This window comes from Pan paniscus, chromosome 14 (assembly GCF_029289425.2).
Source record: "Pan paniscus chromosome 14, NHGRI_mPanPan1-v2.0_pri, whole genome shotgun sequence".
Classification (NCBI taxonomy): domain Eukaryota; kingdom Metazoa; phylum Chordata; class Mammalia; order Primates; family Hominidae; genus Pan; species Pan paniscus.
In genome coordinates, this window is record NC_073263.2 from 106635550 (window position 1) to 106707638 (window position 72089).

Here is a 72089-nt window from a genome sequence, read left to right on the forward strand (position 1 = left end):
AAATGTTACTATTTGACCTCTACCACTGTGGAACCACTGTTAAGAACATGTATCTCAAAATAATAAGAGCTATCTATGACAGACCCACAACCAATATCATACTGAATAGGCAAAAACTGGAAGCATTCCCTTTGAAAACTGGAACAAGACACGGATGCCCTCTCTCACCACTCCTATTCAACATAGTGTTGGACATTCTGGCCAGCGCAATTAGGAAGGAGAAGGAAATAAAGGGTATTCAATTAGGAAAACAGGAAGTCAAATTGTCCCTGTTTGCAGATGACATGACTGTATATCTAGAAAACCCCATCATCTCAGCTCAAAATCTCCTTAAGCTGATAGGCAACTTCAGCAAAGTCTCAGGATACAAAATCAATGTGCAAAAATCACAAGCATTCTTATACCAATAAGAGACCAACAGAGAGCCAAATCATTAGTGAACTCCCATTCACAATTGCTTCAAAGAGAATAAAATACCTAGGAATCCAACTTCCAAAGGACATGAAGGACCTCTTCAAGGAGAAATAAAACCACTGCTCAATGAAATAAAAGAGGATACAAACAAATGGAAGAACATTCCATGTTCATGGATAGGAAGAATCAATATCGTGAAAATGGCCATACTGCCCAAGGTAATTTATAGATTCAGTGCCATCCCCATCAAGCTACCAATGACTTTCTTCACAGAATTGGAAAAAACTAATTTAAAGTTCATATGGAACCAAAAAAGAGCCTGCATTGCCAAGTCAATCCTAAGCCAAAACAGCAAAGCTGGAGGCATCACACTACCTGACTTCAAACTGTACTACAAGCCTACAGTAACCAAAACAGCATGGTACTGGTACCAAAACAGAGATATAGACCAATGGAACAGAACAGAGCCCTCAGAAATAATGTTGCATATCTACAACTATCTGATCTTTGACAAACCTGACAAAAACAAGCAATGGGGAAAGGATTCCCTATTTAATAAATGGTGCTGGGAAAACTGGCTAGCCATAGGTAGAAAGCTGAAACTGGATCCCTTCCTTACACCTTATACAAAAATTAATTCAAGATGGATTAAAGACTTAAATGTTAGACCTGAAACTGTAAAAACTCTAGAAGAAAACCTAGGCAATACCATTCAGGACATAGGCATGGGCAAGGACTTCATGTCTAAAACACCAAAAGCAATGGCAACAAAAGCCAAAATTGACAAATGGGATCTAATTAAACTAAAGAGCTTCTGCACAGCAAAAGAAACTACCATCAGAGTGAACCAGCAACCTAAAGAATGAGAGAAAATTTTTGCAATCTACTCATCTGGCAAAGGGCTAATATCCAGAATCTACAATGAACTCAAACAAATTTACAAGAAAAAAACAACCCCATCAAAAAGTGGGCGAAGGATATGAACACACATTTCTCAAAATAAGACATTTATGCAGCCAAAAGACACATGAAAAAATGCTCATTATCACTGGCCATCAGAGAAATGCAAATCAAAACCACAATAAGATACCATCTCACACCAGTTAGAATGACGATCATTAAAAAGTCAGGAAACAACAGGTGCTGGAGAGGATGTGGAGAAATAGGAACACTTTTACGCTGTTGGTGGGACTTTAAACTAGTTCAACAATTGTGGAATTCAGTGTGGCGATTCCTCAGGGATCTAGAACTAGAAATACCATTTGACCCAGCCATCCCATTACTGGGTATATACCCAAAGGATTATAAGTCATGCTGCTATAAAGACACATGCACACACATGTTTATTGCGGCACTATTCACAATAGCAAAGACTTGGAACCAACCCAAATGTCCAACAATGATAGACTGGATTAAGAAAATGTGGCACATATACACCATGGAATACTATTGAGCCATAAAAAAGGATGAGTTCATGTCCTTTGTAGGGACATGGATGAAGCTGGAAACCATCATTCTCAGCAAACTATCACAAGGACAAAAAACCAAACACCGCATGTTCTCACTCATAGGTGGGAATTGAACAATGAGAACACATGGACACAGGAAGGGGAACATCACACACCAGGGCCTGTTGTGGGGTGGGGGGAGGGGGGAGGGATAGCCTTAGGAGATATACCTAATGTTAAATGACGAGTTAATGGGTGCAGCACACCAACATGGCACATGTATACACATGTAAATAACCTGCACATTGTGCACATGTACCCTAAAACTTAAAGTATAATTTAAAAATAGAAGTTTTATGCATCAAAACAAAACACAACTAAACTAAACTAAACCAAAAACAGGAAATCTCTCCCAATAGAGAGAGAGAGAGAAAAATAAAAATAAAAACTTAAAGAATTGATCAAAAAGTAAATTGTTCTTTAAAAAAGTTTTCATTTTTGGATTTTGTAATGTTAGTTCTATTTGACAAGTGTCCTTAAAATTCCATATTTTGTGATGTTTTTCTATCATCATAAATCAATATTCCTTGTATTTTTTTGCATTGGTAATATTGTGCATTTTACTTGAAGAAGGACTTCGAATTTGTAGCAGCCATAGGACTCACAAAACTTTGCTCAACCCCTGAGTCTACATGGATTGCAACATCAACCAATGCACCCATGACCTTTGCAGGAGAAATATTATTACATTTCTTTAGGTCCTGGTGAAGGAAAAGGTATTGTCCAGCCTTACCAGAGATATAGCAGGGGAACAGGAGGGATGACAGCAGGTTCTTCTAAATTAATCTACTCCAACATTCCTTTGTGCTAGCGCTTTTGTTCCTTCCTTTAGTGCAGGGGCCAAAAATCCTTTCTTAGAGAGTACCAGACCACAAATATTTTAGGTTTTGTGAACTGTACAGTATCTGTCAAAATGATCTAACTGCCATTGTAGTACAAAAACATGCATAGATAAGGCATTACTGAGTTTGAGCATCTGTGTTCCAATAATACCTTATTTACAAAAACAAGCTGGCTGGCTGGGTTTGGCTCATGGTTTGGTTGATCTCTGATACAGAGTTTGCCAGAGCAGCTTTGCAATTCAACCCCACTGATTAAGATAAATCAGACTGAATTCACTAACTTAGTTAAACTATCAGTGCTGCTTCCAGCTACTACAAAATCCTTGCTCCCTGTAGGGTATATCACCCTGTTTTTTATGCTTTTTGGTCTAACACTCTCAGAATCCACTCCAATATGTTCCCTAGATTCCTGTCAATTGAAATTGAGAAGATTCTGCTGCTTTTTTGGTGTATAGAATTTCTTTCTCCTACAGGAGTTTTTTACTCCTCCAACTGGGGTCTGTTGGAATCGGATTTTTATTGTGGGTCTGGGAGCCATGAAGGTGGTGAGCAGAAAAGACAAGTGCTCCAGGGGGAGTCACTGCAAGAGTTTCAAGAGAAGCCTGATTCTTTCACTCAGCAGAAAATCCTTACTTTACCAGATAAGGAACCTTTAGGATGACTTAAGGGTTAAAAGTTACTAGCCTTGCTTTTGTCTGCGGGGATATCTCCATCCCATATCTCAGTAACACCCAGTCTTCCCTTAGATCTCCTTAGTAAAATAATTCTGGAGGGTCACATTCATTAGTGCTGCAGTTCTGTGACAACTGCAGTTGGGAGCTGGGCTTGAGTTTCAGCCATATCTGCCCTGGAGCTATGGCAGATTAAGGCCATTTTTAAAGCTGTCTTGGCGGCCATCTGAGTTCCTCATGTGAGCCTTGAGTTGGGCTTACATTCCAGTCTTTTAATTGGTTCATTTCCCTGGATATCCTTTTTAGAACCACCAGCAACAGCAGCCTGAGCTTTGCTTATTACACTTATCATTCTAGTTATGGCTACTGAGTCACAGTCATCTGCTCTCCAAATGCCTTGCCCTCTACCTGCCTTCATGATGCCACCATATGACACAGATCATCATATTCCATTTTCCCCAGCAAGGGAGATAATAAGTGCATTCATTAAATATGTGAATGATTTAATACCAGAATTCCAATCTAAGGTTCTGTTTCCTCCAGCCAATTCTGGTGACAATTTCTATATCAGTCAAAGTCCTAGAAGAAATTGATGCACTCTCAGGAGGTGAATTGAAGAGATTTAATAGAATATAATGAGTAATTTATAATGGTGTTGGTTGTCCTGTGTTAGCCAACCATGAATAATAAGAACCCTAGTGTTGATAAGCATGGAGGCATTACTGCCCCAGGTCTGAAAGGGCAAAGAAAGGGAGCATTTATTGCAACACAGAAACCGGTAGCTGTAGAAGAAGACTGACCAGCAGAAGTTGTGCCTTTTAAAAGGAACGCAGCCAAAGCCAAAACGTGCATTGTTAAGAAAGAAGGCAGAGGAATAAATACCCTTGCTGCTCTCTCTCTTCCTACCATCTGATGACTGTTGGTGCTGTCTATTGGCTGACGCCAATCAGGAAACAGAATACAAAAGAGCTGAGTTTACATGACCCATAGAGGTAGCTTTCTGGGCCACAGAACAGGGAGAAAAAGATTAGAAAAGAGAGCCAAAGAGGCAAAACTAGAATATGCAGGACAGAGATCTTAGATTTTGGTCAAGCTACTTATCTTCTACTAGTCTCGGTTTCTTTATATGCAAAATAATTTTTATTATCTACTAAATAAGCTACAATATGCAAAGTCTATGTGTCATGGCAAGTATTCACTAATTTATAGTTGCTTATCTTATTATTTTGAGATTAAACACAACAGAAGAATAGAATGGTCCATAAGTAATGTCATTTGGTGCTTAAAATACCTTGAATGAATGTGAAAAATATTTTACATATTATCTGAAAAACATGTATAAGAAAAACTTATTATTTGTATTGAAAGACAACTATATTTAAAGACAGATTATGGAATGGATGTTCAATAAACAGTAGTTTTTCTTTTCATTACTTGGAACTCTACAGAAAGAATATTCAAAAGAATCTCTTCTGGGGTATAATTTCCCAAAACTAAAATTCTTGTTACACCTATACAATAAATTGTCAAAAGACGATCATCATTACTTGCAACCAATGGAACTTAAAGATTAATTATGTAAAAGGCTACATAATTTCCTAGTCCCAGAGAACTCCCCAAAATTACTTTTATTTATTAACCATAGTAGCTAATATTCATTCCAAAGGGAAAAATATTTAAATGGCTACTTGCATATGAATTAATAGTGATTAGTGAATACCAAAGTAATTCTGCAGTGACCACCAAAACAGAAGTACAAATGCTAAAGATAAGAAAACAAAAGATGTTAGAATTAACTAAAAGATTTCCTAACACAACTGCAATCATCAGGACATACTGGTCTTGTGTAATCAGCTTTCTTTTTTTCTTTCTTTTATTTTTGCTTTACATATACCATGGCCTATATATTAGCATAGTACCTGCTAATGCCAGCAAACACTTGCTGATGCTCTTTCTCTCTGATATCATCCAGGATGTTTTTTGATGTTTCATATGTTTTAGGCATGGAGTTTCTTAGAGGTAGAGAAAATATCCTTTATGGGCCAGGCGCAGTGGCTCATGCCTGTAATCCCAGCACTTTGGGAAGCCGAGGAGGGCGGATCACGAGGTCAGGAGATAGAGACCATCCTGGCTAACACGGTGAAACCCCGTCTCTACTAAAACTACAAAAACTTAGCCGGGCGTGGTGGCGGGTGCCTGTGGTCCCAGCTACTCGGGAGGCTGAGGCAGGAGAATGGCGTGAACCCGGGAGGCAGAGCTGGCAGTGAGCCGAGATCGCACCACTGCACTCCAATCTGGGTGACACAGCAAGACTCTGTCTCAAAAAAAAAAAAAAAAAAAAAAAAGAGAGAAAATATCTTTTATAAGAAGAGGAAACTTTTACCAAATTATTAACTCTCCTATTTATAAGAGCTTCACAGAATCGATTCCTGGTTTTCAGAAGGCTGTTTTCAGCTCCAGAAAATTAACCCAGTGGGAAGGGAATTTCATCAGTTGATTTTAGTTGCCTTAGATAATCCACAGGGGCAAGTAAGACCTGGACTACATCTCCACTGAAGTGTGGGAGAATTTACAATTGGCATACAACTGTTTCCTGCTACTGCCTTACTCTAGAGAGAGGATGACTTATCACTCAACTGAAGCTCCCAAAAGAAGAGCTGTAGGAGGCCTTGTTACCTCACACAGCTGGCTAAACTCATAACCTGCCCTGTCATGATTGCTATTCTGGGGCTTGATCGATAAAGACTCGGGTGTTCTCAATTCTGTTCTTTTCTTTGCAATCGCAACACTCAACAATTTCTTGCTTGATAACTATATGCAGACACTGCCCTCACTTCCCCAAGGCATTGCACTGTGCCTGCACATCCCTGTCACCACAAAGAGGCAGTTAATTTCCTCTCACTGGATAGGGTGCTATGTGGAAATGACGTAAAATCCGCTCAACCTGATTTCCAACATGTGCGTTCGTTTTCTCCCTATTCAGGTCATAGTGATTCATGAGAGAGAGAGGCAGAGTGGGAACTGAAGTAGTTTCAGCCTCACCAAAGTACCTTTCCCCTAGTTCCTCTTACTGTGCTCATTATCCTTTCTTTCCTGCTTACCATACATCATTTACCAACCCTTTGAAAATTTAAACTACCAGGTTCATCTAGCTCTGGCACTGCTAGAACCGAGACTACAGAAGATGTCTGAGTCTTCCAAGCTATTTGGGTCAAACAAAACAAACAAAACCACACACAGCCACCGAGTTGGGTTATTTTAAGGACTTAGAGCTAGAGAAGGCAATCTGTCAGTATCCGAGGCTGTTTCAAAACCACCTCCTCCCTCCGTGCTTGAGTCAAGAGCTGCAGTCTTTGTATCGCCCATAGCCATGCTGCAGCACTTCCTCAATCACCCTCTTCTCGCTGCACGCATTGACTTTCGGTTTCTTCACAGAGTCACTGACAGCTTGCAGCTTTGGCTTATCGATAGCCCCGTGGTTCTCTCCATCCATGACCTACCAGATGGCATTTCAGTTCAGTTCCCACCACTCACTGCCTTATTTAATTGGTATTTCTTGCCCCACATTTCCAAAGCAAGCCCGGTCTGGATTCTGTTTGGTTCAGCCATCTCATGGGTCTCCAGCTGCTTCCCTGTCCTGTAGGCGGCCTGCGTGAGGCGCAGTTCCTACTTCCAAGGTATGGTGGGGCAGTGGCTATTTTTACAGGCTATTGTGAGGCAGCAGAGGTAAAGTATGAGTTGAAACATACAAACAAAATATGGCCCCTCAGCATTGTAGAACTTTTGCAGATAATTAATTTTAGAATCAAATAGAGCAGGACATTTGTTTTCACAGTGAGTCTTATGACTCTACTTAGAATCTTGTCACTCTGTTTTGCAGTCACCTCTCCAAGTCATTGTCTTTTATTGTACCCTTGGGAAACAATACTGTTTCCATTCCAACCACTTTACTAAGTATTTTTACTCAGTGGTCAGGTCACAAATAATCTGTTAAGTTTTAAATTCAGTTGTCTTGTATTGCTGATTTCTCTGTCTTATTTAATATATTATTCACTTCTTAAACTATTTCTCTTGTGGGTTTTTTGGCACTATATTATCTTCTTTCTTCTATGATTAATTTTGTATTTATTTCCTTTAAATCTCCTCAGCAATCACCACTTAACTATGAGCATTTCTCAAATGTTTGCACTTTTGCTCCTCAAATTTTATATTGTTCTAATCTGAAAGCACCCATGAAGTCACTGCGCTGCATGGTTACCTAAGTGCAGATTACTCCAACATATTAAATTTCATATATTGATTTCGTTCCAGCAGAACACTTCAGACTATCTGACTCAAATTTTCAAGAGGAGATTTCTTACCAGGGAATTGAAGTACATGCTCAACCTGCTTACATGCCCATATGTTCTGTTTCCACTTAGGATAAAATATTTTCTATTCCAGTACTACAAAATCCTTCCTTGTATTTGACCCTTCACACAGATCTCAATACATGTATCTATTGCTATTCAAGTCATGATATCCACTGCAATGCAGAATGGTAAGTAATTTATTCACAGTACCGATTGATATTACAAACTTTTAAGCAGGGTACGGCAAAAGCATTAGATATTGTATGTATTAAAGAAGCTGTTAACTGTTTTAACAGATAACTAACTCCCAATCCCAAAATTGTATAGTGTAAGCTCAAAAGCTTACACTATAGAAGTTTATATCTCTCCTTGGTAAGATCTGCTCAGGACTCCCTGATCAGTAAGTGACTCTCTTCCAATGTCTGGTATTCTCACACAGAGACTACTGTGTATGTATTTAGATGAAAACAAATGTCTGTGTTACTGGGAACTGGAATTTTGACATGAGAGAAATAAATACATAATTAAGAGAGAAAAAATTTTAAGAGAACACCTGTATTATCAATAAAAATCAGATGAATGGCATCTCTTATTAAAAAAAAAATAAAGATACCCTCATCCGGCCCACAGAAAATGACTAGAAACACTGACCCACTCAAAAGGAATGAGCACTACTGGTACCTAGGATCAGGACTCTTAGGGGAAAAAAAAGGCATTATTCTGAAAACTTATAGAAGAAAAGGAAGGAGTCAAACATTCATCTTGCATTCTCTTTGTAACCCCTTCTCCAGGAGTCAGTTTTCATCCATGACTGGTGAGCTCATAAAAATAAACTGATATTGAGTAGGGTGCAGTGGCTCATGCTTGTAAATCCAGCATTTTGGAAGGCTGAGGTGGGAAGATCGCCTGAGCTAAGGAATTTACCAACCTGGGCAACATAGTAAAACCTCATCTCTACAAAACGTTAAAGAAGAAGGAGAAGAAAAAAAAAAAAAAGCCAGGCACACACTTGTAGTCTTAGCTATTCGGGAGGCTGAGGCAGAAATATTGCTTGAGCCCAGGAGGTTGAGTTTGCAGTGAGCTACATTTGTGCCACTGTACTTCAGCCTGGATGACAGGGTGAGATCGAGAAAGAAAGAAAAGAAAGAAAAGAAGGAAAAGAAAAGAAAGAAAGGAGGAAGGAAGGAGAGAAAGAGAAAGAAAGAAAGGAGGGAGGGAGGGAAGGAAAGAAGGAAGGAAGGAAGAGAAACTGATGTTATGTTCTTTAAATATGAGTACACAACAGTATTACATGTGAAGAATTTTTTTACCAAAACCAAAATAAACTAGAAGACAAGCCATTTTTCAGCAACCAATTTACAAAAAATATAGGGAACAGCTGAAACTGTTAAGTGACATGGCAGGGCTTCAATCAGTAAAATGCAGACTCTGAAAACTCTACAGGACAAACAATCTGATTCTTCAAAATACAAAATTCATGGAAAACAAAAAGACTAGGATTGGGGACCTAAAATATAGTTATGGAACACTAAACAATTACAATATATGGACTTTGCATATTTATTTGAATAAAAGTACTAAGGCTAAGAAATTTCAGCACTATTATTTATGATATGAAAAAATTATTGCTAATGTTTAGGTATAATGATATTGTGGTTATGTTTCATGTGAGTTTTGTATTTTAGGGACTGGCTTCCCTATGTTTGGAGATGAAATATTACGTTGTCTGGGATTGTTAAAAACAATTCTGAGTCAAAGAGAAATTGGCAGGGATTTAGAGGAAACAAAAACTTCCCATGATTTGATAATTGCAGAAGCTGAATAATTGGAATATATTTGTTCATTATACTACTCTATGTAGTATTTCATGGAGTTGAAAGATGTTATGAGACATGTTTTTTAAAGAAGTTTTGGGGTGGGAAATGGGTAGAAATGGAATGGTATGTGTGGTTGAGATAGGGGAAACCGAATAAGCCAAAAGGAAGGAAATATTTTAAAACCCAGAGTGCTATATACATGAAAAGATAGTGTTTTCAGGCAGTAGTTTCCATTTCATACTTAGAAACAATGAGCTGTTAGACTGGAAAGAATGTTGGGCCATATTGAAGAGCTTTTACAGACGTGCTGATAACCTTGGAGACAGGAGACAAGTGAGAAATGTATCCAAGTGTGGAGGCAAGAAACAAATATCTGTGTCATGGAGTAGGTCAGGGAATTGGGATGAGGGCACAATACATGAGAAATGTGGCAGAAACCCATCTTATGCAATGAATGAAGAAACTCAATGTGGAAGTAAAGGAGGAAGGGAGAGAATGAAGACGTTTTCAAAATTTTGGAAACTGGTGATGGGAGGAGTTTTGAAATACGACTACTAATAAAAGAGCCTAGGAAAGAAGGCTATTGGGATGTGTGGGAGTTGTGAGGAAGGGGAAAATTCTTCTCAACTTCACCGCTCCCAGCTCATAACAAATTCCTTTCAAGTATTTCTTCTAATTATCGCCTATGCCCATCATTTCCTTTTTTTATTGACACTACCAATTTACTGGTAAAAACTGAAAGCTCAGACTGTTCCTTTTCCAAATTTTCTAAATCCTTCCTTTGAGCAAACCAATGTCTGCCTTATTCAAAATGCTATGATAGTTCCCCACTGACCTACAAACAAAGTCAAGAATTTTTAGTGTTACACTTTTATTCTCTAACTACTGCCTTCATCTCTAGGGCAATTTCCTACTAAACTCAACATGATATTTAATTTACATCAGGCTAGTCTTTTACCTGAAGTCTGACTTCATGATTCTTTCAATATTCTATTTTCATGTATGAAAAATATTCTCTATGCCTCAAGGCACAGCTGTGTTTCCACTCTCTCTGTATGGGTTGTTCTGAAAACTAAGCCATGATCAATTTTTTTTTCCTATTTGAACAACTTCAGCATTACACAGAGATGCTGTGCCAATCTATCCTAGTGTTACACAAGGCAGATTTGCCCAGTGTGCAGTCCACGTGACAACATGGGTCTGCATCTGCCCTTTCTTGGTCTGTGGCCTTGGGTTGATATCTTGACGTCTCCGAGTCCCAGGTCTACATTTCCAGTGACTTCTCATCTTCTTTCTTGTTAAAACTAAATTCCTCGCCCAGGTCTGCAAGGGTCTAGATGATTTCACTTCCCTTGGAATCTCTAATTTCTTCCTCTTCTAGCTCCTCTCTTGCTCAGTTGGCTCCAGCATGAGGCCTCCTGTGGTTCTTTGATCACAGTGAGCATTATCCACCCAAAGGCAACCTTGTGTCTGCTTGTCTGGCTCTTCAGCAGATGGTCACATGGCCCAACTCCTCCTTCCTTCATTCTCTGCTCAGTTGTCTCCTTGTCAAGGAGGCCTTCCCTAACCTTCCTCATTGATATATCTCTACCACCCCAACCTACATACTCCCTCTTTCCCTAAGCTTAGTTTTTTTCTTTTCTTTCTTTTTTTTTTCAACATTAGCGTCACTTTCCATGTTGTATGTGATGTGATTATTGACTTCCCTGCCTGGAACATGAGCTCTAGGAGGGAAGTTATTTTGACTTTATTCACTGATCTATCAACAAAATTAGAACAAATAAATCATGTTGGGGATTGGCTCATATTAGGCTCTTTATTCTTTATAATATTTTTAAAAATTAATACCTTACTCTTTGTTGTGTAGAAATAAAGTGAGATAACTGATTCATGGTACTCAATTAGTGGAAATTTTTAATAACATTTATTATCTAGTTTAGATGATTTTATTTGAAAAATATTATAAACCTATTGAGCATGGGTTATGTGTCAATTACCTTCTTCCTTTAATTATATGAAGCAAGAGGTGAGCTTTTCTTGTCTGCTTTTTTGGAAGTATGGAAGAGAAAGAAGTAGCATCTATTTCCAAGTTTTGAAATGGTCAGATCAAGGAGAGGAACCACATGTAACTTTTATTATTTCCTGGACTTCAGTCATATTTTCTACCTGATGTATGGGATCACTCCTGTAAAAACTCTAACTTTTCTTTCTTATTTCAGTTTTTAGACAAATTTAGAATCAGAAATTTGTTTGTGGGTTTCCAGGAAAAAATGGTGCCATGGCAAGAGTGTGAAAATGAAGGGAAGGCATTTACATGAAAGAACAAAGGGGTAATTTGGACTATGAGCCTTGCCATGAGTCAAGTTCTGGCGCCTGCACATAGAAGAGAACAAGAACAAATGTTCAAAACAAAAGCAAATGAAGTCAGGCCTGTGGACATTGAATACATCCTAGAAAATACAGTATGCATTTTGTCTTCAGTAAATAGTTTAGTTGTTCCATAACTGCAATTGTTCTCACTACTGTTTTGAAGCACAAAGCTTATAGGCATAGTACTAGAAAAATCATTTGGGGAAATGTTTTCCCATAATTTAATCTAATATTTTCTGTAAGTATAATTTCAAAGCTAAACCATTCATTAACCAGTCCACCCACTTCTAGTTCTGTGAGTAAATGTATTTAACTTACTTTAGGTGAGGGGAGGAGAGTAAAGGGCTTTAATGGGAGGAGAGAAAAGGGCTTTAAGGGGAGGAGAGAAAAGGGCTTTAAGGAAAGCTGATGACTCTAGATAGTGATAGGCTAACTAGGCGGCAGCAGCACCATAATAATGAACACAGCTTGATCTAGGAAGTATACAAATAGGAGACATTTTGTAAATATAAACAATTATATTTGTTCATATTTTCCAAAGTCTATAAAATAATTCATAATGCTTCACATTCTGCTATTTACTCAGCTACAGATTACGCTCAAGATTGTTTTCCACATCGTAATAATTTTGATAATCCTTTTTTGTCATTTCTTTTTTTTATTCTTACCTCTTGTAGATGTAATATAAGTTAAAAATGGTTGATTTGAAACAGAAAATGTAAACATCACTAGCTTTCAAGATTGAAAAAGCAAATGATTAATTAAACATTGATGCTATCACAAAGTAAATTTTATCTATACTTGCTTTAAATACGTACATACTGGAAATTAAAATAAATTATAACTATAAATGCTTTTTATTAAATTTTTTTTTAAAAAAACAAATGACCTCTACAAATCCTTACTGTCCTCTAGTGATCTCAAATACCACCTGGAAAGGAATCCATATTTCTACTACAATAATTGTGTAGTTTGTCTTGAAAATGTTATTCAAGGACAGCTTCTACTCAGAAAATTATAATCAAAAATATACAAAAGCACTTCGGTTATAAAATAGATAAAAATATTAGCATGAATGTCAACAGGAGAAGACTGTATGAATATTGGTTTGAGTAATAAGTCTTGAGTCTCCATTCACAGCCAAACACTTCAGAGCTTTGACAAATGTATGCTTTTGGTAAATGTCTATTTATCATGACATGCATTGAACTAAACATTATACATAAGGATCTAACATTCTTCCATTCAAAAGCCAAACAAACAGAATTAGTTTCCAATGATTGCTTTGTCACTTATTAGCTGTGAGACTACAAGCAACTCACTTTATTAGCCTGTTTTCCTATTTCAAATATTGTCATGATCAGTAATGTCCGTCTTGGGACAGGCATGCAATGTCCATCACCATGACCAGTGGCATGTCAAGAATGGTCAACAATCCGTACTCTATGGTCACTGGAATTTACTCTGAGAGAAGGGATTCTTCTAGTCACTAGCTGAGTTATCCCAAATTTCTTCTATTTGCAAGATGCACAAATCAATTCTTTATTCCCAAAAGCCTTTTTGCACAAAGCTGCTCAAGGCTTGTTAACAGAAAGCCAATTCTGGGCCCATCAGTAATCAGTTGACATTAGAGTAAAGAAAAATGTCATAATTACAGATATGGCATAAGAATGACCACCAAGTATGAAATAGCAGTAGGAGCAAATGATAAATGTGATAACATATGTTCCACAATGCAATTCTATTTATTTAGAATTATCACTTGAACTTCTTGTTAAATAAAATCAGTACATTTTTTAAGAAGAAGTACCGCTTAGGCTGGCAGGTTTGCACACTTTTTTTGGGCAGATTCGTTTACCTCTCACCATATTCCATTTTTAATGAAAAGAACATGCTATATGCAAATAAAAAGCATACTGCTTTCCTTGTGTGATGATTTCAAATCCTCAATTATTCAGAGAGGTAAAAATTTTAAAAATGTAAAAACAAACAGGTGTATTGTTATTATTTAGGAAATGATATTTTACAGAGGGCTTTAGTCACACTGCTTTGTCCTTGGAAACTAACTTATATCATAGGCTTAAAACATAAAATTAATTTGGTATCATTGTTACAAGATTATTAATTCTGCTATGCATTAATAGTTTACTCACATAAAACAATCTGATTTTATTTGCTATGATGTCATTGAATAAATTTCCTTAATCCCGACAAAAGATGTTTTTTTCTAACTTTGGGTTCTTACACCTACAGATATGGAAATGATTTCTCATATATTATTATTTGCCTTTTTAGGCTATTAAACAGTATAACCTTGTTTAGCTTGCTTCATCAAATATGCATGCTTTTAGCAATCTGATTCCTCATAATACCACTCACATTGTGCACTGGCAGCATTTCTGTTCCCTCTAATGTTTCTGTAACAGTCATACCACCAAGGAGGAGGCTGGGAGGAAGCATAGACTGCTGAAAATAGCAGCGTACCAGATTCTGTGAAGTGCTAGACCAATAATTTATATGTGGAAACACTACCAACAGTCTGGAATGCGACACCATGTTATGCAAGCAAGGGAAATATTGAAATTTATCTTCCTTTGAACAACAATGAAAAAGGCAGCAAACTGTGGCAAAGCAAGCTATGAGGTCACTGCAATGTCATTGTGAATGCAGCTAACACTTGTGTCCTACTTTCCGGCACAGTTAGATTTTGATATGCTTTTCTTTTACATATGCATATGTGTGTGTAGACGTGTGTATATACCATCATAAATGTAAACATTTTCCTCAGGCAAATTAATAATTCTTGAATTGGTAGGAAGGAAATATCTCCATTGTTCTAAATATATTTGCCCTGTGTTTGATGAATGTATGTTGACAAAAATAATTATGTGCCTCCCACTCTTTTTGGAACTAAAATGTGTAGGTCAGGAAAAACAAGTACACATTTCAGGGGTTTTGTTGAATGATTTTCTCCTGTCTTTGTACTTGAGTCACTGAACTTTTTCAATGTGTCAGAGCTGCCAGCAGCTACCTCTCCTCTAAATATTGATTTTGACAGCTTTTCTGCATCATCACTGGCATATTCTATGCAATGTTTAGTTACACAATGAGGACCTGTGTAATCAAAAAATAAATTTAAATACGTTTCCCTAGGTTCATAGAAATTACAGGCTGTGCTGTGCAGTGGGTTACTGTGGTCAACAGAAACCAGTCAAGAATATTTACAAAGTAATTTATTTATTTATATATGCAAAATGCTCATTCAACAGATCATAGGTTGGAAAAAAATTAAGGAAAAGATGACTAATTTTTTGAAATATTTTCTTTAGGCCAGTTCTCTGCATTTACTACTCACATTATGGAAATTAGGCCATTTTATTCTTAGTCTTCTAACTTTGTAATCATAAAATATTGTAAAAAAAAACTCAGAAAATTTGAATTCTAGTTTTTTTTCATCTATAACACATGAAACCATAAAATAGTGAAACTTTTCAGGATCTTACAAAATTAGCGTACAAAATGAGGGTTGGGGAATTGATTTTCAATGTATTCTTGTTAAATGGTATAATGAAGTTGCTAAGAACGTTGTTGCAAATAATCCAAAAACACTGAAATTGTTTTGTACAAAGAAAGGGTAGAGGGGCGTGTTACCTTGACTGCTTAGTCTGTCTCCTTAGCCTGTGGTACTAAGAAGTGGAGAGCTAGATGACTGGACTAGATGGATTTCAAGGGTGTTTGCAACTCTCTAATTTTGATTCTCCAATTTTTGTAAATATCCTAAGGCCTGTGTTAAAGTGCAGAGATGATTAAAAGTCATGCTCTGACACAGTGATTTTGTAAATATAGACATAGTTTATAAACTTTGATTTTTCTTAAAACAAAGATGGAGTTAGAAAAAAATCTAAAATATATTGAAATATATAGGATGATTTCTCTTCAAAAGGAACACAAGATGTGCCAAAATTTTTAAGTAGTTTACCAAAATAATATTTTAGGGGAATGAATTATATAATTATATGGATAATTTTATTGCCAACCTAGCCAAATGTAACCTTGATCTACTTTTGGTTATGTTAAGATTTTTAATTGTCACTTTTTATATTCTTAAATTTCCAGATATATTTAAAAAGAAGGCAAAATTAATTAAGATAGAATAAATCACAAATAACTCATTAACCAAAATACAAAAAAAGTAGAGAAAATCTAGTTTTAATGAAACCCTAGTGATACAATGATAGTTATAATTGACAAAGATCTTTTTGAAACATATTCCTGATTCCATTTCTTTATAAGAATACATGAAGTATAATTCAAAAATTTATTTGATTTTCAATTCTTATGGGTGATATTTTAATAATTGTAATTTATTATAAGAAAAGGGAAATTTTAAAATGGTTTAAGTGATTGGCATAAATTTTGAAATCAGCCGATTTCAGCCCCAAAGATTTAGGCAGTGTTTTTCGCCACCAAGCAAATTAAGCTATCCACTATGCATCATTTATTTCATATTAAACATCTCTCTGTTACAAAGACATAATAATATCTCTAGCTATTATTGTATCAGGGAAATGTTTGTATTGATTGTATGTCAAATATTATATCAGGGAAAAGCATATCAGAGAATGTTGCCTCCATTTCCAACCTTCAATCTTTACTCCATCCTTCTTTACTTCTCAAAGTGTTACAATTTTACAACTCATAATGGGAGTTCTATATCCTATGTATTTAGATAATATTCAGACAGCTACCGTTTTTTTTATTATACTTTAAGTTCTAGGGTACATGTGCACAATATGCAGGTTTGTTACATATGTATACATGTGCCATGTTGGTGTGCTGCACCCATTAACTCGTCATTTACATTAGGTGTATCTCCTAATGCTATCCCTCCCCCCTCCCCCCACCCCACAACAGGCCCTGGTGTGTGATGTTCCCCTTCCGATGTCCAAGTGTTCTCATTGTTCAATTCCCACCTATGAGTGAGAACATGCAGTGTTTGGTTTTTTGTCCTTGCGATAGTTTGCTGAGAATGATGGTTTCCAGCTTCATCCATGTCCCTACAAAGGACATGAGCTCATCCTTTTTATGGATGCATAGTATTCCATGGTGTATATGTGCCACATTTTCTTAATCCAATCTATCATTGATGGACATATTTTGATGTTTGTTCTTGGGATAGATAAATACGGTCTCATATTCACAAGTTTAGAAAGTTAGACACAAATTGAGCATTCCTAATCTGAAAATCTGAAATGCTCCAAAATCGGAAATTGTTTGAGTGCCCACATGACACCACAAGTGGAAAATTCCACACCTGACCTCATGTGACAAGTGCAAGTCAAAACACAGGTGTGCGACATTGAGAGTGTGGATTCACCAGCATCACAGTGAACACAGACCACCTAATGGTATCTGATTATGAAACAAGCAAAGATTTATCACAATGAAAACTGAAGAGAACTATGAATACTTAACCACTTGGTTGCAGAAATCTAATAAAAAACACAGCATTAAATTTTTAAAGGTTTGTAGTGATAAATCATCTACCCATCATGAAGCAGAGGAGCATCTACCCATCATTTTCAAGTTTGCCATGGTCATCACTGATGAAACAACCCCATCAAAAACTCAAAAGAAGACATTTATGCAGCCAAAAGACACATGAAAAAATGCTCATCATCACTGGCCATCAGAGAAATGCAAATCAAAACCACAATGAGATACCATCTCACACCAGTTAGAATGGCAATCATTAAAAAGTCAGGAAATAACAGGTGCTGGAGAGGATGTAGAGAAATAGGAACACTTTTACACTGTTGGTGGGACTGTAAACTAGTTCAACCATTGTGGAAGTCAGTGTGGCAATTCCTCAGGGATCTAGAACTAGAAATACCATTTGATGCAGCAATCCCATTACTGGGTATATACCCAAAGGATTATAAATCATGCTGCTATAAAGACACGTGCACACGTATGTTTATTGCGGCATTATTCACAATAGCAAAGACTTGGAACCAACCCAAATGTCCAACAATGATACACAGGATTGAGAAAATGTGGCACATATACACCATGGAATACTATGCAGCCATAAAAAAGGGTGAGTTCACGTCCTTTGTAGGGACATGAATGAAGCTGGAAACCATCATTCTCAGCAAACTATTGCAAGGACAAAAAACCAAACACCACATGTTCTCACTCATAGGTGGAAATTGAACAATGAGAACACATGGACACAGGAAGGGGAACATCACACACCAGGGCCTGTTGTGGGGTGGGGGGAGGGGGGAGGGATAGCATTAGGAGATACACCTAATGTTAAATGACGAGTTAATGGGTGCAGCACACCACCATGGCACATATATACATATGTAACTCACCTGCACATTGTGCACATATACCCTAAAACTTAAAGTATAATAAAAAAAAAAAAGAAGAAAATCTGATGCCAAAACAAGTCTATAATGCGAATGAAACATCACCGTTTTGGTGTTCCCTGCCAAAATTGACTGCAGCCAATGAGATAGCTCCTACAGGAATCAAGAATGCCAAGAACAGAACACCTGCACTGTGCTAATGCAGCAGGCATACATAAGTGTAAACTCGCCATGATAGGCAAAGCTTGCATCCTCACTGTTTTCCATGAGTACATTTCTTACTAGTTCGTTACTATGCTAATGGAAAAGGATAGGTCATCAGGGGCGGCTTTTCTGACTGGTTTCATCACCATTTTGTACCAGCAGCTCATGTTCACTGCAGGGAAGCTGGACTGGATGAGGACTGCAAGATTTTGTTATTCCTTGACAACTGTTTGCAGATCCTGCAGCTGAAATTCTCTTTAAACATTCATGTTTATTTCATGTGTTTTCCCCAAATGTGACTTTATTAATTCAGCTGTGTGACAAAGGTATCCTTAGATCAATGAAAATTAATATAAAAATACTTTCTTGAATACCATGCTAGCTAGCATCAGTGAATAGTGGTATAAATATGAAAGTTTCTAAAAAGGAACTTAGCATGAAGGATGCTGTTTTGGCTTTTGCCAAAGCTTGGAACACAGGAACTAAATACATAGCTATGCATTTCTAGCATACCCTCTGGGTCTGCAACTATGCTCAGTGATGAGGATTAATAAGGTGGTGACTTTGAGGGATTCTGTGTATCAAGTGAGAAAAAAATGTTGTCTGACCTCTTTACATATGCAAAAAATATACCTTCAGAGTCCCTCAGTAAACTGGATGAAGTGAACATTGAAGAATGTTATAGACGTTATTGATATTAAGGCTCAGTTGTTCACTCATTGACTGATGGAGAAATAGCCAAAATGGTTCAGAATCAAGGTGATCATGATAATAGTGGCAATGAAGATGACATTGTTAACCCTGCAGAAAAAGTGCCTACAGAAGACATAATGAAAATGTTTAATCAGCTTATTGAAGGACGGGAGCAGCATGGATTCATAGAGCAAGAAATCATGTCAGTTTATAAAATCAAAGAGAGGCTTGTAAGAAAAAATATTGTTAATGAGGCAGATGACTGGAGGAAACACTTTAGAAGCCATCCAGCTGAATATGACCTCTTCCCCAGAGGACCCACTTCCTAATCCCTTGACTGCTTCTGATGTTTCTTCTCAACTAAAATAATAATAATACAGCGTACAGTAACTTTTAAATTAAAATACAGACTTGTAGGTGGAGACTGGAAGCCTTCCTTTGTTTGTTATTGCTATTTTGTAACAGCTTGTTTATTGTGATGCTGCTGCTATACTGCTTAGTTACCCTCAACATATTATTTTTTATTGCATGAATGGTATGTCAATTTTTAACTGTTAAGTACTTACATGTGAATAGGTATAAGAAAATGATGGCTTATGTGTAGCATATAAATTCAGAGACAGGAATAATGTTAGTTTCAAACAAAATATTAAAAATATTGTCTAAAATTACCTTCAGACTATGTCTGTAAGGTAGATACGAAACATACATTGATTTTGTGTTTAGACTTGGGTTCCATCCCCAAGATATCTCATCATGTATTTGCAAATATTTCAAAATTTGAAAGTGGTGTGTTCCCATGGTCTGTTCCATATCCTTGATTTGACCCTGGGTAAATAGATTCAGGTCCACAATGAAGTAGCCCTGATTTTGAAATTGCAGCTCTTCTTAAATCTTGACATTTCTCAGAGATGGACCAATCTCATAAACAGTCCTCAGGTCTTTTCTCTAGTATCATTTGAATGCTCCAAATTCTAGTTCTTTGCTCATAAAATAATGGATGCTGAAGCTGTTCACCCAAATACTGATGGTTTTAATGTGATTAATTAAGAATACATTTAGAAAAAATATACACTATACTTTAATTCAATCATTAGGTTGTATGTGTTGAGAGCTGGTTATCAGCCGGTTATCTGCAGTGCAGTGTACTATGTACTTGAAATAGGCATGTTTTATAGAAAAGAAACAGTTATGTTATACTTTACTTCACATAATTTTATGTTATATATGGTTGTCAAACATAAATATCTTGAAAACGTTGAAGCCTGATAACTTGAATAGCAATCTAGAGAGTAAGGTTTTGGCATCATTTGGCAACTGACCTTCGTAAGAATGAGTTCCATGAGTAAATAAATACTACATATTTCTTTTTGCTTTGCAGTCTCACTGGTAGAAAGGGAATGAGTCAATCACTCTTACTTAGAGACTCAGGAGGCATGATGAAAAATGTATTTCAGCTCATTGCATAGTGAGCAAAAGGCTACATCAAATAGTAATGGTACAATGCAAATAGGTAGCTTTGGACCTTCCAGTGCTCTGGAACATACATTAGTATATTTTCCCTAAAATTATTTTACAGTATATGCAGGAAGTTTTCCTCTACCCATTTTGAAACAAGAATATCAAATAATGAATTACACTTAACTTAAGAGACATTGTTGGGAGATAAGATTTTTGCCTCTGGAGTCAAGGCAGCAAAGCCTAGTAGTTGTTGATAATGATGAGAGAATAAATAAAAGATAAATTTAGGTGAACAGTAGGGGACTTGTCTCAATAATCTGCGGAAATTTTGAATTTCATTTTGTGAAAAATGGAAATCATTGAAGATTTTGAATGAGGGAGTTTGTAATGAAAGCTGCATGAAACAACCACTGTAAGAGGTTTTTATTATCCCCATTTTACAGGCAAGAACATTAAGGTTTAGGACTATATCATATAACCAAGGACACACAGAGAAGTGCTAGCAGATCCAGAATTCAAAACTAGGCCTGTCTGACACATCGATTTCCTTTTGCCCAAAGTAGAAGATGAAGAAAACTTAGAAGGAAAGAGGTGGAGGTGGGAGGTGGCTGGAATAGGCAGTTTAAAGATGGAAATGAATACTTTCAGTCATTATTGACATATGGACTAAGAAGGAGAGACAGAGAAGTTAAAAGTTAAATTTCATATTTTGAAATCAGGAAAATGAATCATTAATATGAATTACCACATTGCAGAAACAAAGCCTGGCATAAAAAGTCAATCCTGTACAATGTTATTTTAAATTATTTAAAAAGAATGGTAGAAAGCATCTATTGACTGAAGGTGTTTACTATATTAAAAATGACTGACTTCTAAATATGATGTCTCTTGTTTAATTACTAAGTCCTTCATATAAATCATTGTATTTGACTCTCACAACTTCATGAAATGTACTAGTGATGTAGAAGTTATGGCTTAGAGAGGATAGGTAATTTGGTCAATGTTAGGCAGTGAGTACACGACAAAGTTGGGGTCATAAATTTTTGATTTCTCATTCCACATCCAAGATACCGGGAAGTTCTTAGGGTGTGATAAATAGTCGTATGCATTTTCAACTTTCTTCAATCAAATGGAATACACATACATTCCAAACTAAATAGAACTAGTTAGCAACCTATTGAAATGGAGCAAGGGAGATTTAGATAAGTTTAAGGCAAGATGTCTATTTCGACAAAGATATAAGTATCCTTACTAAGGCAGAGGTGAAATCGTCTTACCTTTCAAACTGTGATTAAGGCAGACAGCCCTCTGCCCTAACAAGATGATGTATGGTCCTTTTGAAGGCTGTGAAGGTGGTCTAATGACCTTGGCAATTCCATCCTATATCCTAAGTATGTAACATAATTATGAAAATGTAATTACAGTCTTCACACCTATTCTCATTTTTTTCTTTAATTCTATGATACTGAGTAAGTAGGCAGTCTCATTCCGAGTGAACAAATGTCCCTTTTCCATAGGCATTCACTTCATGTGGAATTTCAAGTTTTCCTTAACCCTACATTCCTTACTGCCATCTCATCCTTTTGGCTTTTTTTTTTTCTTTTTGTTAATTAGAGAACCCATAAAGCTCTTTAAGGATTTTTCTTGTAGAACACCTATAATAATATGTGTCCATCACACACAGAATACAAGCATGTGTGTGCACATCCTGACAGTATTGAAATAGGTCTGTCTTGAAGGCAATGAGTACGGCTCCTATGACAGAATGTTTCCTTAGAATCTCAAACTTGATTTTCCAGAATAATAGCTTAAAAGTCAGTCATTTAAGAGAACGTGATAACATGGCAAACTTTTATTTAACAATTACTATGCATAATAGTCAACAGTTATTATATATCAAACACTAATTTTTTTCAAATAAAATAGAGAAAGCAAGTGGTATTTTGACAATCCAGTTAATTGATTAATCTTGGTAGAAACATTTTTTACAATTCATTTTACCCTTCTCAGACTCTAGTGGTATGGCTTAAGAGAAATACCAAAATTCCAAAGTGTCTAGCAGTTCTTCCACTTGCTAACAGTTGGGACAGATAATCATTTAGGGCAGCAAGTTTATGAGGCTTCGATACAGCGCTATTTGCTATGCATTGAGCTGAAGGGAGGCATCTCAGAAGAGGACACAGTCTTAAAGAAAGAAGAGTTGCTGTAACTTCTCTGTTACACCAACTTTTAAGAACTCATTTGTTACATCAAAGATGGCTGGTAAGAATTGTCTTTTAGAGGAAAATAAATGGTTATGTACTGATTAATGAGCTATAGAACAGGGAAGCATATTGACTCCAATAGATCTGGAGTCCCAGGAAACAATCTCAGAATTCTGAGAAATAAAACTGGGAAAAATTCCAGACACATGTTTCTTTCAAATTTCAGCAGATTGCTTTGTGGAGCAGAGAAAACTCTCATTTGTTTGAGAATGAATTTGTTTTTAATTTCAAAGTATACATTACCTCAATATATAGCAGATACATGGGTTAGACATTCATTGTCTCTATAATGTCTCTATCACATAATCGTAAAACTTGGGAATATAATTCTCATGTTATTTAGTAGAAGGTTTAGAAATTCACATAGTAAATGCCCTCATGAATTAAATTAAGTCCAGAGAGAATGAAAAGAAGGGATAGTAGATTATTATTGCAAAATATTTTATCAAGTATCAGCGGCTAATGAATGACATGGTGCCATCCAAGGAATATAAATTTGAAAGTCAAACATTTTTCCGGTGTATCTACTTATTCTTTTCTAATCACCTAGTGGCCTCTCAGAAATAAACAAAAGAATTTTGTGAAAGGGACTCTAACACATCATTTTGTTTGATTTTAAAGATGTCTACTGTATTAGTCTGTTTTCATGCTACTTATAAAGACATACCTGAGACTGGGTAATTTATAAAGGAAAGAGGTTTAATGGACTTACAGTTCCACATGGCTGGAGAGGCCTCATAATCATGGTGGAAGACAAAAGAGAAGCAAAGCCATGTCTTACATAGCGGCAGGCAAGAGGGCTTGTGCAGGGGAACTCCCATTAGTAAAACCATCAGCTCTCATGAGACTTATTCACTACCATGAGAACAGTATGGGGAAACTGCCCCCATGATTCAATTATCTTCTCCTGATCCTTCCCTTGATACATGGGGATTATTACAATTCAAGGTGAGATTTGGGTAGGGACACAGCCAAAACATATCACATACTGTAACAGAACTTTATGTGACATATATAAATGGTTATGAGACTTATTTTAACATTCTTATTTAATGAGAAAAGCATTATTTCTCTTTTTAAAAAAGAAAATAGGGAATGAACTCCAATCAACCAGTTAAAAATTATAAATATCCACACAATACTTTAACGGGGTTCGACTTTATATAGTGTTTTGTTTTGAATTGTACTTATGTCCTTAATATGTAAGTAGTAATTTATTACCCATGATTTTAAATAGTATCCCTCATAATTTTAATGGGATTTGCAGTATCCTTTTTTGTGTGTTATAATTTAATCAAAGTTTTATAACAATATGTTAGTTTTTTGATACTTAAATATTTTAAACAACATGTTACATGTCAATTTCTCTTGCAGTAAACTCTTAGTATGAAATTTGGCCTCAAATGTATGCATATTCAAAGCTCTAGATACATTTTGCCAACTTGCCCACCATAAAGAACCAATTTAAACTTCAGTGAAATGTATGACCATATATCTTTACCACAGCCTTGCAAACAATGCATAATGCATCTTAGTTCCCCATTTTATAGGTAAAATGACATTTTTATTATTGCTTGAACTTACATTTTTTGCTTATTTTTCTACAATTTATCATATGGACTTTGGCCATTTGCTTCCTATTCTCAGCATCAGTTACATCCTTTGTCCACTTTTCTACTGGTGTAGTCAACTAGTTAATATTAGGACATGTTTATAAAATCAATATTATATTAAAGTTATATACTACAAATTATGTGCTGGTAGTTTTACTTTTTACTATACAGAAAATTCATGAGTGTTAAATTAACAGCTCTTTTCCTTATATTCTCTTTCTTTGCCTATTTTATGCCAATAGCGTAAATTCACCTATGTTTCATTTCAGTAATCCTATGGTTCCATTCTTTATATCAGAATGTTTAATTCATCTGGATTTTATTAGGGTATATGTTGTGAGGTAGGGGTTTAACTTTGTTTTCTTTTTCCACACGGTTAGCCAACTGGACAAGTACTACATGTTAAATAATGTATTCGGTTCTCTCACAATGTAAAATGTCATCTATCTCATACTACCTTCAAGTGCATGTACGATATACACTTGGCCTGCATATGGGCTCCCTTTACCATGCCATTTATTGGTCTGTGTAGTCCTGCAAACCCATTTGACATCTTAACCACAGGCAAGTTGGAAGACATAAGACCCAAGAGTTTCCTAAGGGTGGATGGTGGGCAGAGTAGGAGGGGGTTGAAAATTGATGGCAGGAAGTACCACAGAGGGTTTAGTCTGCAGAGGAATAAAAGTGCAAATTTTTGAAAAGTCTAAAGTTCTCCTTTCTCTTGACACAAAATGTATCAGAAAGAATCCACAGGAGGAAAGTGTTATCAGGAGGAGAAAAAAAATGATGACAAGAACAAGAAATAAAGTCTATGTTTTTGTTTTTGTTGTTATTTTTTCCCTTTCTTTCCTACAGTCACCCCAGCTGAGGAACATGTAGTGTCATTCTGAGCTTCAAAGTGAGGTCAGCACACAGCTAAGGAGATGGAAGAGATGGCCAAGTTGTCTAAAGAAGCAGGAACAAGAGCATCAAGAAACTGTCTCATAAATGTGGAACAGGGTGATCTTCAATGTCAGTAGCAAATTTCACTCGATAGGAAAACTCGTTCTTTCTTTAGTTGTTGGGTGGCATGGGAAAGACTTTCCTAATTCCCATTACGGCCACTGAAAATGTTGCCGAATTTTTGCATGGACATATCATAAGCATACACACATTTTTAATTCAATGTCTAATAGAAATTTTTGCCAAGAATGCCAGATGAGATATGAAATGTTGGAAAGTTGGAGAATTATGAGGAGAGTACCTTATTTCTATGTATCAAATATTCTCATTTGCAACTTAAATTAAATTACAATGTACATACAAAATCTAACCCAGGTCCTTTATGGCTATATTATCAAACACAAATGTTCCAAGTGGATTTAAATATGACATAAATATGAGGCATACAATATATTTTACATACCAAGAGCCTAGCAAGATATAGTTATCCCAAATGTCAATGTCTTTCCAGCTTTTGCTATGCATTCCATAAATAGGTACCCTATGAGAATGGTTTACTTGATGGCTTGGAACCCTGGAATAATGGTGCCTAAACAAGCATAAAACTCCAAGGGTAAAGAAGAAAGTGTAAATAAAATGCATTTTTAAGCATTAGAATTAGGATTGGTGTGTCTCTGTATCAGCTGCTTAGGTAAATTAAATACATGTTTTTTTTTTCTTGAGATGGAGTCTTAGTCTTTCGCCCAGTATGGAGTGCAGTGGCACTATTTCAGCTTACTGCAACCTCCACCTCCTGGGTTTAAGCAATTCTCTTGCCTCAGCCTCCTGAGTAGCTAGTACTAAAGGCACATGACACCATGCCCGGCTAATTTTTTGTATTTTTAGTAGAGACGGGGTTTCACCATGTTAGCCTGGATAGTCTCGATCTCCTGACCTCATGATCGGCCTGCCTCGGCCTCCCAAAATGCTGGGATTACAGGCTTAAGCCACCACGCCCGGCCTAAATACAAATATTTTAAAAACAGAAGGCCACATTATCAGTGAACACCTGTCAGCAAGAAACAAAGGTAAATTCATAGAGAATTCATAAAAAATGTGTTCAGGCCTCATACAGGTTCCCAAAACAACCTTCACAAGCATAGGATGGTTGTTTTTTTTTGTTTGTTTGTTTGTTTTTTGTTTTATATTATTTGGTTTTCACATGGGAAACAAAATGCCTGGCTTAGTGCCAAGACCTCTTCACAGTCACCCAGAGAACAAGCAGGAAGATGCCCAGCCACAGGGAGCAGGTGGCATTCTCAGCAAGCCTGCAAACCTACACCAGGTTTATACAGGAAGAGGGGCACAAGTGGTCCCAGAGCACCTTGCAAGACAGAGTGTGAGGATGAGCTAATTACCCTGAGTAAATTACCTCTCCTCTCCAAGGATTTACAGGCATATTGCTATCTTAGTACTTCTAGCTACATGCCTTAGGAATCATTAAGAACTTTTTTCAATTTTCTTTGACTTAATCATAAGCCATAATTTCTCATTGTTTTTAATTGTTTAAATAGGATTGATTGTGCCTTTAGAAATCTTTTTTTTTTCTGTGATCAAAAACAGAGCTTTGCTTTTTCTCATATAGTCTCTTAGACATAGCTCTTAAGCAGGGAATTCATGTTCCTGTAACAGGTAAAATTGTTTCGAGAGTCATTTCAATGAAAGAGATGGTTATGTTTGTAAAGTAATACTTATGCATGTATTTTTAACTCGAATTCTTCCTCGTGCTAAAGAATATGATATACATATCTAAACAAGAATGTAGCAAAATTGTCCATTCTTATTCAAATTTTTATAAAATATTTTTCCATTTATACAATTTCACATTTTATTTAATACATATTGGATAGTCTAGTATATTGAAAACATAGTATAAAACAGTTAATTGATTTCCTAAGACAGAATTATTTGTGGGAAAAAATGATTGGCAAGTGTCTCAATCATCCTAAAATATTAGGAATGTTGTCCTCACATTTTACTGGATTTTAGTGGCTGATTTGATTGGAAGAAATCCTTAGGAATACGGACTTTGCTCTTAAGAGTTATTTCATTTTATTATTTTTATTTTGTTTTACTTAAAGAGCAGTGTAATAGTAGCTCTTAAGATTTAGATTTGACAAAATAAATTCTATACAAGGATGTTCACACATGTTGTTTCTCTGCTTTTTTTACCCCATTAGTTTAATGGTGTAGTCATCTAATTACATTAGAATGAGAGAGCACGTGCAGGCAACACATTTTGCTATTTCATGGGTAACTGCCTACTAAGAAGGGGGATCTGTATGTTCTAGTATCTTGTGTTCAGAGTGTGGTCAGTGGAGCATCAACATCCGCACTAACGGAAAACTCATTAAGGATACAATTTGTGAGCTCTGCCCAAGACAAGTTGATTCAAAACCTGCATTTTCACAAGATTTCCTGGTGAAGAATTCAGACTTCTGAGGTAATCTGAGAAAAAGCATGAATGAGAACTGGTAATGGGGAGGTGAATGTACAAGAAAACTGAAAGCTGCTGGGATGACTCCGTGGTGTGTCTGAGGGCTTAACTCTTTTACTGGCGTAGTGCTAAATATGATCCTTTCCCCCTAATACTCAAATCTTTGGTAAAAACTTCTGCTTTCATACAGGTTTTGTGTTCTTTGGAATTTAATAGTGGATGAATCAGAGGCTCTGTGAAGACGTTAAAAATGGAAAGAGAGAGAGAGAAAGAGCGCAAGCTAGCTCAGGATTCAAGAACTGAGATGGGCAAGGACTGAGATGTCCTAGGAGACAGAGCTAGGACAGAGAATGTAACAGAGGTGACAACATAAAGAGGTGAGCTTGGACGCCTAAGAACTGTGGAAACCCAGAGAAGCCTGTGGAAGGAGGAGGGCCTGGGACTCCAGTGTCGGTTAGATCCTAATGGTCTGATACAATTCAGCAGAGAACCGGATTAGACAAACGTAATTAATCGAATTTCAGCAGAGAACCGGATTAGACAAACGTAATTAATCGATACATATCTCTAAAATTTTAAATACCTAAAATCAGTTTTCTGAATATGCATATTTTTGGAAAGTAAGAATTGAAGGAAATCAATTTTCAGAAAGTTTATATTAGGCATCATGGATTTTAATGCTAGATTTTGTGGCATTTTATTGATGAAAGTGGTAATATTAAAAGGAGTAGATGATGCCAGCTTCTAACCAAGATAAAATGGCATGGAGCAGATTTATCCTCCCAGAGAAAACCAGAAGTGGACAAAATATATGAAACCATTGTTTTCAAGAAACTGGGCATCAGACAAAGAATTCCAGACGTCTTTGATAGAAAAGAGACAAATTAGTTAAATCCTAGAACAGGCCTACCTTAATCCTAGAGAGAGTTTGCTAGTGATGGAGCAGAAATTGGGAATCCACATGGGAGCCAGTGGTCTCCCTGGGTTGAGGAGAGAGACTGAGACGAAAATGTGGAGATACCAGGGTGCCTGGAGGTCATAGGAAAGAGAACTGATGAACAGGAAGCTACAAAGAGATGAAGTTCATACGACCTCAAGAAAGACCCCCTTGAGAATTCAGTTGGGCACTGGTCATGGAATGAATGGGAGAAAATTACCCAAGGCTGGCAAAATGGCAACCCAGAAAGGATTAGAAGAAACAGTCTCTGGAACACACACGAGTGACAACAGTGCCTGTTCTCAGCAGGCTGAGAGGAAAAACTTAGCAATTTAAGTAGAAAACATAAAAAGGTTTGTTTCAGTAGAGGCAAAACATAAGTTCTAGTCTAAATACTGCTTAGGTTTTTCCTAACAGTGGTTAAAACAAAAACCTGAAAGGATCAAACTGATTCTAAGGAACATAAGCATGTTCCCGAAAAAAAAATCACTAATATTTACAGGAATACACATATAGTCAAATCCAAAATAACTTCTGTTAAATAAAAAATATTCAGGTACACAAAGAAGCCGGAAAATATTACCCATAATGAGGATTAAAGTCAATTCATACAAACAGACCCCAGAAATGACACAGATGATACGGTAAGTAGTAAAGAATACCAGAGAGTTGCCATCACATTTCACTTGCTCAAGAAAGTAAAAAAGAGATGCAACTTGTTAAAAAGACAAGGAAATAAAAAAAAATCTAAATTAAACTTCCACAGAGGAGAACTATGGAAATAAAAAATACACTGGATTCAATTAACAACAGATTAAATATTGTCAATGAAAAATATAGTGAACTTGAAAAAATAGAAAATAATGAAAATTAAACATAGAAAGAGACTGAAAACGTATGAAGAGAAAATAAAGGAGCTAGTTCTGTAATATACATGCAATTGGAGTCCCCAAAGATGGGTGTCGATAGAAAAGAAAATTGAAGAAATCATGGTCATTTTTCAAATTTGTTAACAACAAAACCCTACAGGTCAAGAAGCTCAGTGGACACCAAGGGTGGGGAAAACGTCACCAAAGCACAACATATAAAACTTCTCAAATTCTATGATAAGGAGAAACATTTTAAAAGCAGCTAAGACCAGGGGAGAAAAAGAGGGAAGGAAGAAAAAGGTAAAGACATGAAAAAGAAAAAGACCGACCTTGAAGCTAGCCAGAATCACAGCACTGTTAAATCACATACAGGAAGTTTGCAGAAACACCATGTGCTTATACTGTGCTGTTCACCATATTTCTAGTCTCAGTCTCTGTTCCGCAATGCTCATAGCATGACTGGAGTGGGGAAGAAGCCTGTGAGCACGCATCAGCTATCTATCCTTATAAGTTGTTGAAAATATTCAAAAATTTGTAATAGCCTTGTAATTATTGGTAGCACTTCTAAGAGCTTAATATTTTCTACATATTTTATAACTTTAGCTATGAAAATAATTATTTGCTTTACAGCATATTAAAAGTTCAATTTTATAGATGAGGAAATGGAAGATGAGAGAGGTTAAGTAATAAATGAGAATTACAGAGTATTAAGTAGCAGATCGAGGATATAAGCCAGGATGTCTAAAATCAGATCATACAGTAATTTTCAGTACAAAATATTACCCTTAGTCAATTCTTAGCATTCAAAGAAGAATTCAACAAATCACCAAAAAATATTAGTCCTTCACTACAGATATCTTTTAATCCTGGATATAAATACCCAGTTTTCCACTGAGCTTTATTATTATATTTTCTTAAGTAGTCAAATTCAAACTCATCAGTTGATAGAAAGTAAAATGTACATCTATAACCCAGTTGAATTGTAAAGGATCTATCAAATGAACTATACTTAGCAGAGATACATTTTCTGCTTCTAGCCAAGATGGAAAGAAAAGCAGACAAAATACATGAATCAAATTGAGCTATAACTTCAATTCATTCTAAATAAAACATCCAGCAGGTCTTCACAGATACTTGCAAGCTTAATATAAAACTTATATAGGGATAGAAAGAGTCTAGTGTAGCCAAAGCAATTTTGAATAAAAGGCTAAAGTTGGAGAAACAAAACTACCTGAATTTAAGCCTTAGTATAAAGTGATATTAATCTAGACATTATGCTCACTGAGTAATGACATAGACAGATGGATCAATGGAACAGAACAGAACGTTTAGATATAGACCTACACATATATGGACAACCGATTTTCAAGAAAGGTGCTAAAGCAATCAAATGGAGAAAAGATTGTCTTTCAAATAAATGGTGCTTGAAAAAATAATTGGATATCTGTTAGGCAAATGAAAAACAAAACAGAACTATCACGTATACTTCACAACTTATGTACAAGTTAACTCAAAATGGGTTGTAGCCCTAAATGTAAAACCTGAAACTATAAACCTTCTAGAATAAAACATATGAGAAGGGCCTTTCTTACCTGGGTCAGGGGGTGGTGGTGGTCAGGCAACCATTTCTTAGAAGCAATGCCCAGTTTGATCTCTAAAAGAACACAGTGATAATTTGGACTTTATCAAAATTGAAAACTTTGATTTCTAATGGGACAGTAAAGTGGATGCAGAGTATAGGCACAATCTAATCTGATGTATATTTTATTTCCATGTTGTAGTTTTCCTCTGTTGAAATTCAATTTAGATCTTTTTTGCATCGTCCCTGTTGCTTTTTAACATGTTACACCTCTCCTTTAGTTTCTTCTCTCTCAAATACAGCCACGACCTTCTCCTTTCCTCACTCAAAACCCTACCATGGCTTTCAGTGGCCACAGGATTGGGCCATGACACCTTAACTTGGCCTTCAGAACTCTTCATGGTCCAACATGGCCTGTCTCTCCAACACCACCCATTAATACTCCCTGGGTTGCTGAAAGCATGGGCTCTGTGTGTTGCTGTGTGACCCTGAGCAAGTTACGTAACTTATCTGAACCTCAATTCCTCATCCATAAGTGTGAAATAAACCTCTGCCACAAAGGGAGCAGGGTTTCACTTGTGTGACTCCAGTGAGCTCATGCCTGTATCCACTAGGCTGGGTACACAGTCATTGCTCATTAAATGCAAGGGGACATGTTTGTAAGTAATATATTTGTAATTGATGTAATTGATAAGGGGCTTGCATGTATAATACAGAAGGAATTCTCAAAAACATTAAGAAAACCAACAACCCAATAATAAATGAGCAAAAGATTTGAAAACACTTTTTACTAAAGAAGATATATGGATGGTAAACAACCAATGAAAGGATGCTAACCATTATTAATCACTATAAATGCAAATTACTACCACCGTGTGATACCTCTGTCTTTTAGAATGACTAAAATTTTAAAAACCTGCCCATACCAAGTGTTGGCAGAGATGTGGAGTATTTTACATTTGTTTAATATAGTTGCTGCCTCAGAATCCAATTTTAGGCCTGACATAAGGTGTTTGAAATACAGTCATACCCCATCACCTCCAGCCTGGTTAAAAGCTCCCCTCCCTGTGGCTGTTTGTAATATAGCCCAGTTGTTCTTCATCTCACAGACCCAAAACCTAACACACCCTGCAGGTGCTGACCACAATAAAACTTAATAGTCAACATCAGAGTCATAGAAACAAGTTCCCTGCTGCATGCATGTTTTCTTTAAACTAGGTAATACACAACCATCACAGGAAACCTAAAGAATAAAGACCACGGACCTTAATAGCATAGTTCCCCAGGTTCTCTCTCTCTCTCACTCCCCCCCCACCAACTGGGACAACTTCCTGGGTCTACTTCCTGCAGACTTCTTGGCAGCCTCCCATCAGCACGCCTGAGCTCTCTGGACCTGTGAATGGTAAGTGTCCTCTGTTTCATGCATTTTGGTTTCACTTCATTGTATCTCTCCTGACACACACACCTGAACTTTATGTTACCCCCAGTCCAGGCTCTCTTAGATAATAGCTGTTCTGGTTAAAGGCCACTCTCAGTGAGAGAACTCAGCACCAAATTAGGAAAAAACAATTATAACGTGGCATATAAAGGTCTCTCATGTGCTGCTAGAGGGAAGAAAAAATATACAAACAGATTGAGAGTTTCTGAAAAGTTTAAACTTTCATGTAATCTAATCATTTTATTCCTTCATATTTGCTTGAGAGAAATAAACAAAATAAATGTATATATCCTTACAAACACTTATACTTCCTATATATAAAATTCTTCATAGCAATTTCATTTGAAATAGTCAAAAACTGGAAACAACCCAAATGTTCATTATCAGATGAAGGAATTTAAAAAATAGTTATACCTCTTGGTAATGAAAAGAATAAACTATACTGGCTACAGCATGGATGGATCTTAAAATAGTTATTCCAAGTAAAAGAAGCCAGAACTCTTTTCCCACAGCAAAAAAAAAAAAAGAGTTCACCTTGTATGATTTCATTTATATCAATTTCTAGAATTTTTAAACCAGTCTTGTCACAGAAGCAGATCCATGCTCCCTAGAGGTAGAGGAGGAAGTGCCTCAGGCAAGACAGGAGAAATTGCAAAAAGGCTGCAGGATTCTTTGGGAGGTGATGGATGTGTTCATCATCCTAAGTATGGTGGTAGTTTTATACATTTATAACGAGAAATACACAAACTTCAAATTGTATATTTTACATTTGTACCATTTATTGTTTACCAATTATGTCTCAATCTGTTAAAACAAGTGGAAAACTGAGAATTCTATTTCTTTCTGCGATACTCACAGTGACTTCTCTTCATTCTGCCTTCTACTCATAGGACATTCCCAGTGCCCCCACTTGGACCTTGCTTCCGCATCCTCTGTGTGTTCACTATATGTTGTGCACACCAGAATATGTTGAATCGCCTGTAAGAATTTGACCGCATCTCTCTCTGATTATTAAGGTAAAACTCTGCAAATTCGCAGACCAAATTTTAAAGCTGTCATATGTGAGTGACTGTCAATGAAAAGTGAATGAGTGAGATAACAGTGGCCCTTGCTTAAGGATGTTGTTAGGAGAATGAATAAATAAACAAACAAACAAACAAAGCAAAAAGAAAGACTAACCAGTCGGCTGGGTGCAGTGGCTCACGTCTTCAATCCTAGCACTTTGGGAGGGCGAGGCAGGCAGATTGCTTGAGATCAGGAGTTTGAGACCAGCCTGGCCAAAATGGTGACACCTGGTCTCCATTAAAACCACAAAAAACTTAGCCCAGCATGGTGGCGCACACCTGTAATCCCAGCTACAGGAGGTTGAATCAGGAGAATCTCTTGAACACTTGAACCCGGGAGGCAAAGGTTGCCGTGAGCCAAGATCGTGCCACTGCACTCCAGCCTGGGTGACAAAGGGAGACTATATTAAAAAAAAAAAAAAGCACCAAAAAAATAACTAGTATTTGCTTCGTAATTGTTGCAGAGTCTGAGACTAAGTGATGATTGACATTGCAAACTGATGAGTAAAGAACAGGGGCAAGTACTCTTGCAAATACTTAAATGCCATGTGCAAATACCAGCAGGCTAGAAGAACTCTTTAGATCAGCATGAAGAAACTTATCTAATGTAACAGGAGGTAATTAGACAAAATAGAAATATTTCAGAAAGATGAGCTTCTAAGGTCAAGTGCAGAACACTTTGGCTTAGATATTTTAGCCAATGTGAATAACATTTTTTGAAAATTTTTTCCCGAATCAAACATTTCTTTGCTGAGCAAACAACCAGAATTATCTACAAAGTCTTTGTAGTCATGAGAATGAGGATTTTATGAAACCTCATATACATTTGTATATCTATACAAGTGAATTAGGATTAGAATTCAGTCTATGCAAAAAGTAAACACACATACAATTTGAGTCTCTAAGTTTACTAATCAATTTATATCAACCTAATAACTTAAGTTTTTATAATTTCTTTATATCTTTGCTTTTATATTTAACTACAGTATGTCACTTTAGAATTCATCGAAGACCACATTTTTTTTTTGCAATAGGATGCCATCAACATACTCAAAACAATGTCAACATCCTACACTTCAGGTCATTCAAAATGACTCTTAGAAAAATTTGAAAACATATTTGTTAAAGTATGTACTACAAAAGAAACACACTGACATATTATTTAAATTATAAGTCAGTGTAATACTGCCAAGATAATTGGTTGAGAGTATACTTTTTACCATGTTTTCCTTGAATAAAAAAGAAAACTGATAAAACTAAAAAGAATAGTTTCTGTGATCTTACTTCTAGATTTCCATGTGGGAAATATAAAATACCTATTCTTAACACATCCAGATTTTGTGTTGAGCAATTTTACCTTTGAATTCTGTATTAGGGCCTCACTTTCTGGAGTGAAGGGACTTAATCTCATTATGATGTCAATCTCATTATGATGTCAATCTCCTTACTTAGGTGAAAGCTGGTTTTCATCTTCACTGCCACTGAATCTGAATTAAGTAGTTGATTTCCACGATTACTCCTTGTTTCCCTCTCTGGGAATTCCTAGCTTCAAACAGATGATTGCAAACATTCTCCCTTTTTTTGTATTCTTTTGCTAGGGGTGCCATAACCAAGTACCACTGACTGGATGGCTTATACAACCAAAATTTATTTTCTTAAAAGTATGGAGGCTGGAGAAATAAGATAATGGACTACATTCTTGCCATCCTGAAGTTTATATTTAGTGGGGGGGACAGAGAAATTTTAAAAACAATCAAATATGTATCATTTCAAATGGTGTTAAAGGCTATGAAGGAAAATATGACATGTAAGTGTGCGTAAGTGGTGGGGGTGGAGAAGATTGGCTCAGGGAGGAGACATTAAGAAAGGGACAAGTGAGCAGCATCATGACACAGGAAGAGCAGCTTAAGTGTCCATGCTCTGAGGTGGGAAGATGTTGGAAGAAACAGTGAGGGGAATATAATGTAACAGAGGAAAGCAATAGGTGAGGCAAGTAGGGAAAGGGCTTGCAGAGGAAGTGTTGTAGAAACTCTCTCTGGGCAAGATGGATGGACGTCTTGAAGCAATGTCTGAGACAAGGATTTGAGGCTAAGTAGTTTATTTGGGAGAATATTCTAGCAAATACCAGGACTAAAGTGGTAAAGTGAGACAGGGAGAGGAAGAGAACAAATACAGAGTTCATTCATAAGCAGGTTGCCCAGAGCAACTAGAATTATACCCTGTCAGGACTCTTTGGGGATGATACATCACATACCTCAGAGTGTCTTGACCTGAGGGCTGCGAATACTGGAATACTTATCCACCACTTTCTTTTGTCCATGGTTGATGGATGCTCCAAGGGCATTGAATATTTCTGTACTTCTACCTTAACTACTCATCCAGTATTGTTCCTAGAGCCAGAGGAAATCCCTAGGAAAGGAGCTACAGGTGTTTAGAATAGCAGTTACCTGTAGGGCCTGAAATAAGGAGGGTTGAGAGAGGGAGTGAAAAGAGAAGGGGGCACTGGCAACATTTTATCTTAGCCATTGGGGGATTTGGAGCACAGAAGTGGCAAGAATGGATGTGCGTTTTTACAGACCACTTTGTCTATGAGGATGGTAACTGATTATGCATGGGCAGGATGTGGTGACAAGAGAAGAAACAAGGAGTTAAAGTTGGTAAAACTAACAAGGAATTAGTTCTGTCATCTGGGTGAGCAAAGCATGGCCTTAAACTAACACAATAGCTGTAATAGTGGTGAGAAGTAGAAATATTATAAACACTTTATGAAGGTAGAGCTAAAAAGATTTGTCAATAGATTAGTTGTTCAGTGTAGGACAAAGATCTATTAAAGTTGTCTCTAAGGGTTTTAATCCAAGGAAATGGAAGAATGCAGTTGTCATTTACTGAAATGAGAAAGAGTGCAGGATAAGCTTTTATGAGGAAATAAGTGTGAAAACAATAATCTCGAGCCTTAAAATGCTCCTGCAATGCAAATATTACTATTCCCACTATGGAGATGAAGACAAGGTGCCCAGAAGCACCAAGAATTAGCTGGAAGATCATAAACATATTAGTGTTATCTAGCAAGGGCAACCATGTTTGTTTACAAGGAGATAAAGGGTAATACCTGTCATGCATCTAGTACCTAGTAGGTACTCAATTAATAATGGTAATCTTATGCAAAACTCTCTTGAATATTTTACATATAAATCTGTATTTAGAACTTATGTTTATTCCTAATCATGGTGTTTAATATTCAGCAAATTTCTCTAAACAAAATAGCTTCCAACAAAAAAAGTAGACTTTGACAAAATGAATGGAATTGTCATCTACCAAGAAGAATAAGGGATAAATTAATTAGAATTTTACATGCAAAGCAAATAAAACTTCAAATAAAAGTATAGTCTTTGTAATAAAAGCAAATTAATTTTAGTAAAACCACACAGGAAATATATAATTTGGTCACATTACAATAAAGGAACTATAATTAAAAAATTCTTGCTGCTTTCCAAGAAAATGAGATTACTCAGTGCTTTCATTAATGGCCTCAATGTCTTAATAGTTACAAATATATTCAACTCTAAGTTATTCAGTGACAGATTAGTCAACATTCAGGTCACTCATTCACAGAATTCTGCTAATTACTCTTCTAAGTCTTTAAGCACTATATCTAAGTTTACCACTTTTGACTGTAAATGGCTGAAGGCAGAGGAAAATTATGTTGTAGAATCTGGCTGATTATAATTGTTTTATGAAGATATCTGTAGAGAAGAGGTTGACACTTAAGACTTTCATAAGATATTTAAAGGTTACTTTGTAAATTATGGAAAACATAGCAAGCTATATTTTAAAATTATTATTTGAAATAGAAGATAGTGTTTTTGAAGATCAGGTATCTATGATGAAAACTAATTACAAAGTATGCAATTTCTCCCTGACCTTTCTTAAAATAAGTATTCTGAATTCTTTTTCAGGCATCTCAGAGATCTCCATTTCTTTGAGGTCATTTCCTGAATAGTTATTTTGTTCCTATGGGGGTGAAAAAATAATTTTTGCCTCTTTTGACTTTCTAATAGCCTTGCATTGAGGTTTATAAAGAGCAGCCACCACTTTCTGCCTTTTCAAATTGGATTTGGTGAGGAAAGATATCTGCCTGAGACTGGCTGCTAAGGCACTGGCTGGGTGTGGCTTAGCATCTCTGGTTCCCAGAAGGGCACAGTGGCTTGGTCTCTCTGCAGCCACATCAGTTAAAGTAAATGTTGGCAAAGACTCTGGGGGTCCACAACAGCCAAAGCTGTGAGTAGCTGTGACAACTAGTGCTGTTGGAATCCTTGGTGGTGAAGGCTGGTGGGTTTATCTGGTTTCCCCTTTCTCCTGTTGGGTGGAAGTTCTAGCACTGGCATGCATGCAGCTACAGCAATTCTGCGATCTGGTGTGTAGGCAAGGTTTCCATGGCAGTGGTGTCAGTATTCAATGAGATAAAAGAGAACACAAATAAATAGGTCACACAGGCTAATATCCCTGATGAACATAGTTGCAAAAATCGTCAGCAGAATACCAGAAAATCAAATGCAACAGCACGTTAAAAGAATCAGACATCAATATCAGGGGGGATATACTCCTGGGGTGCAAGAATGATTCAACAGGTACAAACTAATAAATGTGATATATCACATTAACAAAATGAAGAACCAAAAACTATGTATTCCTGTTAATACATGCAGAAAAAGCATTTGACAAAATTCAACATTTTTTTAATAAAAGCACTTCACAAATTAGACATACAAATAATGTATTTCAACATAATAAATGCTGTATATGACAAGTCCACAGCTATCATTATACTCAATAGTGAGAGCATTTTCTGTAATATCAGCAACAAACTCAAAAGGTCCACTCTTGCCACTTCTGTTCAACAAGGTAATAAAAGCCCTAGCCAGAGCAATTAGGCAAGAAAAAGAAATAAAAGACTTTCAAATTATAAAATATGTAAAACTGTCTTTGTTTGCAGATAACATAATCTTATGTATAGAAAATCCTAAAGACAAAAAAATTGTTAGAAGTAATAAATGAATTCAGTAGAGTTGCACAATACAAAATCAATATATAAAACTAAGTTGTGTTTTTATACATAAACCAAAAACTATCAAAAAATGAAATTAAGAAAATAGTCCAATTTACAATAGCATCAAAAAGAATACAATATTTTAAAATAGATTTAACCAATAAAGTGAACATCATATGTATAAAACATTGATGAAAGAAATTGAAGAAGATACAAATAAATATAAATATATTTTGTGTTCATGGATTGAAAGAATTAAAATGTTAAAATTACAGCTCTAGCCAAAGCAATTTACAGATTTAATGCAATCCCAATCAAAATATCAAAGACATTCTTCACAGAAATAGATCAAATAACCCTGAAATTTACTTTGAACCAAAAAAACCTCAAATAACCAAATAAATCTTGAAAAAGAAGAACAAAGCTGGAGTTCACACTTCTAAGTTTTAAGTTATATTACAAAGCTATGGTAATCAAAACAAAATTGTACTGGAATAAAAACAGTTGCATAGACCAATGGAACCAAATTGAGAAAACTGGATAGCTACATGCAAAATGAAATTGAATCCTAATATTAAATCACTCACAAAAATTAATTCAAATGTATTAAAGATTTAAATATAAGACCTGAAACTGTAAAATTTTTAGAATAAAACATAATAAAAAAAGCTCTATGATATTGGTCTTGGTAAAGAATTTTGGCTGACACCAAAAGCACAAACAAGAAATGCAAAAGTAAATAAATGGGATCACGTGAAACTAAAAAGCTTCCGAACAGCAAAGGAAATGATCAGCAAAATCAAAAGGCAATCTTTGAATGGAAAAAATATTTGCAAATCATATATCTGATACCTGATAAGGGGCTAATATCCAAAATGTATATATAAGAAACTCATACAGCTCAACTGGAAAAAAGCCAAATAATCTGATTAGAAAATGGGCCAAAAAATATAATTGACATATTTCCTAAGAACAATAAATGACCGACAAGTACACGAAAAGGTGCTCGACAACCTCACCTATTATCAAGAAAAGGCAAATCAAAACCACATCGAGGTAACACCTCACACCTGATAGGATGGCTCTTATCAAAAAGAGAAATGATAACAAGTATTGGCAAGAATTTTAGGGAAAAGAAATCATTGTGCACTGTTGGCAGGAATGTAAATTGGCACAGCCATTATGGAAAGCAATGTAGAGTTTCCTCAAAAGATTAAAAATAGAGCCACCATATCATCCAGTAATTCCACTTCTAGGTACGTATCTACAAAAAAACAAAATCAGTAGCTCAAAGAAATGTTTCTACTCTCACATTCATTGTAGCATTATTCACAATAGTGAACATAATAAAACAACCTAAGTGTCCATTGACAGGTAAACAGATAGATACATGGTGAGATATATATATATATACATACATACACACACACATATATATACATATATATGCATATATATATGTATATAGTTCAGATATAGTTCAGTTCAGCTACAATAAAGAAGGACATCTTGAGATTTTGGAACAACAAGGATGAACTTTGAAGGCATTATGCTAAGTGAAATAAGTCAGACAGAAAGCAAATTCTGTATAAATCTTACATGTGGAATCTAAAAAAGTCAAACTCATAGAAACAGAGTAGAATGATGGTTTCCAGGGATTGGAGGATGGGAGGAATGATGAGATGTTAATCGAAGGTTACAAACTTCCAGTTATAAGATAAGTAAGTTCTGGGGATCTCTTGTACAGCATAGTGACTACAGTTAACAATACAGTATTGTATATTTGCAGTTTGCTAAGAATGCCAATCTTAAATGTTCTCACCACAAAACAAACAAACAAAAAAAAACAAAAAAAATAACTAAGTGGGATAATACAGATGTGAACTAACTTGAATGTGGTAATCATTTCACAGTATTATGTATATGTCAAAATTATTATACACATTAAACTTGCCTAATTTTATTCATCAATTAGATCTCAACAAAGCTGGAAAAGAGGGAAGCACCAAAAAGAAAGGAAAAAGCATGCCATATCTCCAATATAAATATAAGTATATTCTGTAAATCATGAAGAGTGATTATTTTCAGAAATCACAGACTTTCTTAAAACTTCAATATTCAGTGAGAAAAAAACATTAAAATATTTTTAGGCTATTGGAATTGAAAAATGAATAGATACTTAAATAGTGTATATATTTAGCAGGCATAACTTATGTCCTTTGAGCAAAAATTGTAAAAGCCACTATATATGTTACCAACGGTCTCCAATATTTAGGTTGCAAAACATAGAGCATGACCTTTATAAACTTTAGTTTCCCATACTTTATATTATGTCTATTTTATCTTCTCTCCTTGCCTTACCCAGAAACATTTCTTAATACAAAAATTTCAGAAGCTACATAAGGGCAAAAAAACTTAGATGTTTTTTCTCCTCCACACGGGAACAAGAGAACTCAAAGTATTGGTCACATGGTCACATATGTTATGGTAATTACTCCTGCAAAAAATTATTGCAATCTCTTTTTCCAAAGAGTGGGTGGCATTATTTGTCATCAAGATTGGGGGAAAAGTAACTTGAAAGCATAGGTTCTATGAAGATATTTTATTCCATTATACCTATATAAATTTAAATGAGTAATACATTTTGTATTTTCCAGTAACCAAGTATAAAGTAATGAACAACAAGATGTCAAAGGGTTATACCTTACTACAGTAGTTTTCTTGATTATTTATATGAGAGGATGATTGGATATTAAAGTGATTATTAAAAACAAAATATTGTTTGACTTATTTTGAATACAGCATCAGATATTTATTGGCAAAAAAGCATTCTATATTGTTCTTAAGCATTTCTATTTAGTAAACTTAGTTTGCAGAGACTTTCACCATGTCACAGTATGTGTATGTGACAAAACGGGAAATGCTAGAAAAATGTATTACTATTGGCTTGTGAATGAGTGTGTAAGAGAGAGGGTGCAGGATGCTGAAAGATACACAGCAAATTCAATAAATAAGCTGTTTATTTTGAATACTCCACTTATTACCATAAAGTAAATTAAGAAACATTGAAATAACCTAGCTGTTCTTACATCCTGCTTTTCTTAATGTATTGACTCAATATCACTTTCAAATAAAGACGTTTGAAATAGTGTCTGCAATCTACATTTTTGATCTGCCTAAATAGCTGCTGGCTTCAGCAGAACATTAATGCAAATCTAATGTACCTGCTGGTATGATTAGCTGAATCAAATGATGGCATTTAAGTAACACCTAAATAATCTTAATTAGGATCTTCAACTCATCTTAGCACTTAGAACTCTACAGATGGATAGTCTTAATTATCAGCCTTTTGATTAGGATAACAGCCCTAATCAAGATGATGTGGGCCTGATAGACAGAGTATCAGTAAATTAATGACTGCTGTTAGGTGGGAACATAAGCAAAAAATATAGAGCCGCTTTCTGTGAGAGACAGGATGATGTCTATGCAAGGAAATTTAAATTGTTAGCAAAAAGATCAGAGCAAAGAATTGTAAATTGGGATTAATGTTATTATATCAGATGTATTTGAGCCCTTATTTTCAACATGATTGTACTGCATGATTACATTAATGTAGCATTTTCATAAAAATGACAGTGCAGGTTATTTTTACAAATGTTTCTAAGTTCAGTATTGGTAACCTGGTAAACTTCATAGATTTGAAATATGTTAACCAAAACTATTGGAAATAGATTTCTTATGATAGAAATTATGAGATGATTAAATGAGATGCAGAAAAATTTTAAATATTTTTGCTTACTTGTTTCTCTAGAAATAGTATCTTTTATGAATTTTAACTTTCCAAATTACCAACTGCCTGATTAATTAGGCATAAAGCACTATGAAAAAGTGTTTTCTTGTAGTCAGACAAGGACTCCTTGATTTTGAAGCTCTCCTAGTATTTAACACATGAGAAAACAAAACAAGCATTGTATTTACATACCTCGTGTGGGACTGTGAAGTGATGTAGAATTGATTTAAAGAGGGCCTTCACTTATTTTCATTACATATGTGACCATACTAGATTTTCAGCATGAAGGCCGTTGTACCATTCTGGCTTTTGCCAAAAAAAACTTTCCTTAAGGCTCAGTCCCAATCCTCTGCGTCTGGTGTCTCATCTAAATTTCTCCTCCATCACCGCTACCTCCTCACTCATATTTACAGATCATTCCTGGCATGTTCCTCCTCTCTCTCTCTCTCTCTCTCTCCTCCCTCTCCTCTCCTCTCTATCTCTCCTCTCTCTTCTCTCTCTCCTCTCTCTCTCTCTCCCTCTTTCTCTCTCTCTCTCCCCCTCCCTCCCTCTCTCTCTTTTCTGCCCTCCCTTCTGTCTAGCATGATTTCTATTTAGACTAGTGAATCTTCACAGACACCCCTGCCTTTCACTGAATAAACATTTAAGTTTAGATTCAGAATTCACATTTTGGAACTGGAAATGTTGATAAAGGTGACATCAGAACTTAGACACACTGTTATTTCCTAGTGTCAGTAAGTGAGGAGGGCTTGAGCCTATCCTTGGCTGAGAGGAAGAGAAAAGCAGCACATTGATTACTGTTCAGCATTATATGCATTAAAGATACATATAATGCATTGGCTGGGGGATGAGGAATTCACCAGGTGTTTGCAAACTGTGTCAAATAATGCAGGTTTCAAAGAACAGTGTTTATTATTTTGTGTTTAAATACTTTATCCTTATAATGATAATACTTTATCCTTATAAATGATAATAGTAGTAGTAGCATATAATAATTATGTGTGTCCGACCATCTGTTGGGCACTAATACATACAATGAGAGACTTCTCCATGCAGAAACACAAACACTTCATCTGCTAATTTATTCGCTGATTGATCTAGATTCTTGAGAAAGGAAAGCTGTAGAAACACTGCCTCAGAATCCAATGTCACTGCAGAGTCTGGAGTCACCCACTTCTCTGACCTCAGAGTCTTCCATGTCATTAACAAGCTTCCTTTCATATACCTACCTACTAAATGTTTTTCGAAATTCTGCCCTGTGTGTTTTTCCTATGACAAAACTCTGCTTTCATAATCTCATCTCCTCAAAATAGTTGATAGTCATTTCTTTGTACCTGAGTATCTTCAACCCTGACACCTTTCTGTTTCCTCCACCTATACACCCAAATGCCTTGCAGATATTCCTATCTGGGTATAGTCTTATGACTATAAATCTAAATGTATTAAATTTCTTCTCACCATTATGTTACCATCATTCAGGTCCAGATCCATGCAATCTTGTTTCCTGTCTTCCCCTCACTGTTTATCTGCAGAAAATTACCAAGGCCTCCTAACCCTGTCTCATACTTGTTTCCTGTTTCTCTTTCGTTATCCCCCACTGCTGACTGTTCATGCCCTGCCACATCATGTCTTCTTCATCTTATCTCTATCAAGCTTCCCCATGGTATTTTCTTCCCTGACCTGTCCTTCATTTAATAAAGTTCAACTATCGCAAATGGAATCAACCACCCCATATAGGAAAGGAATGGAATTTTTGCAACTGGAGCAGACAAAGAGCAAAGTTATCTTTGACTAAATCTAGTTCAGTACTGTCTGGAGACACTTGCGCAACATTGTCTGGCTATTGAGGAAGCTCATCTCCCACTTCCCCATTGCTCCTTATCTAGAAATAGGTCAAATTCGCTCTACCCATTTCTACTTCTGGAATGCACACTCAGACTTGGCACCCACCTACAATGCTCAACTCTGCTTATTACCAGCTCTTTCAATTCCATTCCAGTCTCTGGAGAGTCTCCAAGTTTTTAGGTGCCTTTCTGACCATCTGGTTTCACTTTTGAATTTTGTTAGGTATAGCTAAGCTTTTCCCAGGATATTCTTATTTCTATATATTGTCTCTTTTTCAACTAAAGGCAAGAATATTTCCTGACCACCTGCTGCCTCAAGTCTGATTGTATCTTAATCGTTATGTCATTGGAGAAGTTATATCTAGTTGTGACATATCTGATGATATTTAGTCCTGATTAACTGCTATATTCCTTCACTATTTTCATTTATTTTTTATTCATGAGTTGTCTAATAAGAAAAGAAGACAGTAAACCAGTTGATGTTTTTAAACACATACATCTCATAAATAAAGGAAATGTACTATTGTAGACTTAAGAGAAGATTGTTATAATGTACAATAACTGTCAGCAAAGGATAGAGTTCCAGTTTTAGTGGATCTAGCAGGATGCCAGTATCTTGCCCTGCTCTTCAATTTCCTGGGAATTACTCACCGTCACCTATAGTCCATCTTACATCCAGCCAATAAAGGAAAATTTAGGGCTACTGTTTTTATATTTGTTGGTTGGGAATATCATGTAGATCTAGAGTTATTATCTTATCCCCTCAAATATATTCATTACATAAATTATTTGTAAAATTTCTATATTATTTGAAGGTACTAGGCCACCTGCGGATCAGCCACTTCAAGGAAGTGATATGAATTTTTCCTTTAGGCATAAAGGCTGGGAATGGTAAGCCTTATACCATAAACTAGTTGCACAGAAAGAGCAAAATTGCCAGCTGCCTTTGCTGTAGTCATCAAGAAAGTCGCAGCAGCAGGTACATACCTATGTTCTGGAAAGGGTAAGAGTCTAGCACTGTTCTAGAGTTATTGTCAGAAAGATACTGATTGTTTTTGAAAAAAATAGTGAAACAATGTTATTATGTTCATGTCATATTGTTCAATTAAAAATTAGTTTTGTTTTTACAGATAAATTAATTACATTTTAATAACTGGGATGTTCTGTAGGGTTCCACATAGTGACAAGAGCCTTGTTGATTGGTTCCTGTTGACTACCACTTAAGTAAGAACACAGTTTTCCTGCAATATTTTAAAATATATAATTTGAACGTTATTGTTCACTCTTCTTAAATTTGTATTTTCCTTGTTATTACTTGTTATGTCTACCAAAATAGTTATAACCTTCAAAACTAGTTATTAAAACATAAAATACTAAGAAAATAGTAACAATACTATATCACACTATAAAGCAAAAGTAAATAATGAGCCAACTCCAGTGCAAATGCAGAGTGTGAACCCAATGGTGGGTTAAGTTGAGTCATTAAGTGTGAAAATTTTATGCAAATATCTGGAAGAGTAAAGCATGGACAAAAGCATGGATGGCACATACATGAAAACTGGGCTCTATTGGTTTAGTGATCCTCAGTGCAATGTCTCCCACAAAACTTTGTCAAATAGAAATAGGAATTCATTAAAATGTTTATTTTCATCAAAACAAGCAAACAAGCTAAAATTTCTGAGAACAAGTTAAAAACATTTTCTCATACAAAATTAATCTTAATTAAGTTAGATAAGACAACAAAGCTACAAAAGCACCATTTGCTGTCACAGTCTTAATAGTTTAAAAAGGCACAATTTACCATATTTCTGGTAAGTTAATGATGAATATATTCCATTTGAAATCAGAAAAGGAAAGCTCTTGGTAAAATCCTTTAATCAAATCTCAGTTAGACATAAACACAAATTTAAATTAATAATAAAATAATGGCAACCAATGCAAAAAAAAGTACCATATTATTTCTTGTTGGCTTATATTTTATTTTAGATTCAAATAAAACAATATATATTCAGAATGTTAATCAAGTCCAGATGCATATATTTTGAGGAAGAAAGAGCTCATCAACTCTTTGCTCTAAAATTCTTTAGTCTGAAAATCTAATTTTGTTTATTTTTGTTATCACTCATAATGTGACTCAAGATTTACCCAATTTTCTGGCGCCATTGATAAAAATATCCTATATAAATGATACTGTCTCTGTCACTGATTGGCACCTATATTTTCTTTACATTAAAAATATACATTAGTGGCTTTATTATTTTTGAATCATTTATTTCAATATTGAGAGCCAATATGTATGATCCACTAAGTGGATGCCTAGATATTCGGAAATACTGACAAATTCTTCCTCTCTAACTTTTACTAATGAGTCTTTTTCACATCCATTTGACTTAGAATCAGGTATATGTTTCTGTTTATAAAGAAAAAGATGGTGAATGTCAACAACATTCAAACTGTCATCTATCGAGGACTTAATGTTTCCTTACGGCTTCCTAGGAGTCTATACAGGCCTTAAAAAGAAGTGCATAATTGACATCGGTTTTAATTATTAATCTGATCATATCAACATTCCGTTAAAAACCTTTTATAATTTCCCATTCACTAACTGGTTGAACTTGAACTCAATCTAACATTCATAGCTTTGTTCAAGACTTCGTCCCCACACTTTCTTCTAAGATTTATCTGCCATTGATCTCGCTGAGCACGAACTCCAAACTAGGCTTTCTTTAGTTTTTAAGAACATAACTAACACTTTTCCTCCTTCTCAGTCTTTCATATCATTTCTTTAATCTAGAATTTTTTTTCTTTCTGTTTTCCTTTTTTTGGCTGAATTTAGGATCCACCTTAAATGTTCTCTTCATATGAATAATTTTCTGATGTCATCAAAAATATTATCTTCATTGACCCAGTAGCATTTGCAATCATATGTCTGAGTGGCATTACTTAATGGCAAGGATACATTCTGAGAAATGCCTCTTTAGGTGTTGTCATTTTGCAAATATCATAGATTGTATTTACACAAACCTAGAGCGTTTAGCCTACTACACATACAGGATATATCATATAGCCCATTGCTCTGAGGCTACAAGTCTGTACAGCAGGTTATTCCACTGAATACTATAGGCAATTGTAACACAATGGTAAGTATTTGTCTATCTAAACATAACTAAACATAGAAAAGGTACAGTTAAAGTACAGTGTAAAATGTTTTTAAATGGTACACCTGTATATGGAAGCTCTACTATAATCTTGTGGGACCACCATCATATATGTGCCTCTTAATTGATGAAAATTCCTACAAAGCAACTTTGTTTAAAAGTGAATATTCAATATAAAAGTGGGTGAATTTCCCCAAGAAAAAAAGTAAAATTAAAGTCACATAAAAATATTCAACCCTTCCAATAATCAAAGAACAAAGGAAAGCAAATTTATATATATGTATATATGTATATATATTTGCGTCTTAGATTACTAAATATTTAAATATCCCAAAAAATTTCATGTTGATAAGCATTTGAGAAAATGAGCCTGAAGCTTTCTGAAGTAATGACAAAAATAACAACTGGTTCAAAGATTTAAAGAACACTTTTGCCACACTAATCAAAATATAAACAGAGTAAATTAATGGCCAGCAACTTCTACGTTCAAGAATTTATCCCACTAAGATAAAGTCACAAAAAATGTGAAAAAAAAGTCAAAAAATGACCATTATCACAATGTTAAAAATATTGGGAAATTGTATAGAGCCTAAGTATTCATTGACACAGGATTCATTAAAGTATGGGATATCTAAATAGTGGTAATCAGAAATGATTTTAGATTTTTAAAGGTGAAGGACATTTTCTGAAAGAATAAGGACAAACTAAGTAGAGCTCAAAATAGACGACTCAAAAATTAATACTACAAATATGTACAAGACTAGATGGGGATAAAAATAAGTAAACAACGAATATTTACTGTGTCCGCTGCTTTCTTCTAACTTTTTTTTTTTAATTTCCATGGTCATTCTAAGTGGTTAAATTGCCAGAGACTCATAATTACTGGTATCAAAACAAGATTTCAAATAAGTTCTATCTGATTCCAAGGAACATGTTCTTAGTACTGGGCCCTGGAGGGTTTTTTGTTTGTTTGTTTCTGCATTTTTGTTTTGTTTTGTTTTGTTTTCTGGGAGACTTTTTTTCTCTCCGTAACCTATGCGTTTTATGTATGAGGCTGATGGCACTATGGGAAAGACAATTTTATGCTATTTTCTACAAGATAAACTGCCTTTAAATGTCCCATTTCCTTTTGATTTTGGAGTCCAATCCATATGTAAGATAAGAATCTCTACTAAATTATAACTAACAATCATCTGAATTAATACTGTAAGAAACACACAATATATTCATTAAAATATAAATTCAGGACACTGCAAATGGAGATATATTTACCAGTATACACTATTCAAATACTTTTCTATTATTTTAATCTCTATTTTCTACCTTTTCTGAAAATAGACATTTAGCATACTATAAAATATCTCTTCTTTCATGTGAATACTTTAGCTAGAGCTCTGTCAGTTTTCCTAAAGCGGCTGATCAAGAGCAACTCACACAGGTACTATTCATCCTCCATGCTTTCATTTTTGGGACACGCTGCATTGATAATTACATTTATAAGAGGCCTGAAGAGAATAAGTGAGTTTTAGAATTAACAGTGAACTAAATAATGACAGTGAACTAATTTTGTTTTCTACTGGTATCATTAATGTTCATATACTGTAGGAACACATATATTCACAGGAACAAGCAAACATTTAAAATCCTTCAATATTTAAGTGAAAAATATACACAGAATTATTCTGGCTTCTGAAGTATTGAAAATGTCAGAATGGCTTTCATAGAAAATATTTCAAAGATAAGTTTATAATAAGAACATATAAAATCTGTTAGCACAGGGAAATGTGTCATCCTGTACAGAAACTATTATTTTGATTTTTTAGCTATTTTTTGGTAAATATATTTATGATTCTTTGTTCTATTTGTGTCTAAAAATGCCTAAGTATAGTTGACACCAAAAATAAAGTCCAGGTCATGAACTTTAGAATATAATGGGTCATTATTCCAGTAACAACTTTTTTTTTAAATAAAAAACAAAAAGCAAAATTGCCAAATTCCAAGAAGTCCCCATCTTTTTACAACAAAAAGGATGTGAAAATAAGATGTGGAAAATTTGTGACCCAAATGCACTCAGAAATCACCTATTGGTTGGGAATTTAATATACAGCATTGTGATTTCAGTTAATGTTTCTGTATTGCTCAGTTATAATTTGCTGAGAGATGGGTCATAAGTATCGTTACCTCACACACACAAACACACACACACATGCAAATGTTAACTAATTGTAGTGATGGATATGTTAATTAATTTGATTCTGGTAATCATTCCACATTTGATATATGTATATCAAAAATCATGTTGCACACCTTGAATGTATACTAATCTTATTTGTCAAGTATACTTCTATAAAGCTGGAAAAAATAATTAACTTATTGTATACATATTTATTGCATCCCCGTTATTAATATATAATATAGTAAGTAACTTATTGTATACACATTTATTGCATCCCAATCTGCTGTTATATGTCAGTCACTGTGCTCACCTCTAGGGAAAGTGAAGAAAGAAAAAGGAGAAGAAGAAGAATCTTCCAGATGTGTTTCAGCCACTGCAGAGGAGAATCTTCCAGATGCGTTTCAGCCACTGCATTACAGGTTTGCATCTGTCATTTAATTAAATTGCCACAACTTTTCCAAGAAGCAATACTAGGATTACATATTTTTACTAAATTTTAATAGATGTAGCGATAATAGGATTATATTTTTTAGTAAATGTAAAGTCTTAGAACTCTACATTGGGTGTGGTGTTGGTGTCGGGTCAGAGTCTACAACTTACTTTACAAAAATAACAAGTACATCAATGTGGCTGACTGAGCTTGTTCTAGGGGAGTATAGTGGAGAAGAAAAGTTACTCTTTCCAATCCCACTATTACAATTTGGATAGAAAAGTAAATCAGTATAGTTCCTTATCCTTCCCATCATAGCAGGGATGGTTAAAAGGCAGGGATAGAGTCTTAGTGGGTTGGGTGGGGAGCGAGATTTATCTGAAGGAGTCTTAAAAATATATGGCTCTTCTGTGTTCACGTTTCCATTGCTCATTGGCTGTGGTTCTCGAAGTGGGATTTCGGACCCTTAGAGGGTGCTCACAAAGCTTTCAAAGGGTCCATAATAGTAAACAGTGTTCCTAAAAAACACAGGGCATGGTTAGGAGGTTGTCATCCTTCTTCACTGTGGACATTTACAGGATGGTACCACAGTAGAAGCCGAGGCCATGGCTCTGAGTGTGCTAACATCTATCGTGTCTTCACCACCTCACACTCCTGGGAAAAAATAAAACTTCAGATTCCCATGAGAATGAATGTCCTGAGGAAGTCACACAACTTAGTCATGTAATTAAATCTTGAGCCGTATTGGCATGTCTCCTTTTCTGAAAGAATGTCAGCCCCTACAGCATGTGATGGTTTTCTTGAGGAAAAGCACCCATGCATTGTTGGAGCTGTGAGCTGAACTAGCTTCTTCCTTTTTAGGGAACACCACTTCTACTTGAAAGAACAACTGACAGAAATGAAGTTTCACCACATTTGGCCATTTGGCAGACTTCCTCAAAAATGAATGAAGTGAGCCAGTCACTTCGGGAAAACAACTGACAGTAGCTATTGCCAGTAGCAAACTCAAGCTTTCAAGGATTAAGTAGAAATTTGGAAAACTTATCTATCAAGCAAAGTTTCACACTTTCCGAATACTTGAATGTGATATGTCTTATATTAGATAATAAATTATGCCAATGTTTTGAAGATTTCTATGTCAGAAAACCAACATTCTCCAAATGACCAATGCATGATGCTATAAAATCATTGGTGAGTAAAATATTTATTCAAAGTGCAAGATAGATTAGTGCCTTTTCATTAAAAAAGAGTACAAAAGTGTATTCATATCGTTTCAGATTACACATCACAAGAAACTTTAAAAATCCATTTGTAAAACTTTCGGGTCGTATGAAGAACAAAGGATATCCATAGTTATCTGCAAAGGCTTTTTCAACCATTATCCATATCTCTGTGAGGCTTGCCATTTTTTTCATATACCTTAAACAAAACAATGAATTGTGATATATTGAGTGAAAAAGCTGACATGAAAATAAAGCTTTATTTTATTAGGTGAGTCATTAAAGAGATAGGCAAAAATATTAAGCAACGCCATTTCTTCTCACCTGCTTTTAGGTTGTGGAAAATATAGTTATTTTAATGAAACTAACATGTTATCACATAATGCACATTGTGTTGTCATTTTAATAAACAAACAACTTAAAATTTTTTGGATGATTTAATTTCTAATATGGTAATTGATCAATATAACCACAAAATCAAAAGGTCTTTGGAATACCCAGTAATTTTTTTAGAACATAAAGATCAACTAGTCTGAAAACTGCAGCTCTGAAGCCGCCCTATAAAGCATGAGACAAGAATGTGCCTTTCTTTATTTGTATAATGGAAATATAAGTACGTTTTGTTTTAAAACATCATTTAAAAGGCATTAAGGAGAAATAAATAAAAATTAAGATAAATGTACTCCCTTCCTCCCATTGTACAGTCAAAGCCTGACTTCCAGGAAACTCACAAGAAGCCAGATTTCCTTCGAGCACCTCCTGAATAAAGAGGCAAAGGCCTTCTTAACTCTTACAATTTACAAGTGGCTATGAGTGCTTTTATGGTTCCCATCATAATTTCTCCATGTGGGCTTCCTAAATAATAATTTCTCCTGTTTTAAATTCTCTGTGCTTATGTTTATATCAAACAAGTTACCACTTAATCAAATGCCGATTTGCATTGCTCACTATGTAACTTTAATTTTCTTTGCCTCTTATTTTTGGATCTTAATTCTAAAACTAGATGATCATAAATTCATTTAGGAATAAGCTTGTGATCTAGCCTTCTTTTGAACCCCTTTGTGCTCCTCACAATATTTTTTTTCGATGAAACAGTGAGCAACATTTGATCTATGATTGTTAATAGAAAAACACCAATGTCTCAAGTTATTGTAAACATAGGCATAATTGACCTTCGGTTCTATAAATATGTCTGGTGTTCCCCAAAATACATCTCCCTTTTATGTAATATAGCTATCATTCCATGTGTTTATAAACTGCCTAGATATCCTAAAGTTATTATTGCTAAATACCTATTTTATCTGAAAATGGATATTTTACTTAAAATGCTGGATTACTTTCAACTAAATAAATTTAATAATTTATTCAGATTATAAATAAATATTTTAGGAAATCATCCTTTTATTGTCTATTATAGAACCAGCACATAGTTTACTGTTGCTTATATTCTTCAAGTATTTCTATGAAACATCTTAGAAATAAAAACTTGTGATTAAAAATAATTTTACTGTTAGCATGAAATAAACATGCTAATTTTCATATCAGTATTTTAAATAATGTGTATTTTTCTGAAAAATTACTTTTGGTTACAGATAGTTAAATGTAAATAAACCTGGATTACATACCTATTCTGATATATATCTCTCTTAATAATGATGGGTGTGTGTGTGTGTGTCTGTGTGTGTGACATTAAACGATGTGTAAAAATAGGACAGAGATATAAGGGAACCCTGGATGGCATTTTGATTGTGAAATTTGTTTCTAAAATTTCTTCTAGTTTGCCTTAGTACTAATTGGTCATAATAGTTATCACAGTAATAATATACATTGTCTGTCTGCTATATTATATATAATTCAGTTTTAAATAGTTCAGTATGTCCAGTTCTATACATTTATATGCAGTAAATCATGGTAGTCTATATCCTAAGTATGTATGTTAGCATTTAAAGTGGCCTCATTGGAATACTACAGTTGGAAGGTTATATCCCAGAAATTTGTTATTGTATGTGCTTCGACTATCTTAATTTTGATCAATATGAGACGGCTTGACAGTTAGTAAAATGGATTTTAAAATGAATCATGGTGTTTAAGATACATGGGTTGACTAGAAATATCTTTTAGGGAACCCAAATCTTTCATGAACTACATAAAAGCTATGACTCTACTGAGCACAAACTCTTACACCACTTAGAGTGGAAACTTGGCTTTGGGATTATTAAAGTCTTTATTATTATTATTATTATACTTTAAGTTTTAGGGTACATGTGCACGACGTGCAGGTTTGTTACATATGTATACATGTGCCATGTTGGTGTGCTGCACCCATTAACTCGTCATTTAGCATTAGGTATATCTCCTAATGCTATCCCTCCCCCCTCCCCCCACCCCACAACAGGCCCCAGTGTGTGATGTTCCCCTTCCTGTGTCCATGTGTTCTCATTGTTCAATTCCCACCTATGAGTGAGAACATGCAGTGTTTGGTTTTTAGTCCTTGCGATAGTTTGCTGAGAATGATGGTTTCCAGCTTCATCTGTGTCCCTACAGAGGACATGAACTCATCATTTTTTATGGCTGCATAGTATTCCATGGTGTGTATGTGCCACATTTTCTTAATCCAGTCTATCATTGTTGGACATTTGGGTTGGTTCCAAGTCTTTGCTATTGTGAACAGTGCTGCAATAAACATACGTGTGCATGTGTCTTTATAGCAGCATGATCTATAATCCTTTGGGTATATACCCAGTAATGGGATTATATTAAGCAACTCAACAGAGAATCAAACTTACGTTAAAATGCTAGATAAATCCTGTTGCTAGAATACCATTGTCTCTTTTGAACGTCTCATACAAGGTACTTTGCTGAAATTTAATAGGCTTCCAACTATCTTATAATGAAGGTGGGATAACAGTTTTCTTGCCTATGAGCTGCTAACATTTGTATGGGTAGTAGATTTTTTCTGAAATTAGCCTCCGATATAACTTATTATCAGCTATAGATTTTATATGGTAAAAGACCCATAACCTCTCTGATAGGAGGCTATAGATATTTGCCAAAAAGAGTAATTACCAATGGACAAGTCAATTTAGGTCAGTTTGTAATAATATTCCATTTCTTCCAACATAGACTATAAGGCAGTTTATTTGAGCATATAAAAGAAAATGGAAAAGGTAAATAATGAAGCAAAGTCAGTATCTAAAAAATCACTGAGCAACAAAGGCCAAAGAAAAAAGTCAAGAAAAGTAATAACATAAAATGCAGTATGTTAATTTGAAATGTCATATAGTTACAGTAATTCATATTGTATAGTGTTTTCCATAGGCTAATCACATGTATTTATTTAACTTCATTTCATTAGTAGACAATATTTTTATTTTAAAACCCCAGGAATTTTTTGGCATTTTCCATGAACACGTTGTTGCATTGGATGAGTAATCAAATCACAATTATATAACTATGCCTTTATAAGTAGTCTTTATGCACATTATAATTTCCTCATATATTACTGTGAGGATGAGTTAATTCAGAAGTAAAATAGATAGGCTAAATCACCTATGACTTTTTAAGTATTATTTGTAGAAATAACATCTAATTAACTCAATATTTAACCCCAAAAATGTTTTCCTTAGAAAGGTGGTGAATTGTTATTTAGGTAATTATACATTTATAGTCTGTGAAATCAGTAATTAAATGGTAACTAAAATGTACTTACATGTTTACACACCATAAAATTACGGTATTTTTAACATACAGTAATTAATTTATATTTAACATACACTTGTGTATGCTTGATTAAATGTCAATTAGGTACATATTTGTGAAAAATTAACCAGTACTAATTTATGAAAATATTAAGGTAAAGCTAACCATTTTTTTCCTTTAAAAATTTTCTTTATGTTGGACTAAATGTCACTCTCAATTCATTTTTTGGTTACATTTCTCTGCATGATTTTTTTCTATTAAAAACCATTGACTGTAACTCATTACATAATTCACAATGAATGTGCTTAACTTCAACCGCTGAAATAAAATGAAAAAAAAAACAAACAAACATAAGGTTACTAGTTAATATAGATTATTTTATGAGATGAAATAGTAAAGACATTATGTTTTTTTCTATTTCTTGTATCTGTCACTATATTTTTCCCCTCATTATTTTCTCTATATTTTCTGACATCTTAATAATCAAGTTTGGCTCTATGGAAATTTTTCTTAAATGTATTTTGCACAAAGTTTAAGTAAAATGTAGTTTCATAAAAGTTTGTAATTATAATATCACTATTTTAATCATGTGCATTGTTCTTAAAAATTACTACTGGTTACAGATAGTTAAATATGAATAAGCCTGAATTATGTAAACCGTTCTTAATGATATATAACTCTCTTAATAATAATGTGTGTGAGTGTATATGGCATTAAAAGACCCATAAAAATAGGACAGAGACATAAGGTAACCCTTGATGGCATTTTGATTGTGAAAGTACTTCTCATTTGCCTTAGTACTAATTGGTCTCTATCTAAGATTTTCCCATTAAAAATTATATGCTTCTCCATGGCAGGTTATAGCTATCAATTAATTATGACAATGACATTTTCATAGGAAGAACCCATTAGCCCACATGTTTAGAAAAGTTATACATTTCAAAATGGAGATCAGAATTCTAAGGGTTTTGAAAGACAGGTGTAAACACACATGCACACTCATATACTCATGTATATGCAACACACAGACACACACACACTTTTGGATAACATAGCATCTTACAGATAATACTTCCATGTCCTCACAAAGTTTAGCAAGTACTATTGTATTTGAACCTTTGTATGGGCTTCAACCATCATTTTTCCATTTGCTGTAAACAAGTAAAATTGCTTGTGGACATGAGAAAATTGCTTGATGGGTTATTATTTGCTGTTAGGAAACTGTTTTATAGTGATAACTATATAGATGGTCTAACTGTCTTGTGATAACTGGTTACTTAAGATAACATGTAGTTTTATTAAATAATATTGAATTATTATCTATTGTAATCTTCTACTTTTTAGCACATTGTTGCCATATCAATATGCTACTACATTCAGAAAAAATTAGCATATGTGGTGAAACAAGTTATTGACATTATATAGACAAGCAGCTATTAAGGCATTTTTGGTTTAATTATCAACTGTTTATTTTAGTTATAATGATATAGAAATTGCTTGGAATCATGTGTACATTTGTAGCTAGAAAATAAATATAAACAAAGTGCACTGTGATCCAATCTGCTATGAGGGGCCATTGCAACAGTTTCACTGACTGTCCATAGTTTTTACCCGAATGAGGAGCCCCAGTGTTCAAATTGAAAAGATGTCTAAGGACTCATCAGGATGTTCTCTAAGATGGCATACCATATGATGGACCAACACAAAGAAAGCATGACAATGACTGACTGATTAGTGCCACTGACTTAAAGGGTACCAGTACAGAGGACCATATCCAACCTGGGTAAAACCATTGTGTATCATCACAATTGGCTCTCAACGACTCATTCTCTGAGAACATAAAAGCTTTCCAACATGGAGCAACATCAGAAACAGGAGTTTCTCACTATTATTCACTCAATTATCCAGTTCTTCCAAAAACATCTCACTAAGGAAGATGCTCACCAATCGTTGTTTATTACATTTCCCCAATTGCTTAATAGGAAGCATCATAGAGAGGCACATATAAAAATAATTATCTTTTTGTTTTCAGAAGCCATTGACCAGAAGTGCTGGTGAATTATCCCAAATTTACTCCTACCTTTGATTCATTTCTAGTCTTGTACTCTTGTACCAAATACTTCCCATCCTCCAGTATATGCAAATGCATGCATTTGAAAGAACGTGTCTCTAAAGTCAGATTCAAACAGTAGTTATGGAAACAAGTCAACTATATTCTAACATTTATAATGAAGACTCTGTCTCTTAATGCTCTGTAGTAACGAAGCGTGTCAAATATTCCCAGACTAAAATAATATATTTAATTGTCAGAAAATTGAAAGCTGTAGAATGTGAGTTGGTGGTATGGTATGGCTCTGTGTCCCCACACAATCTCATTTTGAATTGTAATCACCATGTGTCAAGGGAGAAGCCTCATGGGAGGTGATTGGATTATGGAGGACTTTTCCCCCATGCTGTTGTCATGACAGGGAGTGAGTCTCAGGAGATCTGATAGTTTTATAAGCATCTGGCCTTTCTCTTGCTTGCACTCCATCTCTCCTGCTTTTCTTCTGTTATGATTCTAAGTTTCCCGAGGCCTCTCCAGCACTGCAGAACTGTTAGTCAATTAAAGCTCTCTTTCATAAATTACCCAGTCTCGTGTATTTCTGTATAGCCATATGAAATTAGACTAATGCAGTTGAGATGTATAATATTTAAGATATGCACTTGGTATTATATAATGGAAAATATCTTATGTTTTAGTGAAAAGGGAATATGGAAGATACTCAGTAACATTTTCCTGAAAATCTTAATGAAGTTTCAATTTTTGCTTAGGAAATATATCATGCTGATATTTGTATACTTTATATACATATATACATATATATTTCCAGCCGTCTACATATTTAACATACAATGATACTTTTTAATTTATTAGATGCTCTCAAATATACAAATGAGTTGCTCAACTGTGTCAGCTTTTGAGTTATTTAAAAAGTACTCACAGTCTTAAGTACCTTCTTATTTATAATTGTATCTTTGCTCTAAGCACTTCTTATGTAGGATAAACTTTTTAGTAGATGTTTCTGCCCTTTGTTTAATAGCTTATATTAATATCTTTAGTTTATGGTAGTAGTTAGCTGCTCTTCATTTAACTTTCTTATATTTTAGTTGATAAAGCTGCTATCCCCACAAAAATCACATATTCAAAATTGTAACACAACAGGAAATTTAGGAAATCACTAAGATTAAAAAAAAAGTTAGAGATAAATTAATTTAACTACAGCAGAAATGTATTGGCAAGTCATCACCAACCTGTGTAAATATATCACTGGGCAGGAAGAAGGCAGAACAAATAATTGTTTCCCAAAATATCAATGCAAAGGAGCTGTTGAAAGACGTGCTGCAACTTTGGTACCATAATCAGGGGGAGCATGGAAAGGATCTCCCAAGTCAGACTCACCTCTATTCCTCTTCTCCGTCTTTATCCAAGCGTAGATTTGCCATTGAATACAGCCTTTAGTTTGAAGAAATATAAATAACAAAGATGAAAAGGATTAACTGCAAGGACTCATGAGAGCCTGGAATATCAATTAAAGAGATAGGAATAGAGACAGGAAAAGTTCTGGATGTACTAATTCTAAAGATTATAGCTTTTCATGTTTTCGTAGATCAATGAAAACAAAGGAGAGTGGCACTGTATTGCAAATTCTCATAGTCACATGGAATTCTTAATGGTCAAAGGAAAAAGAAATAGTATAAAAATTATTAACCCATCTCTATTAATCATGATACAGTAACAACAAACCCACATTCTCATTGACATAATACAATAAAAGTTTATTTCCCATGTACACAGAACTGCTGGGGTCTCAGACCATACTGCAAAGCAGCTGTTCTCCACAAGCCAGATACCTCTAATTTTGTTTGACCAAACCAATTTATCACAACTCTGCTTACAATATCATTGCAACAAGGGTACAGAGAGAAACCGGTAAACCCTCCATGGGTTTTCCACTGCCAAAGACAAGATTTCTTTCCTAGTAACAGGGGTAAATATAGATATACATTTGCTTACAAGGAGAAGCAGACATTAGTAAATGCTGCTAATGTCTACCAAACAACTTGGTAAGTATCTGATTGATGTGTGGTAAATTTGGCCCAGAATTTTTAAGCAACTTACTTTCTGAATGAGATTTTCTTAACCTTTCAAAAAACAAACAAAAAAACCCCCCAACAATTAATATAAACACTTATTTGGACATCACAGGTACCTCCCACCATGATAAAGTATTTTTAAATTTTATTCAGTACATAAAAGAATGAAAATAAATTTCAAAAATGGCAAAGTAAGACATTTTGAGTGAACCAGCTATAAAAAAAGAGAGCAAAGAAGTTCGGTGAAGAAATGGAAAGATAACCAAAGGAGATGAAATGTGAACGTATAGGGCTTATATAAAAAGACTAAGAAAGAAATAACACTATCAGGAGTATGATAGCCATATTAAAAGCACCTTAAGTATAATAAAATGGAATTTCAAAAAAAGGGATAAAATGAGGAATGAAATAAAATAAGTGGAAACAAACGATTAGAAGAAATAGTGAAATATTTATTATTGAAGAAACCAACAAATAAAATGCAGCTTAGCTGCCAGTGTTTCTGGAAAAAGAAATGAAGTGATGTAGTAGAAAACATATTTAACTGTAAAAAATCCAGGGGCCTCCATCAAGTGGCCCCCAGTGACAGCCACAGTTGAGATCTCAACACACAGCCAGCCAGCATTAATCAGCCGTGTCGGGGAGCTGCCTTGGAAATGAAAATGCCGGTCCCTGCCAAGCCACCCCAGTCGATGCCTTGTGGAACAGAGATGAGCCATTCCTGCCAAGCCCTACACAAAGTACAGATTTGGGGACACAAAAAATAATTATTATTTTAAGTCACTAAATGTTGGGGTGGTCTGTTATACCACAGTAGATAACCATAGCTTTGGCATTATTTATTAAAACAAATAGGAAACCTTTCAGTAAAATGTGTTTTAAAACTGAATTACTCATACCAGATATCCATTCACTGGCACCTGCTGCTTGAAGACATGAAGAAAGAGACCATCTTCAGTGGGCCAATGCGGGAGATCATTCTGCAGCTTTATAGGTATGAAGACTAGAGAAATGCGACTTGGATATATGTATTGTTGAAATGACTGATCCGTTTACATAGCTAACCAATTAAATAATTTTATTTCTTTTTAGGAAAGCTATTCTGGATAATGACTGGAACATTTCAAACACAGTAGGTCCAAATGAAGATGCCGTGGAAGTAAGAGATAAGCAGTAGAATATATGTTGAGAATATCATCTTGTGAGTGCTTTAAGCAGAGAATATGTTATACTAAAATGTTCTTATTACTGTTGCTATACATTTGTCTCTGTAAATTTGATTTATCAATGAAAAGGCCTATTTATCAGACAGTAATACAATGTAAATGTAACAATTAAATTACATAATGGAAGTATTTCCCAGGAGAAATATTTTGGCTTCTTTTATGGAAAAAAACCCAACTTACATAAGTTAAACATATAAGCTAATGGGAAAGCTGCATTTGAAAGAACATTGTGATTATTTCATAATTGTACATGCATTTGACAGTTACACTAGGCAAAGTAATAATATGGTTCTCTTAAAAGTCAGAACTCTGTCAAAATCTGTTTCTGGGGAAATCATTAGATTTAACAGGTAATTCATCTGCTTATATTTTCACATTGCTTAGTGATTTCTAACATATCTTGTAAGCAATCATACTCAAGGCTTTCTTGGTATTTTAATGAATACAAATTATCTCATTGAATCTCAAAAATTAAATCAAGCAGAATCCCATATTTCACTTGACATGCAGACAGAAATATTGAGAAATCTGATGTTTGATCTCCTGTCATTTCTCTTAAGGGTACCCCTTCCAAAACTCTTTGTTGTTGTTTTCAGCTATATGTAAAAACTTTCACAGAAAAAATAGTTTTTGAACTGTTGAAAAACATCCAGTTTGTAGTTGTTAATACTTCTTTCCTGTATGTGGAAAAACAAACAAACAAACAAAATGGGTCTGAATCCAATTCATATGTAAATTGTGAATTACTACATCAGGCAAGTACATTAACTTTTAAATTTTTGATTGAGTACATTGTTGACTCCGACGTATTGCTGCGCCCACAAAATAATGAAACTACAATTTAATTTCTCTTGCCTTGATATTTGGCATGTGTATATTAATTATCCTCATTTTTCAGATTATGTAACAGATTTATTTATAAGTTTATTTGTGGAAAGAAGCCAAATAAATGTTTAAAAAGCATTTTCATCATAATTTCTAATAATTCAGAAGCCATTAAACATAATACCAATGCAATCCAATTTCCTCAGCATTATTCTAATATTTGTGTTTATAACAAATTAGAGTCACACTTGCATAAAATTTTAGAGTTGGAAGGAACCTCGGAGAGCAGTTCATTAAATTCCTAATTTCACTGAGAAAGAGATTCAGAGAAGTTACAGTGACGACCAAAATTACTGAGAGAGTTAATTGTAAAGTTCTCACTTGAACCTATTTTTCCCAATTTCTGTTCTGGTACCATTTCCATTGACACAGAGCATGTATCCCAAATTTCATGAATACACCTGAGAGCATCTCAACATAAAAGTGGCAAGTAGCAAAATTTTTAAAAGTTGAAATTCCAAAACTATATATAATTTTATGGAAGAAAACATTAGAAATATTACTTCCCCTTGTCAAAAAATTTGCTAATGTATGATTTTTGTTTTTTGTAAATCCTTTACCAGTGTTTATGTGCATCACCTATAATTTTTTCTTTATTATTAATATAAAATATTTAATACACACCAAACCCAATATGTTATGTATTTTTATAAAGAAAAATAACGTATAAAAACTAAATCTGTCACATCACCAAAGAAACTGAATGTAGTAATAATTGGCACTAACTTTTCTACCTCGTCCTCACCCCATCTCCTGCCTCTCACTCATAAGTCACTACTATCTTGGGTCTTGTATTTAGCTTTCTCTTGTCTTGGTAAATTATTTTATCACATACGTATGCATTGCTAGGAAACATATTTTTAAGTTTTATTTAGTTTTAAGCTTTACAAAAGTAGCCTTATTCTGCATGCAGTCCTCTGGGAATCGCTTTCTCTCAACTTCAGGTTTCTAACCTTCATCTGGGATGATCCATGTAGATTTAGTCCATTCATTTTTACTGTTGTAGACGGTTCTCTTTTTGGTAGTATAAAGCAAATAATTCATCCCTTCTCTGAGGAAATAATGTTTTCTGAAATATCTTGATCATGACTCCTGAAGCACATCTACAGACATTTCTCCCAGTTATAACTGATTCAGGACAACCGAGCCTCCAAACTGGGGTTTCGTCCAGGGAGGTTCCTGGCTTCACCTGGGAAAGAATTCAAGGTCAAGTGCGTGTTGTTAGACAGCAATCTCTCATTGAGCCGTGATGCTCCTTTCAGAGCAGGTCTAACTCACAGGCAGTGCTCCCAGAATCCCCAAAGGATGGGCTCTTGGCCACTGTACTTATTTCCACTTATACTCTCCTTCAATTACCTGCAAATTAAGGGTCAGGCTAATACAAATTGAGGCTCAAGTTACTTAGAACTTTGTAGGGAAAGGGCGGCAATTTCCAGCTGGTTGCCATGGAGAGGGGCAGCAAACTCCTAGATATTGCCATAGCACTTGTAAATTGTCATGACGCTGGTGGGAGTGTCTTATGCTAATGAGCAATGAGGGCCGCTAGGGATTGCTTTGGTTACCATCTGCTGGTTCCTGCCAGTTTCTTCACTTCATAACTATGCATGGAATTTCTGGGTTGTATGCTGTACAAATGCCAAATTGTTTTCCAAGTTGGTTCTACCACTATCTTCCCGCAGAAATGTATACGAGTTCCTGTTGATCCATATCTTATCCAATAGTTCATATTGTTATGCTCTTTTATTCCCTTATTTCACAAGTGTAAAATGATTTCTCATTGAGGTTGTAACCTCCGTTTTTGGAATTTGGGATGACGTTGAACATACATGTGTCCTCCTCTGTTAAGTTACTGTTCAAAATTTTTTTTGAATAAGTGTCTCTGACTTGATAATTTATATTTCGTGTTTCAATACTTGTCCGTTGTGTATGTTGTGAATATCTTCTAGATTTTGATTCATCTTCACTTTTTAAACTCTCCTTTATTCAACAGAACTTCTAAATTTAAAGGTAGTTGAGTGTATCAATCTGTTATTTTAATTAGCACATTGGGTCTGTTAAGAAAATACTTTCCTATTATAAGGTCAGAAAAATATTGTTTTTTTTCTAAAAGAGGTGTGTGTGTGTCTGTGTGTTGTGAAGCAGAAGTCTGATATCAGGTTTTATGCATCAAAATATATATATTATGTTTTTGTTTGTTTATGCATCAAAATATATATATTATGCATCAAAAACATTTTGTTTATGCATCAAAAATATATATTAATAGTTTATTAAACAGGTCCCACCAGGCCTGCTTTGTCATATATTGAAACTCCATAAATATGTTCTGAGGCTTCTATTCTCTCCCTTAATTTTCATTGTTTTATTTTAAATTTTGATTATTTATGGATTATATCTAATCCTCCACTTCTTTAGTTTCTTGGCTGGTCTTTCTTTTATATACATTTGAGATTTAGCTTGACCAGATCCATGAAAAAAAAACTGTTGGTATTTGGACTTTCATAGAATATATCTCAACTTTGGGAGAATTGACATCTTTGGAACGCTATTTCTTTCCAACCAAGAACATGGTATTTACTCTGTATGTTTACGGTCTTTTTAATGTAGAGTTTCAGCATTTTTTCCACATATGTTTTGTACGCATTTTGTAAGATGTATTTTTAGTTGGTTTGTTGTTTATATTGATAGTGTACATAATGGGTTTTTGCTGTTTGTTTCTGACTGCTTTATTGAGATGTGATTGATGAAATGTGTTTTTAAACGAAAATTTAAAATTTTGGCTTTGGTATACATACTAAAAATATTCCAATTTTTTTCCAGTGAGCTTATACCTGTATAACATGCTACTCTCATATTATTGTGAGTAGTCTGCCTGTAATATTTCTTTTTAATTTCAAGGTAGATAATATAATTATAGTTACTTCTTCCGAATTCTTATGTTTTTATTCCTTTTTTTCTTTCCCTGCATTGTTTCCATGATCTAGTACATAGTTGAAGAGAATCTAAGAAAGCAAGCATCTTTGTGTTGCTCCTGATTTTAAAGATAATAGCTTCCAATTAATCCTTATTACAAGATATGTATGTTTATTTTTATTTGTCCCAAGTACATTGTACCATTTATATCTATAGATTTATGTTTTAATGAGATTTGGAATATTTTCAGCCATCATATCTGCAAATATTATCTCTCACTTATTTTCTCTACTGTCTCTAATTGTTGTGTATGTGATCTTCTCATTCTATCTTTAATACATTTTTATGATTATTTCATATTTTTGTCGTACCTCTTAATATTTCACTTTATCTTATATTATTTACTAGATTGTATTTTCCATTTCTCTGTTTCTTTTCAACTCGGTTTAATATATTGGTAAACTTTATGTCAACTGTCAAATTTAAATAATTAAATATACCTATATAATTAATGTTATATAATATATATTTAGACATACAGCCTTGAAGTTTTGTTTTCAAATTTCTGCATTTATCCCTGATAATGTGTTACTGCTGATCAGTGTTTGAAATTGTGTCTTTTTTAAATAAAATATTTATATATAATTACTCCATATTTTGTATCGAAAAATTCTAATATTTTTTGTCTTTGGGCACATTAAAACTTGTATGTATGCATATTCACTTATTTGTCATTGCTGATTTTCAATCTCAGTGGTCCAAACTCTCATATATTTGTGTTTATTGATTGAAAACTCATTGTTTGCTCTTAAATAGGAGTTGTGTGATGCTAAGTTGTGACACTCTGTTACAGAAAAGATTTGTTTCAATCAGTAGCCATGGGATGCCACTATCTCTGACTTGTCCAGCTCTACGTCTTTTAAGTATTTCAGTTCCGAGTTCACATCCTAGAGTGACATTCCTATGCCTCTAGTGATCCAAGTCTCCCTGTTTCCTTCACAGGGCTACTGGATGGTGACTTGATTGCACAATTTATTTGTGCACAATCTTCCTTTAATTCTTCATTGTGCTTTATCAATATATTAAGATACTGAGTCTGTAGTTCACACTTTTATTTTTATTTATTTATTTATTTATTATTTTATTTCAGTAGGTTTTTGGGGAACAGGTGGTGTTTGGTTACATGAATAAGTTGTTTAGTGGTGATTTTTGAGATTTTGATGCACCCATCACCCAAGCAGTGTACACTGTACCCAATGTGTAGTCTTTTATCCCTCACCCCCCTCACCCTTTCCAAAAGACTTTCCCCAAAGTCCATTGTATCATTCTTATGCCTTTGCATCTTCATAGGTTCACTTAACTTCCACTTATGGGTGAGAACATAGGATGTTTGGTTTCCCATTCCCGAGTTACTTCACTAAGAATAATGGCCTCCAATTCCATCCAGGTTGCTGCAAATGTCTTTATTTTGTTCCTCTTTATGGCTGAGTAGTAATCTATGATATATATACATATATATGATATATATACCACAATTTATTTATCCACCCATTGATTGATTGGCATTTGGACTGGTTCTATATTTCTGCAATTGTAAATTGTAAATTGTGCTGCTGTAGTTCACACTTTTACATAGAGAACTTGCTTCACTAGTTAGAATTGATTATAAAATGCTATTTTAAAACTACATTAAAGCAGATTATCAATCTACATATAGGGAAGGAGATTTTATTGCTAAGATATTTACAAAGGTAATGAAAATATAGTACTTTTGTCATATGTGTTCCTATATCCTTTAAAACTCCAAGCAGAGGCCTATAGATACATGGACAGAAAAATAGAAGGTCAAAATAGTGGGTGAGCAATTAAATATGCTCATGGTTGACAACTATAGCATATAATTGGAAATATTTAAAGCTATATTGCTGGTGTTATTTACATCCATGGCCAATGCAATGTCATGTTTGCATTTCTGTGTTTTCCGTAAGTTCAAATAAAATACTGTTTTCCACAATTTGCTGTCAATATAGAAAATAAATATAAGTGTTTGCATATTGTTTTTCTTTCTGTTGCTGACACAATGCTTCCTGCCCCCCAAAAGTTTAGATGTAATTATATCACTTAGGCAGACAAATATCCTTTGTTTAGCTTTTTGAGTATTTATAGAGAATTTGGGTTGATAAGATGTCTTGGGTGTATCCAGTCTGCACACTTGGCCCTTGACAGAATGAGGTTATGTACTAATGGAAGCATATCCTGGAGTTAACGATAATCATATAGAATCCAATGGATAACATATAACATTGTCTTGATAACGAGTTTCCTATTGATATATCGGTTAACAAATTTACGTTGTTTATTGAACAGATAATATGCATGTTTTACTAATATATTATAAATCCCCCCTAATAGATTCATAAGAAATAATTCAGTGAAAATATATTTGTTTTAAGGGAAAACCTTTTGTTTTTGAAGTGAATTTTTCTGTAATTAGATTACAACATGACTACAATTTAGTTTCCATATGTTTAATAAAGAATATTATATATTTATATTTATATACTGAAAATATACTCTTAAAAATCGAGTCATTTCTGAAGAAAACAAGTCCTGATACCTTATTAAAATATATCATTTTATCTTTTATGTGCTGTAAGGAACTGAACCAAAAATCCGTATGAACTTTGCATTGTCCTCCATACTAATTTTAAGCTAATATTGCAGAACTAATGACAGCCTTGAGAAATGTTATTATCAATTCCAGCTGTCTCTTGCATCAAGAAACCCTGAATTACAGCAACATCTTTGGAAATGAAGCTCTTAATAAAATCCTTTACAGACAAGCTCCTGTTTTAATATTTTGCAGACTCCTTTTTATTGTGGCTATCTTCTTTCATCACAGGAAAAAACTTATGACAACCCCGGTTATTTTACGTTTTTATTTTTTAAATCATTTAGTCTAGCTGAATGATGTTACTGAACAGCTTACCCACAATCTGATGATTTGGAATATTTCCAAACTGATGTTGGTATATTTGATAATGTTACTCAATCAGTCTTTCGTGTGGTCTGAAAACTGTATGATTTCTCTTCTGGATTCTCTACTTTCTTAAACATAAAAGCTCTTCTGGGTTATATGTATCTAATCAAATTAGAATTTAAAAAAAAGTCTTATTCCACAAAGTAACAAGTTCTTCCCAGATTCTTCAGATGAAAAATACTCCATTGCCATTCATCTACTGTAACACTTACTACCTAATATGATTTACAGTAAAATTATTTACACACATACTCTTCTCCTTATATCTACATGACATTATTGAAGGTATTCCACATATACAGTCAGATGTGAAGAAACACCAATTTAGATAGACTTTGAACATTTGTTATTATATTTTTTTAGTTAGTCTTTCAAAAATCTTCTTTAGATACATACTATGTTTCAACCTGCATCTTCCTTTTGAAGATAAGGAAAAGAAGATATTGTTTGCAAATTTTTGATATCCACAGTGTCATGCATAGAATGGATCATGGACTGACAAATAATCAAGCACACACTAATTTCAATGACTTCAGTGCAGGTGCATACTTATCTAAAAAATGAACTGAGTGGACAGAGAAGAGAGCCTTCAACTCTACATTCTGGTGAAAGAAGCTATGCTAAATAAATGTCATTTAACTAAATTTAAAATGATGGGGAACTGCTCACCTCAATGAGGAGACGTGTGTAAGTCAGAATTATAAATACAGTCTCTGATGGGCAAAGGAATGGAGAGAAGAAGGATCTTGTTTTGGCTGACTATATGCAAGTAATTTGTAATGCCTGCAGTTCAACTTAACTGCAAGTAATAAAAAGACAACTATTATACGATGAAAATAGAAAGCTTGGCAAAAACCAAATTGGAAAGGATTTCTGGATAACATTCTAGGATTGATGGTATTAGAGAGCCATTGAAGAATTCTGTGCAATTGCGACATGAGAAAACCGTTTAATTTTAGGACAGTCATTTTGATGCAACATTTTATATTCATTAGATGTGAGTAAGAATGTATGTAGAAGATCCCAGGCTGAAGGTTAGAGATGATTAACAACAATGCTAATATTTACTGAACATTTATAATATTGCAAGCATTATTCTAATTTCTTTAAATACATTAGCCCATTTAATCATTCATGAGTTAGTTATTATTAACTGCATTTTATGTATAAGAAAACCAAGTTACAGAATATTAAATAGCTTGCTCATAGTTGCAAAATTTCACATGATAGAGTGGAAATTAACATCTGTCAGTATACTGGGAAGTGCTTAATTTTGCTCAACCAACTTATTGCAGATAAGCATTAAACTCTTCTTGTTTGTGTTAACTGATCCCTTCACGCTCTTTTTCTAACTAGGCAATCACTCTGTACTTCCATACATGCCTTATTGATTTCTGTTTTTGTGATTTCACATAGGCAATTGGCATATGGGCAATTCTTCCTTCATCCTGTAGAATCTTTCAGAACCCTGCTTGAAATTCTCACTTAAATTCTACTTCTAAATTTTCCCTAGTATTTCAGTCACATGGAATATATTACTTTTATGTGATTGAGTTGCCCCCATTTATATTTTTTTAATTTAATCTTTCATAAGATTTCTTACTGGTAAGAAAATCACATCAGTTTGTAAATTTTGTATTTCCCTAAGGCCCACACAGGTCAGAGTCCTGAATACAGCTGTGTTTAATAAATCCTATTTACTGATCTATTAGCAGCTCATGATTCAAAAAATATTGCCTAAGTCCTTCTTTACCGGAAACCTCAATGGTTGCTGGAAATAATGAGAAGATATTGGAAAGAATCACAGAGCTATATTGTACTTGTCTGTCTTCCTCATGGAGCATGACCAGAATACAAATCCTGAAGAATGCAGGAGACCTCTGTAACTGGAGCTTGTGATAAGGGGAGGAAGGGCTTGCAGAAGAAAAGGAATTCCCTCTAGTGGCTTCATGGAGCACCATCAGTTTCCGCCATATTCAGTAAATGCAGAGAAGAAAATCCAGAACTTGACAAAATGACTGAATAAGGACAAAACTAACTGTTCATGTGGCAAAAAATGGTAAGAAGGGAGCTGATGCCTCTTATCTTTTGGAGAAAGTCAGTGGACTTCCTAAGTTCTTTCTTTCTTTTGTATACTCTGCCTTTCCTCTACCATTTTTTCTCTCATTTCCTTAAGGTCTACTTTCTATCTCTTAGTATTTATTAACTTTGCACTCCTTTGTCTGCAAACAATAGCAACAACAAAAAACTACCTGCCTTCAGCAGGATAATTAAATTGCCTTCTTTCCTTTGGTCTCTAGGCTTCAGCTTTCTGTCCCTCTGTAAGATCTTCACATCTAAATATCTCCTAATTGAGGGTTGGCCATTTGCCTCCCTCTCTACCTGTCATGGCTTCCATTTTTCCTTTATTCTTCACTCACCTTCTACCATATTGAATTTCAGTCATGATTTATATTTTTATATTAAGTATTTTTTCCTCCATGCTGTATAAAAAGCATAACAATACAACAAACAAACTTGGAGTTCTGACACTAACTTCAAGTCTCAATACTTATAATAAAGGGACAATAATCAAGAGAGTGTAGTATTGGTGAAAGAATGTACAAATAGATCAATGGAACAGAATAGAGAGGCCAGAAACAGACACACAAAAATATAGTCAATACATCTCTGACAAAATAAAGACAATACCATGCAGTAAAGATAGATGTCTACAAATGGATCTGCAGCAGCTGTACGTCCACATGCAAAAAGCAACAACAACAACAAAGAAAAAAACAAATAAAAAGAATCTAAGTCAAGACTTTACATGCTTCACAAGAATTAACTCAAAATCGGCCATAAAATGCAAAAGATGAAACTCCCATTCCTCAAGGATCTAGAACTAGAAATACCATTTGGCCCAGCAATCCCATTATAAAACCCCAAAGGATTATAAATCATTCTACTATAAAGACACATGCACATGTATGTTTATTGTGGCACTGTTCACAATAGCAAAGACTTGAAACCAACCCAAATGCCCATCAGTGATAGACTGGATTTAGAAAATATGGCACATATACACCATGGAATACTATGCAGTCATAAAAAAGGATGAGTTCATGTCTTTTGCAGAGACATGGATGACTCTGGAAACCATCGTTCTCAGCGAAGTAACACAAGGACAGAAAACCAAACACCGAATGTTCTCACTCAAAAGTAGGAGTTGAACAATGAGAACCCATGGACACAGGGAGGGGAACATCACACACCAGGGCCTGTCCAGGGGTGGGAGGGTAGGAGAGGGATAGCATTAGGAGAAATACCTAATATAGGTAACGGGTTGATGGATGCAGCAAACCACCATGGCACGTGTATATCTATGTAACAAACCTGTTTGTTCTGCACAGGTACCCCAGAACTTAAAGTATAATTTAAAAAAAATAAATGAAAAAAAATCACATGTATGACATAGATACACACAACTAATATGTACCCATAATAATACATTTTAAAAATTAAATTAAAAATAAAACATAAGTGGGAATAAAAAAATACTCCTAGAGGATACCATACTATTAACACTAGATAACCTTTGGTGATGATTATTTAGACACAACATAAAGTAATCGGTGAAAGAAATAATTGATACGTTGGACTTCATTAAAATTAAAATCTGCTCTGCAAAAGACAATGCCAGATGAATGAGACAATAAGCCACAGACCAGGATAAATTATTTGCAAAGGACACATATGATAAAGGGCTATAATCCAAAATATACAAAGAACTCTTAAATCTCAACAATAAGAGAACAAACAACCCAATTAAAAAACGAGCCTACGTCCTTAACAGACACCTTACGAAGAAGATATACAGATGGCAAATAAGCATATGAAAAGTTGCTCCACATCATACGTCATCAAGGAAATGCAAACTAAAATGAGATAGAACCGCACACCTACTAAATTAGCCAAAATCCAGAATACTATCAACATCTAATGCCAAGGACGATGGAGAGCAGTGCACTCACTGCTGGTGGGAATACAAACTGATGCAGTGTGGCACTTTCTTACAAAACTAAACATCCTCCTTCCATACCATCCAGCGGTGATGCTTTTTGCTATCTACTTAGAGCAGCTGAAAATTTATGCCCATGTAAAAGCCTGCACAGGGATGTTTATAGCAGCTTTATGCATCATTGTCAAAAGCTGAAAGAAATCAAGATGTCCCTCAGCAGATGAATGGATGAGTAAATGGTGGTAAGTCAGGACAATGGAATAGTATTTAGTACTAAAAAGAAATGAACTATCAAATGTTGAAAAGACACGGAGGAGCCTTAAATACATATTATTAAGTGAAAAAAGACAATTCTTCAAAGGCTATATATGATTCCAACCATAAGACGTTCTAGAAAAGGCAAAACAACAGAGGTTCGCAAAAAGATCCGTGGCTGTCAGCAGCTGGGTGAAGGAAGGATGAATAGGTGGAACACACAGGATTTTCAGGGCAGTGAAAACTGCATGAGAGGAATGGTGGATATAGATAGGTGCCATTATACATTTGTCAAAACCTACAGAATATACGTCGAGTGAATCCTAATGTACTCTTAATTTTGAGTGATTATGATATGTCAATTAGGTTCATCAGTTG